The 65,929-nt window shown below is 41.8% G+C and overlaps 1 protein-coding gene across 1 annotated transcript; it reads right to left on the reverse strand.

Annotated features, from left to right (window-relative positions):
• Positions 1-46,727: 46,727 nt before the first annotated feature.
• LOC149473043 (uncharacterized) lies at positions 46,728-60,401 on the reverse strand. The gene is made up of 3 exons (XM_089683555.1): positions 60,203-60,401; positions 53,885-54,042; positions 46,728-47,048 (listed from the first exon to the last, which is right to left on the reverse strand). The coding sequence occupies exons 1-3, from the start codon at positions 60,399-60,401 to the stop codon at positions 46,728-46,730; spliced, it is 678 nt and encodes a 225-aa protein (XP_089539681.1).
• Positions 60,402-65,929: the final 5,528 nt, after the last annotated feature.

The raw sequence follows: 65,929 nt of genomic DNA on the forward strand, positions 1-65,929 counted from the left end.
CCAGTAGATCGGCAGTTTTTGAAATACTCAGACCAACCCATCTGGCACCAACAACCATGCCACATTCAAAGTCACTTAAATCTCCTTTTTTCCCCATTCTGATGCTTGATCTGAACTTCAGCAAGTCATCTTCACCAGGTCTAGATGCCTAAATGCATTGAGTTGCTGACATGTGATTGGCTGATTAGCAATTTGTGTTGCCAAGCAATTGAACAGGTGTACCTAATAAAGTGGCTGGTGAGCGCGTGTGTATATATATATATATATATATATATATATATACATATTGCTATAACTGTGAATCAGTACAGCTCAGATCTAGAAGAAGGGGTATACCCTCGAAAGCTTGTCCTGAAAAATTAACTGTTACTGCAAATTAAAAAAAGGATCACAGACAGTACTCAGCTTTGTTGTTACACGTGCATTAATACGGCTGCAATCACTTTAAAGGCGTAATGAACCCCAAACCAAAAATCTATTATATTGCAGCTTACCAAATCTCAGATTTGATGGCTATGTGCATTTTTTCCCTTATTTTAACCTGTTACTCCGGCCAGTAAGTCTGTTATTTTTCAACAAACCAAATTGTCCAAACAAAGTAGCAGTTAGAGTGTCTAGACAAACAATTTACCACTGACAGGAGTGCTTACAATGGTCTCCTTTTGTTCATTTATGTAAAAAGAAAGCAACTGGTTAAAAAGTGTTAGCTAGGGGTCAGCTTTAATTTGTTAGTCAGGTCCATCTAAATCTAACAGTCTGTCTAATACTACCAAGACCATAACAAAAGAATTGCACTGGCGTAATACCACAAAAGCATCTGACAATAAACAATTAGATGAATTGTGCACAAAGTATAAATAAAGAAAATGTTGTCGCGCTAATCATACGAAATTAATTATTTGCAAGTAAAATACAAATAATTAAAAATAAAGTGTCTAAAATATATAATAAACTGTGATATGTGGAAAATTAATAAGATAGACTCCAATAATGTTAAATTCCGTCGACCGTGAAAACTTCACGCACCTGTGCAATCCCAACACCAAAGTGTACCACCATCTTACATAATGGAGACTTACTAGAGCATATGGACTCTTTGGATAAAAGAGTCAGGCTTTAATCGAATCCTTCAAACCAAACTCTTATCTTTTCCTCATCCTCATAGAAATGACATCACAGGCACATATCACTCTTCCATTCTTTCATATACTTAATACCAGACAGATAACTCCAGAAGGAAAAGATGCACGTATATAGTATGTAAAAAAGCAAGGGTGCTCACACAGTGTAAACCTGTAAAGCCATATTTATTAAAAACTCAATCGTAGCTGCTCACATTGACAAAGACATTAAAAGCATTGAACACATGTAATACCAGTTCCGGGAATCAGACTCAGTTGCTTCCTAGTGTTTGTTTGCATGATGACGTAACGAGCATAAGCTCCACCTACGCGTTTCGTCATAAATTACATTGTTATGCCCCCATACCTGGTACTCAGATTCACAGTAGGTTAAGGAAAACCCTGCAATACTAACTTAAAATATGTGACTGCTGAAAATACATTATTCTTTATAATAGTGACAGACTACTCTAGTGGGGTACCTAAGCCCAGCCAGAGCCAAATGTTTTATTTTCACTGGTAAGGAGCAATAAGAGCTCTATGCAAATGGATTGTAAAATGAAGCTGCCTTTGTGCTGTAACCCAGTGGTTCTGGTTGTAAAGTGAGGCAACCATGGGAAATTTGTCCCTTGCCTCTGCCCACTGTCTTAGAATAAAGCTGACCATATACTAGTAGAATTTTGTTGGAAATGTTTCATTTTAAGAATGTTCACTCTAATCATTGGTGGAGACTAATTGACATTCATTTCCAACCAGTAAAGAGAAAATGTGAAGTAGCATGATGGAAACTTTTTGCGAGATAATGAATTTCTAAGGCCTCATTCACATGAGTGCACTGCAGTGTATACCCGTGCATAGGCTGTGTTTACCCGCAAAGAGATTCACAGGTGTTGCATCAATCCCCTTGCAGGCATCCCATTCATGCCAATTGGGATGTAGCGGTTGCACAAACACAACCACTGCTCCCAATTTGACATCCGTGCGACTGTTGGTGCACAGCCCTGAATGCACATTGTCAGATGAGGCCTAATAGTGTATGTGGTGTTTGTTCCAGAAATCATATTCATTCCAAAATCAAATGTTAAAGTGTAACTATAGTCATTTAAAAAAAGGTCAGCAGCTACAGATATTGCAGCTGCAGACTTTTAATAAGCAAACCCTTACAAGCCCTAGAGTTGTCTTCACCTGGGCTGCTTTTGCTGGTTTTCAGATCCCAAGTGCCCCCATCTTGGCCATGCAACGCTGGCTGTGACTTTCTACTGTTTCACAATCAACTCCCATCTGCACATGCATGAATGTGCTGTGCTTTCAGACTTGTCCCGCAGCCTCCTGGGACATGTGACGTGTCCCAGGAGGTTGGAAGTGGGGAGAGGAGCGTGCCAAACGTCCACAATTTTTACCTAGGAAAGAAATGTAGAAGTGAGAGTAGGTACTTCCTCCCAGAAAAAAAAAAATTTCAGTAATGGTAGAGGGAGGGGGAGGAGGATGAGCGGAACTTTCACTTTTTAAGTGAAGCTCCACTTTAAAAGCAAGCAAGATTTTGACGTACTTTTAAATGAGTCATTAAGCTGAACAAAAGCATATCAAGAACTGTGTGAAAGCTGCCTAAATGTAGTAAAGATTTTCATACAAATAATTGTCCAATTTAAGGATTAACCTTTTTTTATACAGTTAAATTTGTGTGAAATGTAAATAGCTTCTAATATGACACTAAAATGTTGTTAAACAGTTAAACAGTTTTTTAGGTCTAATTCCTTTTTTTTTCTTTTAATTAGTCCAGGGTTTCCTACTCTGTATAGAGGCAACAAATATAGCTCTTCTTCGTCACTGAAACACATTACTTCTTTCTTTTCCTTTCACATGTGCTTTTCTTCTCCTATAGTTCATGCAACCATTAGAGAATTATTGCAACAATATATAATTATACCAATTATGAGTTAGCTGTATTTAAATATAATGCTGCCCTAGGCACACCTGATCTGTCCCTTGTGTCATCTGAATATTTTAGTAAAACTAACTCTAGAATGTGCCCATGTTTGATTTGTAGGCATGGCACAACCACACAGGCACTATACAAGAGAAAGGAGAGCCGGCTCCATGTTTCTTGAACTGTAAAGAGTCTTCTGAGTCCTCTCAACACTTCCTCTGACAGCTCACTTGCTGAGTTTAGCCTAAACTGTGCAGAATGAACAAAATAAGGAAAACATTATGACTTATATCAGCCTTTCTCAGCCTTTTAAACACAGAGGAACCCCTGAAATAACTTTCTGGTCTCAGGGAACCCCTGCAAAAAATTACTATGTCTAAAACTCATGATACGTTAGTGTGATGGTCAGTGGGAAGAATGCTCCTAACCAGGGGCGGACTGACAACTCATGGGGCCGCCGGGCAATAGGGGATCATGGGGCCCCTGTGTCCTTGCCCACACTCAAAAAAGCCTATAAAAAAGGTACCAGGGGCATTTCATGGGGCCCCCTACTGACCCGAGCCATCGGGCAGTGCCCGAGTGCTTGAATGGTTAGTCCACCCCTGTTCCTAACATTTGTGTCATTGGGAAGAATTACCCCCTTACTGAGTATTTTGCTTGTTGAATATACCTTGCTATAAGCCCACAGGGGTTCTTGAGGTATGTCAGGCGGTGTGTGGGGTCACTTGCCCTGCACATAGGGCACTTTTACACACACGCACTCATCAATGCCCCGGGATGAGGTTCAGGTGAAATTAGTCTTAGAGATGAGCCATGCACCTTGTGCACTGGATGAGTCTCTGTAGAACATGCTGTCCCATGTCACTACACTGCTTGACTGTGAACTACTGCATTTATGAGGGACACCACTGAGCCTATGCCCACTCCACCCTTCCAGCATACCTCTGCCACTAGTGACAGAATGGGGTCCCACCGTGCACTTGCGCATACCTCATGCATGCACTTAGTTAACGCCATCTTCTCTCCCGTTCCGGACAGTGAGGCTGGTGTCTCCGTAACGTGGGTTTGGTTCTGAGTTCTATGAGAAATCAACTGCTGGGAAGGGAGCCAGAACACTGACTCCCTCACTACCGGAGGACACCTCACCATGCCCTGGTACCCTGCTTCATGATAGGCTTTACACCAGTCTTTGCTTACCCGTGGCAACTGCTTACTTCCTCCACTTCTGATAATGAGCTAACCTTTGTAACAGGTTTGCTTCATACTCCATATGTGCTTTTACTGACTCAAGGTCTTTTAGTTGCCATTCACCTTCATGCACCCCTTTCAAGTAACTTCAGATTAGGCTCAGACAACAGTTAACCCTTTCACTGCCAGGCCCTGCGCTCCACTTTTAAACTCAGGTGGCTAGACCATTTTTGCAATTTTTCCATTGCTTTTTTTATTTTTCCCTTACAGATTTCAGAGTTTGCAAAAGACCCCCCAAACCATATATTTTCTGAAAGCACATGACCAGTAGAATAAAAAGAAGGTGCTACTGATTTTTAAGGCCCCGCGATATATGCGCAAATGTTTATCAAAGCAATATTCTTGCTTAAAATACACTTAAATCATTATTAGCAGATAACATTTTTACAGAGTTCCTGCTAAATATAAAAGCTTAACCTGTATTAAGTTAATAAATAACAAATATTTGTACGTTTTAAATTGCTCATTTTTTCAAAATGGTGAAAATCACACATACGCAAAAATTTAAATATCCAAATTTCTCTAAAATTCTGAAGTTTTTCCTTGTTCACTTACACCTTTCAAAGTTTGTAAAAGACAACCCAAACCATATATTTTAGAAGCACATGACCAGTAGAAAAAAATAAGGTGCTACTGATCTTTAAGGCCCGGCGATATTTGCACAAATGTTTATCAAACATATTTTTACTAAAAATACACTAAGATCATTATTAAGCAGATACAAACAGAGCAAATTTTACAAAATTCCCGCTAAATCCCTACTAAATATAAAAGCTTAATCTGTGTTGAGTTAATAAATAACAAAAATTTTGTAAATCTCAAATTGTGCCTTTTTGCGTAATGGTGAAAATCGAACGTACGCAAAAAATCTGAAGGTTTTTATTTTTCACTTACAGCTTTCAGAGTTTGTAAAAGACCCCCCCCCCACACACACACACCCAAACCATATATTTTCAGAAAGCACAAGACTAGTAGAAAAAAAGAAAGTGCTACTGATCTTTAAGGCCCTGCGATATTTGGGCAAATGTTTATCAAAACTATAAAATAATTATTAACAGAATTATTCTTTAACCTCTCCATGCCGGCCGAACGCAAATGTGCTGCCTCCCGGCATCTGGGCCTAGACGCTGAGCGGCCGCACATTTGCATTCTATTAAAAAAGGATCGAAGGAGGAGATCAGGACCTTTCCGTGAGTACCAGACTTGTGTGCTGGGAGCATGAAAATCTGTCTCCTATGAGGATCTGTCCCCCTCGACGTATCTGCGCATGTGCCGGAGATCGCCGATCGGCTGCTAATGCCTGAAACTGGCACATGCGCAGATACGTCGAGGGGGACAGATCCTCATAGGAGACAGATTTTCATGCTACACCGGAACGGCGCGGGAACACGGCGAGAGGAACGTGCGGAGCAAAGGTAAGTGAATTGACACAGGGGGGACTTAATATGGGGAATGAATTACTATAGGGGGGATGAATTACTATGGGGGATGAATTACTATATGGGGGATGAATTACTATATGGGGGATGAATTACTATATGGGGGATGAACTACTATATGGGGGATGAACTACTATATGGGGGATGAATTACTATGGGGGATGAATTACTATATGGGGGATGAATTACTATATGGGGGATGAATTACTATATGGGGGATGAATTACTATATGGGGGATGAATTACTATATGGGGGATTAATTACTCTATGGGGGATTAATTACTCTATGGGGGATGAATTACTATATGGGGGATGAATTACTATATGGGGGATGAATTACTATGGGGGATGAATTACTATATGGGGGATGAATTACTATGGGGGATGAATTACTATGGGGGATGAATTACTATATGGGGGATGTATTTTCAGTTTTAAAAATGTGGCTCTCAAAATAAATTTCAATCGTGGTTTTGGCGAGATTTGGCTCAGTTGAAAACAAAGGTTGCCCACCACTGACCAAGACGATAAAACTCTGATTCATACAGCTGGTGTTGTCAAATCGTGGTTTGATGAGCATGCAGATGAAGTCTCACACCTTCCATGGGCACCACAGTCACCAGACCTCAATATCATAGAACCACTATGGTAATTTGGAGAACAAGATTTGGGCTAGTTTTCCATCTCTCTGAGTACTGGAATGGTATTTGCATGAAGAGTGGTATTAGATTCCATTATCCACCATCCAAGACCTATATTTGCAACTCCCTGGAGAATTCAGGCCGTCTTGGATGCCAAAAGCAGTCCAACACCATATTAGGTAACAATTTTGTTCTTCTACCTTTGTTTCCATAATTTTGTCCAACCCATATATATATATATATATATATATATATATACACTCGCTGTTCAATAGTTCTTTAGTTCTTTAAGATGTGCCAACAACTCTTCGCACAGGTATTCCCACTGTGAGTTTATAACGTATAATTCATCACTTGTGCAAATCCCATCACCAAAGAAGTTTCTGCTCTGACCCCAACCTTGGACCTAACAAATATTAGGTCATATGTGCCTTCCCCTTTAAATGGGGTCTCATAAGCCACAGCAGCACTCTTCCTCACTCCAGTATTAAAAAGCTCCACACTCAATTTCTATCCTCCATGATGATACAATTCAGAGTGTTATAAAACTCAAAAAAGGGAGAATATATAATGCTCTCCGCTAGATATATTTTATTTTTTATTTTGATGCAACGTACTTATCTTAAAAAAGTGTACTAAAACTGGTGCACTGCAGTATACAGCATATCAACGGGGAAAAACTCCAACAAGATGGCCACACTTATTCTTCTGGCGTAGCATCACCGGCTCACCCAACGCATTGCGTCAGACCACGTGACTTTTAATTTGACCCAACATACGCAGATATTGTGGACTTTGCTGATAGATATTATATTGGGAGAGTTGTATGCACATTTTTTGGTTTTTCATTTATAGATACAAGCAAATTAAATGCAGGGAGTTTTTTTTAGCCTTGTTCCTTGTTCATTTATTTTTGCATATTATTTAAGGGAAGTGCGCATTTTCTGTATTGTCATGTATGTATGGTAGAGAGATATAATTGAATATTAACACACAGTTATTTTATTTTGAGTACTGTGCGGCACTGTTTATACATTTTATATCTTTATACTTGAGAGAACACGAGCGTGGTTCATCTTTCCACAAAAAATAATAAATGCACATTTTTTTTTGCAGGTAAATTATTATTATTTTGTGTTAGGAGCCTGTAAAGCATTTATTGATTGCTGGTGCCATGCAGGTGTCCTGCAGACTGTCAGTGTTCCAAGGTGTCAGGATTCCAGTAATTGCACCCCTACCGTGCCGATCACCCTCCCTGTGCACCATACGTTTTTCCATGCTGCTCAGACCCCCTATGTGCCCCTACTCCCGCAGTACTGCCAGCTATCCTATCTTCCTTCCCACCAGCAGCTGCAAGCACACAATAGGATCCTTCAGGATGGAGAGTGGCGAAAGGGTTCAGTAAATATGTCACATTTTCAGCCCCTTCCTTTCCTGAATGAATATAATGAGTGATCAGTACCAATCACTCACTGTGTTCATTCATAACTGAAGCATAGTAAACTGTGTTTTTTTTTGGGGGGGGGGCTGTCAGGTTGGCTGTATGGGGCCCTGTGATTTCTAACAGCAGCCCTGAGCATACTCATTTGGGACTATGGTGCATCACCTCCCAGATGCTGAATGTGACTTGAAGTTAGTGGTTAGTGTCTATGGGCACCTTAAAGCCCAACTACAGCTTATATTTTTGTAAATACACAACCATTGTTAAAAAGGAAAAAACTGCTCTGGCTGCAATACTCTTTTCTGTTCGGGTGCTGCAGGGCATTCTATTCTGGCAATGCATGTCATCATGGAGCCAACTCTTCTAGGGGGTGTCACCCCTGTGCCCCACACTCACTGCATAGCAATGCAGAAAATAGGGCTGACATCATCACACTGCTTCCTGGAGAAGAGGCAAAAGAAGAGGATCATGCATGTCACATAACATGTCTGAAGACATCAGAAAATGGAAAGCTTTAACAAATTAGCAAAATTTGCAATCACTCACTGTGTTCATTCATAGCTGAAGCATAGAAATAAAAAAAAAAAGGTCTCAGGGGTATCCAGGAAAGCAGGAACTGGGCTTTAGAAAATCTTTCCCTGAGTAGTAGTGATGAGCTAAGGTTCTCATCGCACCCAGTTCAGCAGAAACCCATGATAAACTGTCACATGATAGCAGGCCACAAGCCCAAATGGCTATGGCCATGAAATTCCTTGCCCATCAACTGCAACTAACAAAGGGACAGTGATGCTGGCTAATGTCTCAAGTAACAGGTTCCTGTAGGTACTTTGGGCCGAACATGATCACTAGTTGTAGGCAGGGCCATGGATAAGCCAGTACCACCAGTCCTCCTGTATGGGGCCCAGGCCAGCAGGGGGGCTCAGGTAGCTATGTGAATCGGAAGCGGGCAGGGAAGGTGATCAGTACAGTGTGGGGGACAGTTACTGGAACCTATCTCCTGTATGACTCTCTCTGCTGCAGCTGAAAGCTGGCTTCTTCTCTTCCTCCCGATGGCTTTCAGCTGCTGTAGAGAGAGCCATTGTAAGGAAATTCCTGTACGGCGACTGGCGCATAGAAATGCAAACGCGCGCAACATCGCGCATAGAAATGAGCACAGGCACATATCTAATAAAAATAAGCATAGGCTCGCGCATGCGCGCAAGAATGTGCGTACAGGGGTACACGCATGCTGGGGCGTGCCAACAGTTTCTGGCGCCAGATGGACAATTTAAAGGAGGCTCTTACTCTCTGTCAGTGCTGACTGGTCTTCACCTAATTCCCTGTGTCCCGCTGTATCCTGTGTGTATCCATTACTGACCCGGCTTGCCATTGACCTGCTCTTGGATTCTGTTTATTGGTTTCTGATCCTGGCTTCCTCCTGACCTCGTCCCTGTCTGGTGTTCCGGTACCTCATCACCTGCTCGTTGCTGACCCTGGCTATTACTCTAACTATGCTTCCGGCTCCAGTTTGGCTCTACAGCCCTGCCGAGTGCTTGTCCTGGTTATCCCTTATATCAGCTCCGGTTGTCACAGTGTGTTCAAGCCTCACGCTTATCAGACGTTCCGGCAAGCCACGTACCCAGATCTTGCAGTGCCAGTGGAGTGCTTCCTTAACCTCAGCTGGCTGTTCTGGCATCTCCTCTGTTACTGACTGGATGCCTTGCCTGATTTACTGAGGTTACCGCTCCAGCCGCAAGTTCTGCAATCAATATCCGCAGGCGCTCATGTTTCTCCTGTCCCTCTGCACCATCTGTTCCACCTTCAGTGGGTCCTGGGTTGGAGATAGAAGACAGGCTGACCTCATCAATTCAGACTTCTATCAGGTATGTGACAGCCATACAGGGGATCGGTTCCAATAATTGCCCCTTCTTTTCTGGAATGAACACAATGAGTGATCGGTACTGATCACTCACTGTGTTCGTTCATAAGTGAAGCCTAGAAAACTGTTTTTTTTTTGGGGGGGCGGGGTCAGGTTTGCTGTTTGGGGCCCTGTGGCTTCTGTCAGCAGCCCTGGTTGTAGGTATCATAATAGAGCTCAGAAAATATTTTTTTTTATTCCTGGCTGAAAAGAGGATTTTTTTACATTTTAAAATGACAACATGATTTGTTAACTCTGTTTATTAATGTGTAATGTGTTTTTAGCGACAATTCCACATTAACAATTCAATTTCCAATTTCACTTGTTAACTGCATTTTAAATAAAATGATAACACAATAAAAAGCCTCTTTTTGCTGCAGCTATTTCAATTTTATACAGAAGAGAGGGTTTATACTACAAAGGGTTCTGGGTAATGGTATGTTTCTGACAGCTGTCACCTTTACCCTTTGAAGGATCTTTACTGTTACATTTTATAAAGACAATAATCCAAAACTTAAAGGATCAAAACAACCCGATAGGACCCTACAGTATAGAACACCAAGGTTAATAGGGTCCAAGTGGGGATAAGCAACTGTCCTTGCTGTGATTTGCCGAGCTTAGCGGCAAATTCCACTTATTTAGAATACACACACACATAAAAGTAATTGAAGGGCATTAAGCAACCTTCTTGGGAATCTATTACTCTTGCTTCGTTTTTAAATGGTTTTACTGTAGAAAATAAGAGAGATGATTTTCTCTTCCTAACTTTTATGTTATCTGTTCTATTTGTAATTATTTAATGCTAATAGGACATTTATCAATTATTACATCTTAATTACCCTGCAATAACTATCTTATTGTATTTTAATTAAATTCTTAATTGTTGCTGAGAGTTCCAACAGTCCTGTGTTATAATCTGCAGGTTTCATTAGCGGGAGAATTAGCCTTTGGTAAAAAGGGCATGATTTAAAGATGTGTGATGTGAAAAAAATTGGGTTGGATTATATTTGCTAAAAATAATTGAGTATGAGGGGGGAAAAAAAATAAAGCAAGTGTATTCGTAGAGTGGGTTGAGATATCTCTCGGGAGCAGGGAAGCAAGGAAAAGCAAGGGGATTTCATTAAATTCTTCCAACTGAAACATAACTTTGCAAAGCCAGAGATTGTACCCCATGAAAGCAGCAGTGGCGGGATTAGTTTCAGGTATATATTGAAATGTTAGCTAAAGCTATCTTCTTGGTAAGCCTGGCTGACTTGGAGTCAATGATTTTTTTTTTCTCCAGAAACCTTACATAGAACGTGTTTAACTTTACAATATAGAAATTATATTTTCAAATGGTTTAAAGTAACAATAAACTCTGCTTTAAAAAAAGAAAATTTTATTCAAGTATGTATTCTTAGCTCAGAAAGGTACTTCCTATCGCCTCTTTTTTTTTTTCTTTTTGCTGCCGTGATCTGACTTCCTGATAGAGGGTGGCTACGTTGGTCCGCTGTATGTAGTAATGTAGTCACCCTCTATTGCTTGTTCCCGAGATGGACTAGGGATTATGAACTATGGGATGTGTAATGTGCATGGAGTAGTGCAGGTGACCACAACTAACATGCACTGCTCATTGCAAACAAACAGAAGTGTTCTGTATCACACTGCCTCAGGGGTGGACTGACAACTCATGGGGCCCCGGGCAATAGGGGATCATGGGGCCCCTGTGTCCTTGCCCAAACTCAAAAAAAGCCTATGAAAAAGGTACCAGGGGCATCTCATGGGGCTCCCTACTAACCCCGGGCCCTCAGGCAGTGCCTGAGTTTCCAAATGGTCAGTCCACCCCTGCACTGCCTATGTATGATGATGAGGAAAATAGGAAGACTTTAGGAAGGATCTCCTGTTCCCACAGTGGTCCAATCAAAGTCTATCTGACAATTACCTTGTAAGAATTTTGAGTCTGACTGCATAATAGCAATGGTTGGAAGAGAACCAGTATCAGTTCCCACCCTTCCCTACAGTGCCCCTTTATTAACCACTTCCCATCAGGTCCATGTATATAAACGGTCGGCAGGACCGGCAGGAACAGTGCAGGAACGGGTTGCCATTCATAAACAGCGCCCGCATTTTCAACCTGTGCGTGCTCCCTGGGAGTGAGCGGCACCGCGATTCGGTGCCTGCTGTGTCAGGAGGACACAGTGGAACACTGATCACTGTATGGGACCTCTGTGTGAGGTCCTGATCATGTGATCACTGCATCACATGAATAGTAGTAAGCAAGATGTCACTTCTGACATCATTGCTTACTACATGTGAAATCTGTGAATGATCACAGAGGTCACATGATACAAGGCTATTCACAACAGCCTTGTACCATGTTACAAACTGTGACCAATCACAGCTCTCACAGTATTTCTCAATGGCTGCAAGAATGCAGTCAAAGAGAAGGAGAAATGATTGCTTTTACAGCCTTTGTGGGTGTAAAAGCAGTGTAAAAAAAAGTGTATGGTGACACTGTACTGCTAGGGTGATAGTATGCTAAAAATAATAATATAAAAAATAAAATAAAAATGTAAAAAAAAATGTTGAAAAATTATAATTTTTGGTTATAAACTAATTTGGGTTATTTTTTTTCTAAAAGATAGCTGAATACATTTTTGTCAAGATTTATGAAGAAAGATTATTTATTTGCAAAATTTTATAAGAAAAACACCTTTTTTAAAAAAGTTTTGGACTTTTTTATTTATATAGCAAAAACAAAATAAAAATCCCAGTGGTGAATAAATAGTCCAAAATAAAGTTTTATCTGTCTCAAAAAATGCTAAAACAATTCATATGGGTACAGTGTTGCATGACCGCACAATTATCATTCAAAGTGTGACAACGCTGAAAGCTGAAAATTGGGCTGGACAGGAAGGGGGTAAATGTGTCCGGAGTTGAAGTGCTTAACATTCACAATATAGCAGAGTATTGGAAGCTAAGAGGTGTTGTAACACAAAAAGGTTTACAGTACAGATGCTGATGACAATTCCTGAGACACTTCCTCATGTCCCCTTATGTTTTGTTATGTGACATCTGATCACACAACCAAGAGCACAGGATGTCTGGGGAAGAGTCCCTGACCTTTGTGCCAGTTGTCAGCAGCTCAGAATGTTGTTGCAAAATCTTTCTGTCTTCTTTATTTTGAGTGTTACGGGTACAGACTTCAACCTCCTTGGACCTAGGGCCCGGCCAAAAGTGTCCACTGCTGTCCTTTCTCCTATGCTCCTGCTTTTGTCGAGACCCATAAAGTGGCTTCATAAATTGCCTCATAGGATGTATTCTTAAATGTATTAGATTTGCAGGGAGATCTAAATCATAGTTCTAGTTCTGATGGAACCAGGAGGCTATAACATGTGGAGAGCCTGAGGGTATTACATAAAAGGATCTTCTTGGGAATAAGATGTCAAAAGCATGGAAAGAACTACGTGAACAATTCCAAAATTCAGATTTCAGTACTGGTATATTGGAGGTATGACGGAGCCTTTTTTGGGAGGCACTGTAGGTTTGTGTGAGTATGTGTCCCAAATTTATGCTTTTCCATCTATTCTCTATTGCAATCGACTCAGACAAGATCTGCTGAAAAAATTGTGAGGCCTAAGTCAATAAGGACTTTTTGGCCTAAATATGCATAAGTCTATGGAAGGTAAAAGGGGTGTATCATTGCAGGAGTAGTTTCTTTACTCAAATTGAATGAAATGAACTCTGTTTAAAACGATCATTTAAAGTAATAATATTGGTGGACATTTAAAGTGGGCCTGTAGTCACCATATACCTAGTAAACCTCCATGTAGCAGGCATCTCTAGATGCTCCACTTTCTTCTTGAGAGTCTGAAGATCCTTCAAACCTATATTATTCAAATATTACCCATCTAAAGGGGTCAGGTACATGATTCACTGTTCCTGCTTTTGAATCCTTTGTAATGGTCCATCACTCTGATGAGTTGCCTCACTGACCAATAGTGAAATGCAACACTTTAGGAGGTGTACCGTTATTTGTACAACAGAGTACCCTTGGTTTCGGGGCTTGCATGGCACTATAGAAGGCGGAGGAGTTCATTTCCATGCAGCTGGCAGCTCTTACTAACATCTGTAGCTTGGCTTTAAGTGGATGTTAGCCAGGGCTTTTTTTCTCAGATAATAGGTGCAGGAACTCATGTTATCTGAGTCAACCCTTGTCTCTGCCCCCTACCCACTTCTAAAACCTTTCCTGGGTTTCACCCCTACCCACCTCCCAGTAGTGCCCCTGTCAGAGAATATATTATTAATTGGTATGGAATTTGTTAATGATAACAACAGAAACAATTTAGTACTGTCCGTGATACTTTTTTATTTGTACTAACATACAGTTCTGAGGACAAACTTTCAGGGAGTGTCCCCTTCTTCAAGGTCCAAGCAGTACTGCTTAGACCTGAAGTAGGGGACATTCCCCGAATGTTTGTCCTCAAAATTGTATGTTAGTGCAAATAAAAAAAGTATCACGGACAGTACTCAATTGTTTCTGTCGCAAATGCACTAATACGGCTACAATCACCTCAAGCTTAATGGTAACAAGAAAAGCAGTCAAATACACCCCAGCAACAATAGATCTACCCACAACAAAAGACCCCCCCCAGCAACAGTGGACTCCCCATCAACGATGGACCACCTGTAACAAAATACCCCCCCAGCAGCAATAGACCTATGGCAGCAGCAACTGATCTCCCTGCAGCCAGCATCAATAGACCCCACTCTCCACAGTAGATACCTCCCAGCAACAGTTAACCCCCCAGCAACAATAGATACCCCCCAGCAACAACAGGCTTCCCCAGCAGCAATAGCAACCCCCACCCCCCCACACAAAAATAGATACCTCCCGTGGCAATAGACCCCAGCAGCCAGCATCAATAGACTCTCCAGCACACCCCAGCACCTCTCCAGCACACCCCAGCACCCTTTGCCATTAGATACATTCAGTGCTGGAGGTGACGGAACTGCGTTCCCACTGAAAAAAAGCTCTGATCTTAGCACTGTAAATTACGTAACACTTTTTGGATTAACATTTTTTTTATAAACTCAAAAACAGGGCTTTTCTTAGCACTTTATTATTTTATATTACTATTTTATTTAGTATAATATTTATTATATTTAATATTGTACATATTTTAACATATTAGTTTTTTACTTTGCACTTTTTGGATTACCACTTTTTTTTCGAAACTCAAAAACAGGAAATAAAGTAAACCACAACCATTTTCTACTATCATGCATTGCGAAACAGAAACAAATTATTTGTCTCCCGTGACTATTTTTAATAAATATTTGGAAAACTCAGTATACAATCCCAAAATAAATGTTTAGATTAAACCCCACACAAATAACAAATGACCTAAACAGATGGTGTATGAGTAAGAGTATTAGTCACTTTTTATCCAGATATGACATGTGTAGACATGTTATTCCCTGTCTGTGATGGGCAGCAACAATGAGTACAGTTGCAAGAAAAAGTATGTGAACCCCTTGGGATTACGTGGAGTTTTGCATGAATTGGGCATAAAATGTGCTCTGAACGTCATCTAAGTCACCACAATAGAAGAACACAGTCTGCTGAACATAATACTACACAAACATTAGATGTTGCCATGGTTTAATTGCACATAACATGTAAACATTCACAGTGCAGGGAGGAAAAAGTATGTGAGCCCCTAGCTTAATGACTTCTCCCAGAGCTAATTGGAGCCAGGAGTGAGCCAACCTTGACTCCAATCAGTGTGATGATATTGGATGTGTTGCTGACAGCTGTCCTGCCCTTAAAAAACACACACCTGTTTTGGGTTTACTGGTTTCAAGAAGCTCTGTCTGATGTGAACCATGCCTCGCAGAAAAGAGCTCTCAGAAGACCTACGATCAAGAATTGTTGACTTGCATGAAGCTGGAAAAGGTTACAAAAGTATCTCCAAAAGCCTTGATGTTCATGTGTCCACGGTAAGACAGACTGTCTACAAATGGAGAAAGTTTAGCACTGTTTCTACTCTCCCTAGGCATGGTTGTCCTGTAAAAATGACTGCAAGAGCACAGCGCAGAATGCTGCATGAGGTAAAGAAGAATCCCAGAGTGTCAGCTAAAGACCTACAGAAATCTCTGGCACATGCTAACATTTTTGTTGACACATCTACAATAAGGAAAACATTAAACAAGAATGGAGTACATGGGAGGACACCAGGGAGGAAGCCATTGCTGTCCAAAAAGAATATTGCAGCATGTTTGAAGTTTGCAAAAGAACACCTGGATGTTCCACAGCACTACTGGCAAAATATACTGTGGACAGATGAAACCAAGATTGAGTTGTTTGGGAAGAACACACAACACTATGTGTGGAGAAAAAAAGGCACAGCACACCAACATCAAAACCTCATCCTCACTGTAAAACATGGCAGAGGGAGCATCATGGTTTCGGGCTGCTTCGCTGCCTCAGGGCCTGGACGGATTGTTGTCATTGATGGGAAAATGAATTCCAGAGTTTATCAAGATATTTTGCAGGAAAACGTACGACCATCTGTCCGCCAACTGAAGCTCCGCAGAGGATGGGTGATGCAACAGGACAATGACCCAAAGCATACAAGTAATTCAACAAAACAATGGCTGCAACAGCACAGAATACGCCTTCTGGAGTGGCCCAGTCAGAGTCCTGACCTCAACCCGATTGAAATGCTGTGGCATGACCTTAAGAGAGCGATTCACACCAAACATCCCAAGAATATTGCTACACTGAAACAGTTTTGTGAAGAAGAGTGGTCCAAAATTACTCCAGATCGTTGTGCAGGTCTGATCTGCAACTACAGGAAATGTTTGGTTGAGGTTATTGCTGCCAAAGGAGGGTCAACCAGTTATTAAGTCCAAAGGTTCACATACTTTTTCCTCCCTGCACTGTGAATGTTAACATGTTATGTGCAATTAAACCATGGCAATATCTAATGTTTATGTAGTATTATGTTCAGCAGACTGTGTTCTTCTATTGTTGTGACTTAGATGACGTTCAGAGTACATTTTATGCCCAATTCATGCAAAACTGCACGTAATCGCAAGGGGTTCACATACTTTTTCTTGCAACTGTACATTTCAATAGTTAACATTTACTAGACAGTATCGTCATACCAGTTTTGGTGAGAAGAGATTAAAACAAACAAAATGCCCTCCAATCAAATTGGCGAATAGTTTTCTTAAAGCAGAAGGCGTTCACAAGTCTCATTTCATCAAAGATAAAACATTTGTGGCACAAATGTCACAAGCGTTCATCCAGGCTACACAAATTTACCCAGAGTTTTCTCTAACGCTCTGACTTCCTATGATCGTCAGCTCTATCTAGTGGCCAAATGCGGTATATTTTCTGATTGAGGTATTTCAGAAAAATATACAGCATTTTAGAGCTGCCAATTATAGGAAGTCAAAGCGTTAGAGAAATCAAGGGGAAACTTTGTGCAGCCTGGAATGCTCATGACATTCATCCAGAAAATGATTTTTAAATAGACCTCCTAATATAAAGACAACCCCTAAATGATTGACATGTTGTCTGCTAAAACACTGTGTATCATAAACAATTGTTGTTATCATTATTTTTATTCTTTTTTAAATTACATTTGTGATGGACCACCTGGCACCCCAACTGGGTGCTTCCTTCAGACACAAGCTTTATCACTGCTGGGACACAGGACCAAGGTATTATAGCTGGGCATCACACCCAAGGACTAGATGACACTAGCTTATGTGCTACTGGAACTCTTTAATGAACAGAAATACAGATTTTGTACACTTCAAAAATAGGGGAAGTCCCCACATGAACAATCCCACACTGATTAGATAACGAAGTAAAGTTGACACAAGACTAATCCCATCATTTAGGAACCTCCAGGAGGACTAGCCAACAGACAGAAACAATAGGTGACTCAATTAACAATTACCAATGGGACAAAGACACAGTGAACACATCACACCTTAATAAACAGATTACAGCAAGAGACCTCAACATCAGGTTGTTTTGAGTTAATTATGTTAACATCTGCTTTGAGTCTTTGAGTCTAGGAGGAGGGTTGAAGCAGAGATCCCAAATCAAATCTGTATCCTGGTCCTCTAGTTTGGGGAGACATGGACTTAAATCTGAAGAAAAACTACTTGAAAGGTCTCCACAGGCACACACCTCCCAAAGAATAGAAGCCCCCTAAGATGCCAGGGCCCATGGCCAGTAGGCAAGAGGCTTGCCTGCAGTCCCTTCAAAAGTCTCTGTCAACATTGGGTCTGTCATAATAGTTTTCACTTTTTGCCTCCCTTTTCACATCTTATTTCTTCTGATCTTCTCCAGTCTCTTTTAGCCACTTCTTGTCTACATGCACAGTACTCTCCGCTCCGCTCTGGACAGGCTTCCTGATAAACTGGTGGACCATATTTACATTTCATATAAATATCCCCATCTCCTATTTCATTGAGATCCCCCCTCAAGATATTCTGGGGGATTCTCAGTTCCCTACCGTCTAAGGAAACAACAGTAGGACCTCTTTCCTGTAATATCTTCAGGTTTCATAAAGATCCCAGACTTTACCAGCAGGTTAAGGCTGAGCTCCATGAAAACAGCTGATCACACAGTAGAAATACATGTATTTATTTATTACAGGTACTTGTATAGTCCTGTCAATTTACGCAGCACTTTACATGTATATGTTGTACATTCACATCAGTCCCTGTCCTATGGGCATTTTTATAATTGCCATAGGATTTGTATTGGATATTATAGGTATTTCCTCATATTACATAGTTTTTCTAAATCAGCAGAACCCTCCTAGATAGGTGCTAGGTCAGGTAAATGCATGTGATTACTTGCTACTCTTCCCTGTGCTCCAGAACCTGCTCAGCTGTTCTGGGACAGAGGTGTGGGGTAAGGCAAATGGGCAGCATGAATATTTATACTGTTTTAACCAATCCCTGTGGGAGAGTGCACAGACAGTTGCTGGCAAAGTGTATAAATAGTCTGAGACCTGGAATAGAAGTATATTGTCCCTGAGCAGGAGATTACGGCCTGGGAAGGGGACTGTTTTCCCCCCTGGGCAGATCTGCCATGTGTCTGCTGTTTGAAGAGGTCCCAGCTGGGCTGGCTGGGGGGCCTAGTTCTAATAAAGTTGCTGGATCTAACTGAGCGATTGGTCATCTGGGGATCTAGCCTGGTATCACTGGAAGAGTGTTTGGAAGATATTGGAAGGAGACAACCAACTATCGAAGGACATTAGTGAGCACAGACTGGTAAAAGGGATCCTTGAGTATGCAGTATGCTACTGTCACCATTCTGGTGCTCAGGGGCGGACTGACAACTCATGGGGCCCCTGGGCAATAGGGAATCATGGGGCCCCAGTGTCCTTGCCCAAACTCAAAAAAGCCTATGAAAAAGGTAGCAGGGGCATCTCATGGGGCCCCCTACTGACCCCGGGCAGTGCCCGAGTTTCCAAATGGTCAGTCTGCCCCTGCTGGTGCTATAGAGTCAGCTGTGTTCAAAGGGGACATTGTGACTTGTGTCCTGGAAATGTATTTAGTTTTATTATTTTAAAGCTTAGTCCATCAGCCGCATGTACAAGGACTCTGCTCAGATCCTTAACATTCTCGAGTGCTGCTACAAAGCTCAGTCCACTATTTGCTGCAAACAAGAACCCTTGCTCATCTTACTAAAATAAAGCTTAGTGTCCTCAAGTTCATTACTAAGATTTACTGGTGTATCCCACACTTACCCTGAACCTGTCCAAGTTCAAGTTCAGCAATAAAGAATCAGAACGACATACCCCTAGACCACAGGTGTCAAACTGGCGGCCCTCCAGCTGTTGACAAACTACAAGTCCCATGAGGCATTGCAAGATTGATAGTTACAAGCATGACTCCCAAAGGTAGAGGCATGATGGGACTTGTAATTTAGCAACACCTGGAGGGCCGCCAGTTTGACACCCCTGCCCTAGACTGATCATTGAGTCAAAGGAGTGACTGTGTGCCTGGCTGCGGGGAACTACTGGGAAAAGAACCCTGGGCATCTATTCAGCGGCCCCTGCGGGGTGAGCGCTACACATCTAAAGTTGATTCTTGATATTTACACAGCCCTGTCAAACAGCACAGCCAACACAGTGACAATACTTTTATTTACTGCACTTAAAGTGAAACTATATACTAATAGTGAAAAAAAAACACTGTGAGCAGTCAGGCTTTTTATTGGAAAAAGTCGGAAGCTGTAAGAAAACCTTGGTACATGGTGGAAGGAGAATGCTGGCACATGTTCATATTTACAAACCTGAGCAAACGCTTAATACAAAACAGGCATTGTCACACTCACATAAACATATTAGCGTGTGCAGAAAACATATGTGCATCTGCACGCGCGCACACACACACACACACACATACACACACATATGAGCACTGGTACCAAATGGCCTATTTAAGCTGCACTCTGACATGGATGGATGGCTGAGTGGTCTTCAGCTAGTTCCTGCTTTACCTGTGCCTTGACCTGCTATACCTGCTTACCTGTACACGACTCGGCTTGCCCCTGACCTATTCTTGGATTTCTGCCTGCCTACTGCGACCTGTCCTGACTCTGCTCCTGTCTTGTGTTCCTGTACCTCTCTGCCTGGCTGTGTACCGATCCTCGCTTATATGTTGACTCCGTCTCTGCCTGATGTTCCTGTGCATTGCTGCCTGGCTGTGTACCGATCCCAGCTTGTATCTTGACTCCGTCTCTGCTTGATGTTCCTGTACCTCACTGCCTGGCTGTGTACTGATCCCAGCTTGTAGCTTGACTCCGTCTCTGCCTGATGTTCCTATACCTCGCTGCTTGGCTGTGTACTGATCGTCGCTCATATCTTGACTCTGTCTCTGCCTGATGTTCCTGTACCTCGCTGCCTGGCTGTGTACCGATCCTCGCTCATATCTTGACTCTGTCTCTGCCTGATGTTCCTGTACCTCGCTGCCTGGCTGTGTACCGATCCTCGCTCATATCTTGACTCTGTCTCTGCTTGATGTTCCTGTACCTCGCTGCCTGGCTGTGTACCGGTCCTCGCTTGTATCTTGACTCTGTCTCTGCCTGATGTTCCTATACCTTGCTGCCTGGCTGTGTACCGATCCTCGCTCATATCTTGACTCTGTCTCTGCCTGATGTTCCTGTACCTTGCTGCCTGGCTGTGTACCGATCCTCGCTCATATCTTGACTCTGTCTCTGCCTGATGTTCCTGTACCTTGCTGCCTGGCTGTGTACCGATCCTCGCTCATATCTTGACTCTGTCTCTGACTGATGTTCCTGTACCTTGCTGCCTGGCTGTGTGCTGGTCCTCACTCGTATCTTGACTCTGTCTCTGCCTGATGTTCCTGTACGTCACTGCCTGGCTGTGTGCCGATCCTCGCTTGTATCTTGACTCCGTCTCTGCCTGATGTTCCTGTACCTTGCTGCCCTGCTATTGGTGACCTTTTAGCTTGTGTCCTGGCTACACTACAGTCTGCCAAGCAAGTGTCATTGTGTTCCAGTTCCTGGTTCCTGCCTGGTCATCTACGGCCATCTGCTTCCTGCAAACCCAAGCTGGCGCTACCTGCACTGACCCACGTGCCTCTCTGTCTCCTCGCCACACTCCCTGTCATCACTACCAAGGGTGTTGGACAAGAGGTGCAAGAGAAGCCCCCTCCCCAGCTCAATCTCCACTAGGTACGTGACAGGAGTTATGCAAATTGGTCTCCTCCTCCTTGTCCCCAGCGTGTAATTGGATGGTAAAGGAGAAGCAGCAGACTGATTAGCTCATCCTTCTACTCACTCTTTTCTCCCCTCCTATCACTAAGTTCCCTGTCAGCACAAGATCACCGCAGGACACTTGATTGGCTCTTTGGGCTGCCCCTCCCTCTTTTAGCCTAAAGCTCATCACAACACACATTGTGTATAATGCCCTTTAGATCTGCCAAATGCAATTTAGATCAACAACTATGTAGTGCAAGGACATACCTAATCAGGTATAAATTGATTGGATAGCATAGGTAGGTCCTCATATTGCATAGTTTTGGTGAATCTAAAGTTATTTCTACAAATATGGTACAGTCGGATTGTTATGGGTATGGTGAGCCTAGGAACTGCTATATAGAGGATTATAGAGAGGTTGATACCAAATGAAATTTGGGGACTTACACTCACTGCTTTTATAAATGACCCCCATGTGAAGGAGCTGTAAATGCTATTATGTTGAGGGGCCCTAAATAGGGGATTATCAGGTTTCCTTTAATCTTTCAGCAACTGGAAATACAATGAATTGATCCAAAATGGCGGGGAGCTGAAATCCATGAAGCATAATGTTGGTGCAATGATAAGGCTCCTCATCTGACATGATGGTGTCATGTAGGCCATGTCATTGTTTGGGTTATTAACAGATTTGTCCATTTCTCCTGAAACCCATTTGCATGTAACGCTTTCTTCTGGCACATGCATAATGAATGGAATACATAGACGCAGATTAACGAGGGCGATGTCAGGAGTTGGCTCAGTTGGGACTTCTGATCAGCAATGAGAAACATTGTTACCATGACTGCAGGCAGTGACCTGCGACCTCACTGACAGCCCAGAGCACAATGGAAACACAATGGTCTTCTACAGGGAGTGCTTTGTGGATGGACTGACTGTTTTATGTCCCAGGCTTTGCAGGAGCTATCGCATGTCAGAATAGCTGCAGATTCAGAAGAACATTACATAAACATTTATTGTTGCGGAATTGCTTGGAGAGTGAAAACTATTGTCCTCTAATTTTCCATTCCAGGCTCCCTGGTGGACTCTCTAATGAGCTTGCCAGCAAGTCTAATGTGTATTAAACAGAAAGTCTTCCAAGAAGAACAGCGTCGTCCAAAACAGTTTCCATTTTTACAAGTTCCTGAAATGCAGTGCGGAGCGTTCCCGTTATCACTCAACTCTGTCAGTGGGGAATAGGGGCAAACGCAGTGCAGTTATAGAAAACGCAATACCTGCGCTCAGATGTAAAAACAAAAAAGCAGCTTGCACATAAAAGGCGATATTGCAAATGTAAAAAATGCAGTGCTAATTAAAAAAGTATACAGGTGTCAGAAATAAAAGTCCATATAAATCCTCGAATGAAACAAATTGCAAGAGAAGATTTTGATCTCATGAGCCGTCACCATACACTCGAAAAAATTAGCACCTTACCGGACACTTTGACCGTATAACACCGGTCAATACAGTTGTGCTCAAAAGTTTGCATACCCTGGCAGAAATTGTGAAATTTGGCATTGACATTGTCATTTTCTATCTTTATAAAGTTCCATTACCTTGTTACGCAGGACTTTTGACAGTTCTTTTCTGATCCCCATGGCTCAGTAGTTAGCCTAGTCAGTGCTTCCACGTAAGAGCTAACAAACTCATTGATTATTTATACCCTGACACTAATTGCAATTTAAAAAGCCACAGATGTGGGACTTTACCTCTAATTGGCATTTTAACCCGTGTGTGTCACCCTGTGTGTCTGTACCAAGGCCAAACATTCCAGGATTTAAACATTTGATCATTGCCATTTGGATGATTTCTGTTATCATTATGATTTAAAAAGCAGTCAAACAACTATTTGATAATAAATGGCTTCATATGATCATCATCCTTCAATAAAAGAGCATTTTTGGCATGATCAGTCATATTTTCAATATGCAAATCAAAAGGATAAATACGAGCGCATCTATGAAATAGCAGCTGAACATAAGGTACCATACACCCTCAAAACAATATATATCACAAGATGCAGCGCTGCATCTTGTGATATATATTTTCAATATCAATGCCAAAATTTCACAATTTCAGCCAGGGTATGCAAACTTTTGAGCACAACTATAGGTTCAGTGTGATAAGGAATCAGTATGGCAGGTAATCTTCAATAAAAAATCCTCTCCCAGAGAAAGGATGGTTCCTCCGCTTTAAAGACCTCCAAAACTTGAAGAAACTCCCATCTGATATTCAAAAAAAAAACAAACGCAACTCATACTAGAGTAATTTATTAAAGTTTTGGCAGATTTATTACAAGATCCACGTACATCAAGAATTTAAAATGACCAGCATTGAATTGAAATGGTTTGAAACCAAAAACATGGCTGCCGTCCCTCCAGAACGCGGTGACATCATACACCGAGGCTCCACCCAACGAATTTCGTCATCAGAAAGACGTCATCAGGGTCTTATATGGACTTTTATTTCTGACATTTGTATGCCTTTTAATTAGCGCTGCATATTTTCTGTTTACATTTGCAGTGCAGTTATGCAATTTACCCCTTAGCCTGCATGTACATGGCACAGAGGCTGTACGGCATGCACAGCCTGCGTCATGACATTCCCGGCTCGAGTCGCTACTGCGTACAGCTGCCCATGGGGAGGCTTTAGAAGAGGTGGCTATACGCAATTGTGCTTTGAGGGTTGAATGAAGCGCCCACATGCGTACTGACATATGCTCTAAACGTGGACAGTGTGCATTCGGAGCATATGTCAGTGCACATGGGAGTGCTTTACTCAAACCCCCGGCTCACAACCACGTAGGCAGCGACTACCAGGATTGTCATTACGCAGGGCTTGCATACTGTATGGCCTCTATACAGCCGTGTGCTTGAAGCCTTAAAGTGTTACTAAACCTACAACAGTAAAATCAGTCTGTATATGCAGTAAAGCGTGCTTGTTATACTCTTCGTTGAACCTAAGGGGTTAATCCTCTGCATTGTGTAAAAAGACTGTTTGATCCTGTCTTCTCCTCTTGTTGAAATGTCCACCTGATACAGACTGAATCCATAGTCATTCTGCACATGCTCAGTTTGGTGTGTATTGCTTGAGAGTTTTTTTTTTTCTCTTGGGAGAGTGCATGTGATCAGCACAGGGCCAATCAGCACTATCCAGACAGAGGTCAGGGGGTTTCACATCTTCCTAGAGCAGAAAGAAAACTCCTACAAACCTTAACCAGTGCTCTGCTGAACACTGATAGAAGTCACAAGACCGCTCTAACTGCTGATGAGAAAAGGTATTTAGCAGTTTATATTTACTAAAATAATTGCATTTCCATGTTCTGTGTACTGTGGGAGACCAGATATAGTGAATTCAGGATCCAGGGTTTAGTATCACTTTAAAGCTGAATTTCAGGAATGATCTGTATTGCATATGTATATTGGTCCAGCTTGGCACATTGTAAGTATGTATACCTGATGAGCTGCTAGGCTAAGCTGACAATTATTGTAATAGTTGGCACTACCAGAGTGATAGCTGCAATCTTCCAGGTCCTGCTCTGGTTATGTGTGAACAGCTTTTCCTTTGTACACAGAACAGAGGGGGTTGGGTGCTTTGTACTGCCACCAATCATAGAACATCTTGTATTTTTTTCAGAGAATACAAAGGATCCTCTGACTGGAAGAGATCCTGACGTACCTACCCTCCTCTCCACCTCATCCAATCAGAGACTGTCTTGGTGTCTTGTATTCTTTGAAAAAAAATAGAAGAGGGACTAAAACTGGAGAGTACAAAATCAGGTGCACCTGTGCATGGTAGCCAATCAGCTTCTCACTTCAGCTTGTTCAATTAGGCTTTGACAATGCAACCTGGAAGCTGATTGGTTTCTATGCAGAGCTGCAGCAGATTTTGCACTCTCCTGTTTTACTAAATCAACCCCAAGGTGTTCTATGAATGATGGTGGTGCTGAGCGCTCAACTCATTGTGGTCAGTGTGCAGAGGGGAACCTGCATACACAGAACCTGAGCAGGACATGGAAATTCACAGCTATCACAGTAATACCCACATGGAAGAAAAATATATTTAAAATATATTTTAAAATTATTCTTACCAAATGTATTGACATATATTTGAAATGCTACAATTTTGGCCATATTCAATATATTTCAAAATATATTTCAATATATATATATTGCATGTTGAAATGTGTTTTTATTACAAAATATATGAAAATTATTTCTTTCAAAAATACATTTCAAATATGCTGTATGTCTTTAAAAATACACATCTACATTTTTGGAATGCATTTACAAATATATGTAAAAATATATGTTAAAACGACTTTTTTATATGTTAAAAAAAACCTGAAGAATATATTTTAAGAAAATATATTTTTAAAAATACATTTTTGTTAAATATATGCTTCAGATTTTTTTTAACATATAAAAAAGTAATTTTAATATATATATATATATATAGAGGCAGCACAGTGGCTAAATGGTTAGCACTTCCACCTGGCAGTACTGGGGTCATTGGTTCGAATCCCAGCCACGGTACCACCTGTCTGGAGTTTGCATGTTCTCGCTGTGCCTGCGTGGGTTTCCTCGCACACTTCAAAGACATGCTGGTAGGTGAATTGGATCCTGTCTAAATTGGCCCTAGTATGTGTATGTATGAATGTAAGCTAGGGAGTTTAGATTGTGGGTTAGGGACTGATGTACAATGTATATGTAAAGCGCTGCGTAAATTGACAGCGCTATATAAATACCTATAATAAATAATATATATATTTATTGAAATATATTGAATACGGCCAAAATTGTAGTATTTCAAATATATGTCAATATATTTGGGAAGAATATTTTTAAAATATATATATTTCAAATATATTTTTCTTCCATGTGGGTAGCACCAACTACTACAATGATTTCCAGCTTCCCCAGCAGCGGGTATGGGGTATGTATACTTACATTTTACCAAGCTGGACCACTGTAAGTATGGAATACATATAATTTCTGCAGTTCGACTTTAAAATATGCAAACCCAAGAACAAAACAGTAAATGGTAATGGTGATCCTGCCAGTAACATACTTCCTGTCCTAGGGTGACAACACTGACTGACTATACTGGGCCTATAGAGGATTAGTAGTTTGGATCCCTCACCTTCTCCATACATAGGGATGTTCTGTAGCCCACCAGCGGGTACACTGGACAGGGCTGAGAATAATGTGTGAGATAACACAGCAGAGTGCACAGAACGAGGCTCAGCGCTGACTTGCTGGCAGGATTACCAGCTATCCTATTGGGGACAGCTAACAAGGAACTGAAATAATGAAAAGACTCGTAAGTGTAATGGGGAATAAAATCAGGAGTCATTGCCATGTCACAGGCAGAAGATCGTATCATATAACAAAGTCACATCATAGGCAGAACACAAAACAAGGTTGTAGTTAGGTGAACAATGGAAAACAGAGGAAAAGCCATAAGGCGTTCACAAGGACCAATAGGATCTCTTTAATCAGGGACTGTAACAGCGTATTAAACAGAATTTATATCTGCCATTTGATGACCTCGTTGGCACCAGGGGCGTATCTTCTGCGAGGCGAGGCAGAATGGACTCAGGTGACCGAGGATGGGGATCAGGCAAGGCATTACATGAGATCCGAGAGAGAGGCTGTGGAAGGCTGTGGGCAGAGGCCGACTGTTGTTCCCAGGCATGTCCATATACCTGGCTGAGCGCACCGTACAAGGACCACACCAGACTTTCCTGATCATTTCTTCAGTGATGATCGGCTGATTTCATTCAGGAGAGCTGTGACAGTGAGAACTGGAAAAATCTCTTTATCGCTTCTCCTGTGCACAATTTTTTAGTTACCTAGGGCATCACAAAATCTAAATTCACAACTTATTGGCACACTGGATCTTGCTTACTCTATAATTTAGGACGTGCCCACACTAGGCGTTCCTTACCGGCCCATCAACTTTTGACCCCAAAGTCCATTTTGTTTGACTAGTGTGATCGCTCCATACTGTGCCCTGGACCACTTAAATAGGGTCATCCATGCATGGTTCAGTTGGACTTGGACATCTGAGTAAGTGCTAACCATGCCCAAGCATGCAACTTGAACATTATCAATCATGCAACCCATTTGAGAAACATGTCATCAAAGGGATGACTTTGGTCTATGGCAGAGGTGATGATGTATGTTTACTGGGGCTCAGCACAATGTGAAGAGAGGCCAGCAAGTGAGCGACAAGAAAAGGGGCACAGTACAGGGTAGACAAGCCCCGTATAAGTACACCTTTCAGCCAGAGGATGACACAAGTGCACCTTTACAGCCAGATCACTAGGCCATAAAAGAGGAAAGGGTTTGGGTAGTGTGATCGCCTTGTTTTATGTCTTTGCCTCCTTGAGAAAATGTGTGAGAATGCCCTTATTATGTCAGCCAATAGATACCACAGCCAGATCACCTGGCCAAACAGAAGGAAGAATTTTGGCTGGCGACTGGCTTACAAACAAAATGACTGGTGGCTGCCCATAAGCCCGTAGACACCAGTTCTTTAACCCTAGTAAGTCTGGCAAAACTCCCAACACTCCTGGAATCATCCACAGTTTTCTGAAACTGGATATATAGAATGCTTCTTCACTGGAAGAGGAAGCTTGAAGAAGAAGAAGAATTTGTATAGGAATGTAGGTGTAGTAAATAAAATGAAACAGTCATAAACCATTTCCAACCTGTGGAAATGCTAGTTTCCCAACTGGTGTGCTGATCCAATGACATTAGTGCTTCTGAGTCACTAACTACAACAAATATTTGGAGTGGTAGTTCTGATTTCATTTGCTGCAAGCTTGTACTGGGTCTGTGTTTCACAAAAGATTTAAGCCATTGGTCATGCAGATAGGGCTTGACTGCCAGGCAACTAACATTTTAAAAAGGAGGCCAGCAATGACAGTCTACATAATTTTCATCAGAACAGTTTTCCATTAATATACTGTATATATTATGGATTTGTGTATTCAAATGCATTTAGGTAATCTATGCCTCTAGGTAAGCTAGATAGGGTTTTTGTTAGTTATAGGCTGGGTAGCAGCCTGGGAGTGAGGTAGTGAGTTCACCTCAGGGCAGATTGGGAGGCTCTACAAGTCCGGGCTTCTGGAGCCCTCCCACCCTTCTAGAAACCTAGTGAACTTACTGGAAGATGGACAGAGGAGGGGAGGAGGCCCAGATCTGCATGTTTGAGGAACCTTGGCCAATCCCCAGGCAGGAGGCCAAGCATGGTGACATGGGACAACCCTTATGTGGCAGAGCCTGGGGAGCAGTGGGAAGAGTCAGGTGGAAGATGGAATGAGAGGAAGGCTGGAGTGTGGAGCCTGGGAGGGGGCCCCAGGGAGGGGAGCTTACCTACAGGCTGGTTGCTGGACAGAAGGATCTCCACTGTCTCCTGGGGAGGACAACCTGTCAGCTAGGAAAAGGCCAGCCCAGCAAAAGGTCTGAAAGTAGCTTCAACCCACCAAGCTAACAGGACAGGACAGTGTGAGTCCTTCTACACCTCCTGGGCCATATAACGGGAGAGGGCGGACAGGTGCAAGACCCAACTACTTCTCATCCGGGACTTCTTAACTGGCAGATCTTGGAATCCCTTGCACGGGGATAACCTCAGTGCAGCCGGGTGAAGAGGAAGGATTTATTTGGGGTTTGAGAATGGGACTTCAGTGCTCCTTAACAGAGACAGTTGCTATTTTTGATCCACTTTTTCTTGTACAGTATTGATGCTAAGAAGTTTGTCCTCGAATTTATAACTCCTTGGGCATCCCATATACCCGTAGACCCCATCCAACCCCTTAATAAAAACAACTAAAAAGCAGCTCAAGGAGTGTGTACTAACTCTTAATGTACAAGTGTGGGAAAATGCATGTTACCTGGCTGTGCAGAGCTTAGGGGGACCCAAACAAATCCAGCAGCCCTCAAGAAGGTAGTGCTACAGGTGGATTGCCAAAATAGACGTTCAGATCTTTAGATCTAAGAACTGCAAACAGGTCACTGTACTGAAGCACAGCTCCTTGTGGTGCTTCTCTATTCCCCAGTCTAAACTTGGCATCACTGGGACTGCGAGAGGCAATTTTAAATTCAGGTATATACTCTGCTTGAATTAAAAAAATACATTTTTAATGGCGTATCAATATGGAATGTCACTAATTTATGTATTTTTTATCTGCCTATTATAGATTTAATCTTTAAAGCATATCTAAACCCAAAAACAAAAATGAAATATACTGCAACTCACTATCTCTTGGATGAGGTGGCTGCATTAGTTTTCTTTTTTTTTTTTTACCTGGCAATTCTGCAAATAACATGCTTTCTCTCATGGGAGGGCTGTGACTACTCCTCCACTGTATCTATAAAGGGAGCCATGATTGTGACCAAAGATGGACTGAAAGCCTAGTACACATGATCAGAAAATCGTGCAAAAAATACCGCTTTCGAAGCGAATATATAATAATCTGATCATTTGTTCACAGCCTTCTTCTGAAATTATTCGAAGAGACAAGCATGAAAATTTTTCTCATGTGATACCAGATCATACAATTTTTGTTTAATCGGTACAGTTTTTGTCCGAAAATACATTACAATAGATAAAATCAAGTCTTTATGCGCTGCTATAAATCTAAATGCTATTGTGCTATACACACTATAAATAATCCATAAAGTATGTAATATAGAATGTATTCCAAAATAATGTATAATAGTGTTTAGCTGCAGTGCACTCAGTGACCTCTCATACTAGTCGTACGGAAATTTAACATATCAAAAATAGTGCTGCGCCAGTCCCATCATAATAAATGTAATACTAAACACCATAAAAATGTTCCACATAATATAACTATTATAATACTATATAAATATCATAATATATTCCTGTGCATATAAATATATATATATATATATATATATATATATATAACTGTAGCTTGAATATGTTTTGGTCAATACCTGAAAAAAACTAAAATTGTGCCTGTGTCCAAATATATATGGACCTAACTGTAAATATATAGTGCAAGTGAATGAATGTCCCAATCTGAAACCGCAATGTGTAAATAAAAAGTCCAATGATGAGATGAAAAACAGCCGTGCTTCAAAACAAGACTTCACCTCCGTGCAGCAATATTCAACATAAATGCCAGTGCCAAACCATCACCAGGTGAACTCTCACCTTAAGAATATGACCTCCCACCAAGTGTTCGCTCAACAGCGCTTTTTGGTCCTGCCAGCAGGACTGGAATTAGTTCCTCCTCTCCAGTTAAGGTTCCAGACATGCAAAATTCTTTGCATATCATGGAGCGGAGCTGAGAGGAGGAGTAGATATGTATGTAACACTGAAACCTTAACTGATGAAGAAGGGATCCCTCTTCAAAACGCGTCAGCGTCACCCTGAGAGTCTCCCCTTCCGATGGGATTCACACGTGTCTCCTTATCCAATGATCCATTTTTGGATTCTATATGATTGTTATATTGCTACTTTTGTGAGTATATCTCTTAAATAAATAAATCCACTAATTGTTTACTGAGGTAATGCGCAAGGTTGGTGCGCTCTGTTTTTGTTCTCTACTACAATATATGACATCACGTCCGAATTGTTATTCTGTTCTTCAAGAATTTTCATAACTTCAGTAACCTTTTTGCTATCAATATGAGACTAGCATGCAAAAGATAAACAAAAAAAAACGTACAATCATTTGTTCAATATTCTCATCGTGTGTACAGGGCGTTAGGCGCATCTTCCTATCTTTATCTCCATCATATGGGGTGGGGATTACTAGATAACATTGTTCGTGCTATCAGTTCAGCTCACAGGAAATTACAAGGTCACTGCATCTCTAGCATGATTATTGTAATGTATGGTAATATAACTGTAATTGTGTAATTTCTGAACTTGCTGAAAATGTTTTTAGCCCAAAAAAAAAACTGAATGCAGCAACCACTTCTAATGACTGATAATCTGCTATATCTGTGGTATCTAAACACCAAAAAAGAGTTTTTTTTCTTGGGTATAGATAACCATGAATGCAGACCTTGTCTTCTGGAATTGAATTTAATGGAGGTCAGATATTTGTAGTTTCTATTTAAGCATCTCTTGCTGTAGAGGTCTTATAGGTAAATGGCACTGTAAAAGCTTACACTGCAAATGAAGTCACGAGAAGTACCAATTAGCAAAAGGAAATAAAATCTGTCTTTAACTTCTATACCTGGACAATAAGTCTGCTAACCTTGTCCTCGAGAAATATTTTTATCTAAATCTACATAGATGCCCCCAAACTGGTGAGCTCCAAATTATATAATTAATGACATTGATGCTGACTGCCTGGAGGACATAATATATGACTTTTGTTTTTCCAAACTGGTACTTTCTAAATGGCATGCCTCAAACTTCTACTAGCAGCCAATCATCCATGTTTGGAATTATCTTTCTTCCTAAGTTTTGCATTTAATGGAGAAAACAAGTACCAAAAATATCCCTGGGGCTAAAGATATCTCAGATGGGAGTCTGGTGAACTGAAAACGTTTTTTAACATGTCTCTTAAAGACAACGAAGGTTCTGCTGTGGTCTAAGAACTTAAGTGCATTGAAAGGTGTGTATATTTTGCTGGAACACCAAGTCTCTTTTCTCATAGATAGGTATGCTCAAGATTTAATGGTGCCATGTAGTTTTTCTTCTTTGGCATGGTTACAACTCTTTTAAAAGATAATTTTGATATTTCTTTGGAGCTCTAATACTGTTCTGTCCTTTGAAACCCAGTTTAAGAACAAAGAACATAAAAATAAGTAAGTTTCTCCAGAAAGTGCCAAAGATTTTTTACCTACTGATCCTAAAACTGTAATATTTCTAAATACTCACTAAACAACCCCATGGAGCAACCCCCTGCCATGTGCTTTGCTACATACATGATAGGAGGACCTGGGACTTGGAACACATCCTATATTTCATAGATCCTCCCTTGCCAATAAAATCCAGCAGTCTGGCCACAAAATCCTATTCAGATGTACAGGTCCCCAACTGTAGTTCAAATATGGCTTCCAGAATCCTCTCCACTGTTCTGGAGATGTCAGCAGGGCCTAGGCACACCTTTTGTATTTACTGGGATGTTTACTGGAATTGTCCAAAACTTAACTAATGGAGGGATGTGATACATGCAATTTCTGGAACAGAATTGGAACACCATCTATCTATACAACGTTTTCAAAAAAAGATAAAACTAATCTCTTATAATGCACCTATTGAAAGAATCTAAGCCGTGTATTCCACATTTGTGGGAATATGTCCTAACCCACCGTCCATAATCATCTAGTGCATAAAATGATGTTGATTTCTCCTCTAAATCAACATGAAAAATGTTGATCGTGAACCAAACTCAAAAATTCTCAAAACTACCAAAATTTGTCTACCATTGAGCAACAATTACCCATCTATTGGTCCAGTGAAAAGGTTATTGAACTGTAGAGTTTTTGGCTGTCTCTAACTTTCAAGCACAGTTTTAGGATTTTGAGATTTGTTATTGAAATGTTTTCCCTAGAAAAAGTTCCTGGTATACAGCATGATGAAGTGAAATATAAAATCTATAATTTTCCACGTTAAAGATAATTTTTTTTTAGTCAATTTTAATTGTTAAAGTATATAAAAAGTGTAACATTCTTTTTAGTTATTTGGATCAAAAATAAATATTAAATAAATATTTAATAAAGGGCATATCCATCACAATTAGTTTGCAAAGTTTAGTATTCCTAATAAGGAAGCCCAGCGCTCCCTGCATTGGTAGCCTATGTATAATTGACTAAGCTAGGCGGTCTTGTCTCTGCTAGGAGAGAGGAGGTGTGTGTGTGTGTGTCTGTCTGTGTGTGTGTGTGTCTGTCTGTGTGTGTCTGTCTGTCTGTGTGTGTGTCTGTGTCAGTGTGTGTGGGTGTCTGTGTCAGTGTGTGTGTCTGACGATGTGCGTGGCACGTAACGCGTAAGGAGGAGCCTGCTCGCGCCGTTGACGTCACGCCGTCGGAGCATCGTGGAGCTCCAGCGGCCATTTCCTTCTAGGGACGGTTAGTGTTTATGTTGCTATCTGCCGTTCCTATTGATGTCCATTGGATGCATCCTTTGTTCTCTCAATAAAATTCACTTTATTCAAACTTTATCTCACTATGGGCACCTTTTTGCTTTAACCCCGCATGGGGAGTACTTTTTTCCAGAAGCTGTGTTACTCCGAATCCATCCAGAGAGGGAGGTTCCTACTACTGTAAGAGCAACACCCATACATCCCTTAAGGGGAACTCTGAGTCGGAGCCTAAATTGTTGTGATCCTGGACCTGCTTGATCTAGAGAGGGATACTCTTCCAAGGGCTGAACCAGATGTACACTTCCAGTGACACCAGGGAATAATATTCATACACTGCACTGTACCAAGTGTAGTTCCGGTGAGTGGGCATTTCTTCCATTCTTAATTGAGGAACATCCACTGATCGGGAATTACTGAGGACTTTTAATTTAAGCGCTGCACTGTTTCTTTGATACAGTGTGTGTGTGTGTCTGTGTCAGTGTGTGTGTGTCTGTCTGTGTCTATGTGTGTGTGTGTGTCTGTGTCAGTGTGTGTCTGTGTCAGTGTGTGTTTCTGTGTCTATGTGTGTGTGTGTGTGTGTGTGTGTGTCTGTGTCTGTGTCTGTGTCAGTGTGTGTGTGTGTGTGTCTGTCTGTGTCTATGTGTGTGTGTGTCTGTCTGTGTGTGTGGGGGGGTGTCTGTGTCAGTGTGTGTGTGTGTGTGTCTGTGTTCCTTTGAGTTATTCAGTAATCTATGTGATCTGATATCTCTTGTTTTTCAGATCTGTTTCGCAGCACACCTGTAGAAGAAACCTGCAGAGAAGCAGGTGATTTCATTTGCAGAAGTAATGAAAATTAAATATTCATACGTAATATTTGATGTATATTTGTTTAAATAAGGACGCAACTATTTTTATTCTTTTTAAGACCAAATAAATACTAAATTATTAAAGAATATGCATACAATTATGAATTTTTTTATCATTCATCAAGTAACATTTTAGAGAGAGACAGTATTTCTAAAATATTATTTCTGCAGTGTACTGTATATGGGTTAACCAGGACGCCGCAGTCCTCTGCGTCAGTATTTAGCTTTGATATACAAGCGATAAAATGTCCCTGGAAATGACTAGGGGGGGAGAGGGACTCGGATGGAGTCAGGGTATAGATTTTATATGTGAACAAAGCACGGAGAACATTTCTATATTTGGTAATTATAACATGGCTGAAATTTCTTGTTCATAAAATATGCACAAGCTTTTGATGTATATGACATTAACAATGCATTAACTTTTTGGTTATAATTAAAATTCCTTTGCACTATGCAAAAATATGCACTACACAGGATTTAAATGATTTGCAGGCTGAGCAGCTGTATTTAATTTGTTGCATGTATTTCGATTTTATGTAAGCTGTTAATGTCTTGTTTAATATACTTGTGATTTACAAGGCACGGGCTCCCTCTTGTGCCTGGAAGGAAATACTACAAAGTCAAGGGAGCGCGCAGTATATAGTATACAGTAAAAGCCGTATATAACTTCACTCATACTGAAATATTTGGTTTGATGAAATATTTTGTTACTCTACCAGGATGTGTGAGGAATGAATCCTATACCGTAAGGATTCTGCACTCTAATTTTCTTTATTAATATACAAAGTTTATATAAACTGGATACATTCAGCAATGAATGTGTACATTAAAGTGGTTCTTCACCCTCCTCGGCCACTGTCTGCTTACTCATTCTTTACATCTCCCACTCAGAATAACAAACTGCTCTTTTTTATTTTTTTAATCACCTTTTTCAGGGAATTCTCCCATTACTTCCCATGTTCTAGCCTAGATGAGAATGATGTGTTACTTCCTGCAGCTTCCTGGGATACTCATGTCATGCATCCAAGGAGAGTATTGCATTGTGTATTATGGATGTCATAAGGAGGCTAGCTATCCTCTTGCTACTTTCAGTCAGCCCCCAGATGATGGTGCATGTGCACCATCAGGATATTGGTTTCAAGAACCCTGAAGATACCTCTGATTGCTTGATGGTGTCACAGATGAAGATGGTGGAATGGGACCTTGTGTGCCACAGCAATGCACACCAGGACTGAAGTCAGTTGGTGAAGTTTTACTCTGTTTTAATCAGCCCTTTGTTTACAGATATCAGTAGCTCAAGCTGCAATTTGAATGGGCTGTCTAACACACCAAAAAAGGTGCATGCACAATTTTTGTATCACAGGGCACTACAATGCATGCTAATGCATTAAAATACATGGTGGTGATCTGAAACACAGATGCTTTGGTAAGATGGGTTGGGTTCCTTTAAGAAAAAAATGGCAAAACAACACGTTCAGGCATTTTTGCAGCACAACAGTGCTCAATGGCTATAGTCTTTCTTCCTTGTAGAGTCCCAAAATTCATCATGCTTTTATCTACAATGTCAGTACTTGGCCCCTATTACCACTGCATCTGTGTTGGAAGAACAAGGACATCAATTACCGTGATGGGTCAATACTGATAGAGAGCTACACACTGGCACCAGGTTATGCTTGCCACATTATTCAACTACCAGATTAGTAAATTTATTTCAGGCTAATAATCTATCATCAACCACCTTCCAGAAAGCTGTGGCCATACTGCACAGCTGCTACATTGAAATAATAATCTGATGCAGCCTTTCTCAAACTTTTTACCCTAAATTAACCTTCTTAATATAATTTTCAGGTCTTAGGATACCCTTGCAAAAAAGAAAAAAAAAAGGCTTTGTTGGTGGTCAGTGGGAAAAAATGCTCCCCACATTGGTGGCTAGTGGGCAGAATGCCCCCGTTACAGTGGTGGTTATAATGCCACCCTTGCAGACAGCTAAAAAGATCATTGGGTTGATGTAGCTGGCTTTGCCAAGTGGTGTGGACCCCGAAACTATGCAGGCATTATCAAATGGGAAGTCAAAGAGCCACAGCTAAAGAAACTTCTGGAGGAACCCTAGGGTTCAGTGGTTGAAAATGGCTGATCTGGTGTACTGAGAAGTTACATGACCTCTACAGTAATACCTGGTATGAATGTTTGTAGCTCTCTGTGGTCATGGAACTCTGTAGTGTCCTAAAAGCCTTATGGTTCACTGTTAGGATAGTAATATCCTGCATACTACTATTTTCAAGACGTAATAATCATTTTACTTTGCTTATTTTTCAACCTAATGTGAAAACATGAAGGCAATGTCCAGCATCCATCACAAGCAATTCCTATCAGAATCCTTCAATTCCCTATTTATGTGAGTAGTTATTTTATCTTTGAGCAATATTTCTGCCATGGTCAGCCAACGTTAGATTTACATTGGCACCATTTCATAACTCCGTATTTCTTACAAGGATCATCAAAAGAAGAACAAAGTTGACCACCCTTTGGCCTATTACTGCTAATAAACTGAAGCCTTCATTTACCAAGACCATTGGGGAGATGGAAAACGCTAGAAGAGGCCAAAAACTCAGTATTATTACCTCAGGCTAACACATTCATGTAGGATGTTGAGGATGCTGAGATGTCAAAACAGAATGCTTATTAAACTGCAATGTGATTTATTGAACCAATAGATCAACATTGAAAGAGAGCATACTTATATGACCTCATCTGGCTACTTCATATATTGGATCACTCTGGGGCTGCGCAGACTGCCATGCACATCTATGGCCAATATTTTAAGCAGCACGCTATTATCGCTTTAAATATTCAGCACACATAAAACTGATATTTCACATATATTTGGAGTTTAGTATATGTCACCTCTTGACTTCTGCTGGGTGGCTCTCTACAAGATTAGGTGACTTTGCTTTCACCCTCATCTATCTAAAGTGAGATATCTAATAACTTGATGAAATGAGTTCATTGTCTTGAACACTACTCATTCTCCAGGTTGCGTGTCCACTGTATAGTATTTCTTTCAACAGCTCTTTGGCAAAGATGCTAACTGCTACAAGATTGGATCATAAAACCAGAATAGAGAAAGCTTGAGGTATATGGAGCTGTTGTCAATAATGAATAGATTTCTTGTTCTTTTTAAACACAATTTCATTCCTTCACTAGATGGCTCCAGTGGGTGTTTTGCTCACCTTTATATACACTATATTGGGACACCCATAAAGCACCTAGGCATGGCTTCAACAAACATTTGTGAAAGAATGGGTCTCAAGAGCTCAGTGAATTCAAGCGTGGTACTGGGGTAGGTTGCCACCTGTGCAATAAGTCCATCCGTGAAATTTCCTTGCTACTAAATATTCCACAGTCAACTGTTAGTGGTATTATAACAAAGTGGAAGCAACTGGGAACAACAGCAACTCAAAGTGGTGGGCCATGTAAAATGACAGAGCGGTGTCAGCACATGCTGAAGTGCACAGAAGTCGCCAACTGTCTGCAGAGTCAATAGCTAAAGACATATAACTTCATGTGTCCTTCAGATTAGCACAACAGTGTGTAAAGAGCTTCATGGAATGGGTTTCCATGGCTGAGCAGCTGCATCCAAGCCTTACATCACCAAGTGCAATGCAAAGCGTCGGATGCAGTGGTGTAAAGCACGCCACCACTGGACTCTAGAGCAGTGGAGACATGTTCTCCAGAGTGATGAATCACGCTTCTCTCTCTGGTAATCTAATGGATGTGCTGGGTTTGGCGGTTTCCAGAACAGTACTTGCCTGACCGCATTGTGCCGAGTGTACAGTTTGGTGGAGGGGGGATTATGGTGCGGGGTTGTTTTTCAGGGGTTGGGCTTGGCCCCTTAGTTCCAGTGAAGAGAACTCTTAAAGGCGTCAGCATACCAAGACATTGTGGACAATTTCATGCTCCCAATTTTGTGGGAACAGTTGGGGATGCCCCCTCCTGTTCTAACATGACTGCGCACCAGTGCACAAAGCAAGGTCCATACAGACATGGATGAGTGAGTCTGGGGTGGAGGAACTTAAATTGCCTGCACAGAGTCCTGTCCTCAACCCAACAGAACACCTTTGGGATGAATTAGACTGGAGACTGTGAGCCAGGCCTTCTCGTCCGACATCAGTGCCTGACCTCACAAATGCGCTTGTGGAAGAATGGTCAAACATTCCCATAGACACAGGCATCCCAATACTTTTGGCAATATAGTGTATGTTCTGTTGCACCGATTGCGGATTACTTTGTCTTCATCTTCAGAGGTGTAGTAGAGAGTTCCACTTGTGTTAGAAAACCCTTAAAAATTTTAAATTATTTTCAATAAATCTTTATTTAACAAATAAATATCTATTGCAAGGTACTTTCATTTCACTGCTTGAAAAGCATGCTGGGCTTTCTAAAAAAAGAAAGCCCAGCAGTACCTGAATGCTTTCTGTAATTCTGTGTTAATTCATTAGTTAAGATACTGCTTGAAGGATAAAAATGATTGTCCGTTTGTCATTTCAGCGACGGACCTTTCCATACAAATGTATGGAGATTGGGACATGAATGCACAGGCAAGGAAGAGCCTGGCTTTGAGACTTGTGAAGAGGAGGCTGCATATCAAAGGTTTTGGAGGAACAAGTCACTGATTAGTTTAATACTTGGGAAAGGTGGGGGGGGGGGTCATAAAGACAAGCAAATAATTACACATTTGAAGTACATGAAAATTGTTACTAACAAAGGATTTGAAATTCTGTATCGCCAGCCTTGTGATCCAGGCACCCTTATCTGACAGCACAGCCTGAATCTCAGACTCCATTGAAGCACCACAGCTTGGTCAAGAAGATGCCTCCTGCCCATTGACTGGACAGTGCAGGAGAAGTACAACGTTAAAGCCATCATTCAACTCACTATGTTCTCACCTTTGGTCAGCACATTCTGCACGGTATCAGAGCCTGATTGGCTCCTAGTGTTGCCCATCCCTCTCCCAGATTGAATGCGGCTATACATGTGATAATAACAGACTTCAAGTACACTCATTGCATTTCCAAATACATTTAACGATTTTAAGGAATAATAATGAAAATTGCATTAATTGATATTTTTACCAATCAAAGTCCAAAAGTTTAGACTAAAGTTCTGTATAAATTCCTCCTTTCATCACAATAAAGACCTTTTTTTGGTTCTCTATCTACAGCAATAACAGAACTGTTCATTTTTAAGACCGCTATCCAAAAATGAATTTTTGTGCAAAGCACTGGTGCAGAAAGCTTAAATTCCAAGGAGACTATCTTGCTGAGCCCCTGGTATGAAACCATTATTAAATTTAACCTGTGTTTACTTTATAACTACTAAACCAGGAGGTACAGAAAGAAGAGAACCAGAAGTGTATTCATGTACAGGAATATATCTCTTGAGGGGCCCAGGAACCCCAAAGCTCAGGGCCATCTATAGTGCCCATACTGACAAAGTGCTTTATCATGCCAATCTCAACTATCTACTAGCTCAGCCTGGGCCCTACTGCTCCTCACTGTTGGTCAATGACATTACCCATCATAGCCATGGAGGTGAGGTCAGTATTTGCACAATAGAGAGGCTCCCAGGTTTGAAGCCTCCTGAGGCAACTAGCATTTTCAGAAGATTAGTGATGGTAGCCCCCATGTCTCTCACCTTTACTGAGTTTAGCCAAAAACATTCCCAAGCATTATAATGTCCTCTATACATTACTATGCAAAGCTTCATTTTAATAAGAATGCTTTCTTTTTCAGGTGCTCATTTCATTGTCCTCCCCTCTCCATCCTGCAGATCACAAACAAGTACATGGCTTTGTTCCCTACCCTACTCTCTTTTATTCTCACAGAATACTGAGTGGAGAGAGAGAGCAGACTGCGCATGCATCAGTAGGCAGCAAAGCCATGTGTTCACTTGTGATCTGCAGGATGGAGAGGGGAGGGCAATGAAATGCACAACTGAAAAAGCAAACTTTCTTTTAAGAAACAGAGCCCAGCATAGTAATATACTGAGGATGCTGTAATGCTTGGGAATTATTTTGGCAAAAGTCAGTATAGGTGAACTAACCCTGTAGCCAACATGTATCTGTATTTATAAAGCTGGAATTTAAAGTGGAATATATGTATATATATATCTCAAACATGGCAAAAAAATACAATAAATGGCTATCAAATCTGGTTTGCTAATGCTATTCCTGCTATAATGATACTTCGGTAATTACTTCAATGCAGAATGTAACTATGGGCAAAATTCTTTGGTTTTGTAAAACTGTCAACTGTGGGTATAGGATTATACCTTTTTTTTCTATGGTTGAACTGGATGGACTTTTGTCTTTTTTCAGCCATACTAACTATGTAAAAATGCATTTGCTGTGTACAAGGTTTCCCCAAATTCCTTTTTTTTTTTTTGGTTTTTTTTAATATTTTTTTTTCTGTTGTGATCCGATTTCCTATTACCCTCTCTTGCTTACCCACTCATGGACTATGGGATGTGTAGTGTGCATAAGTCAGTGTACATGACCGCAACTAAAGCGCACTGCTCATTCCAAACAAATGCAAGTGAGGGGGAAGAGGAGAGCTTGCGGAGCAAAAAAACACTGTAAGGAACAATTTCATGTAAAATAGATCACAGGGCCATCAAGGCTCGGTTCACACTACTGCGATGTGACTTTGATGCCAATTACGGTGAAACTTTGCATATCCTGTTGGGCCAGGTTGCACTGTAAATCGCAATATAGTAGTGCAGGAACCTTTTCCAAAATCGTACCATGCTGAGTCGAAGTGATTAGGACAGGGACAGTTGAGTGATAATGAGATTTCCCTTGTCATGCGACTTAGGTTGCATGAGAAGTAGCACTAGTGTGAACCAGGTGTATGGATTATTTTTGGAGAATAAGGATATTGCCTAGTGCCGTGTCAATGTGCTTTATAGACCAAAAATGAATGATTTGTAAATTAATGTGTGGCCAGTCATTGGTGAGTCTACAAATAGACTCTTTATATACAAACCCTTGAGAGTTCAGGTGTACGTCCATCACTTCCTGCACACTGTTTCTTCACCTATATGAGCCAAAAGTGTATACAAACCCCTAAACCAAAATGTTATATATGCAGCTCACAAGTTCTAAGTTTTGATGGCTTTATTAGTTTTCTTTTTTTTTCTATTATTTTCACCTGGTGATCCTGTGAATAACATTTCGCTGACTAGGTCACACTTGAAGACCTCACGCACACAGCCACTTAGCAGCTCCAACATGCTGAGGTATAAAATCCCCAGCACCTTCTGTTGTCTAGTTATCCTTGTGTGCCACATACAACTGCCAATTCAAGTAAATGGCTGTACGCCAATGCAGAAGCCACTTTCGAGTTCAAGGAGAAGCACCTTATATGCATGCGTTGGTAAACACCAGTGCAAAAGCAAACAGCATTTACCCAAGCATGGCCATGTCCACCCATTCATTTGTATTTGTGGCTGTACATGGCACATGCAGCTCCTCAGGCACCAGAAAGCTTTAAAGCAGAAGAGAAAGTAGGCTATATATTTGCGTATGATAAGCAAGAAAGATCCCACATTTTCCATTAATCCTTATTATTGTTTCCACAACTGCAACCTATTTAGAGCATTTTTTTGCCAGTGAAAAAATAGATCTTCAGACTGTACATTGTAGTTAGTACTGCAGACCAGGGGCGGACTGACCATTTCAAACTTGGGCACTGCCCGAGGGCCCGGGGTCAGTAGAGGGCCCCATGAGATGCCCCTGGTACCTTTTTCATAGGCTTTTTTGAGTTTGGGCAAGGACACAGGGACCCCATGATCCCCTATTACCCGGGGACCCCATGAGTTGTCAGTCCGCCCCTGCTGCAGACATATAAGGTGCTTGAATTTGAACATACTATACAAAGTATTCTACTTCCATCTGAGTCTTTATTTCCAGGAGCCATACAAATTCAATCAAAATTAGATCCAAATTAGATTCTTTCAAGAGATTTGTTGGGGAGCTTGCTGACTTCACTGTGCTGCTTGAAAGTGAACTGGTATCTTGTCCATTAGGCCACTCTTACAAGTCAGTAGTCCAAAAATATTAATAACTGGGTGGCACAAAAAATAGGTCTCACTCAACCAAATCGCGAGAGTGTCTGCTTCTATTATTTACCTAATTCTAAAGTGTTTAGCCTCGTATGAACTTCTTGGGTCTTTATCCTCCTGCCTGCTGTCAGGGTCTGTGCCATAGGTTCTCCTAACTTTTAATGACACAATATTGTCTATAAAAAGACAGTCTGGGAGGTTTTAGAACATTTAGACTTCGCACTGATGATTTTTTTTGCTTAGAGGTTTTTGCAGCAAAATAACAGAAATAAATGAGTACTGTCTGTGATACTTTTTTATTTGTACTAACATCCAAATTTTGAAGCTTTCAAGCTTTTGGGTGTACCCCTTACCAAGCACAACCTTCAGCACAATAAAAAAAAGTTTGTTCTGATCCCACAAAATTGTTAATGCTACTTGATGTATATTGCTGTATACCGGTAATTAAAAGCAAATATTGCAACCTTTGTCTTCTAGGTGATGTAGAACTTACTACAACTTAAACCTTCTACTGCTACTACCATTACAACATGCCATTTCTTATAGGGGTACATAAGGAAAATGGGGCTTAATTGTTACAGAAAGGAGGGCTTGCCTTTGCACTTCCAAGATAACCTAAAATGTTCAAATGTGTAAACAAAACCCCAAAAAACTATACTTCAATATTTCATTTATAAGAAAGTTCAGGATCCAGTCAAAACAAAGGGGTCATTATTAAAAAAAAAAGTAAGTATACTGCTGTATTTACACCTTTAATGTCAAGTGTTCATCACAAAGTGTGTTCTGGTTGCATTGTAAGATGTACACCTTATCTTAGTTATGTAAGCTGATTGCAGGCTCCACTAAATGCCCCCATGTACCTCTATTGCCTATTTAAATACTAATTCTCATCCCTCAAACAACTTAACTGGTTTCCATCTTTTTGTATTTTAAGGAATATCAAATCTTAACAAGCTGCTGCTGCACTTTAAGAGTTGTAATTTGCTCAAATGAATACACGTGCTCAAAGAAATGAGCAAGCACACAGAACAGTCCATAGAACTTTGCACAATGTAGGACCCTGCGTGCATCTAAATGTTCACGTGTACATACACACATGCGCATATGTATGTGCACGTGCAGATACACACGCACGTGCACATGAGCATTAGTATTGTGCACATGTTTGTATGTGTGAGCGTGCTTGTTTAATGGACTTTGGCGCCTAGTAGTGGCCTACTGTATTTAAAGCTTTACAGGGCTCAGGTTCATTGCTGAGTGGTGGTCAGCTCCTTCTGCTTGTGACCTGACCAGGGGCGGACTGACCATTTGGAAACTCGGGCACTGCCCGAGGGCCCGTGGTTAGTAGGGGGCCCCATGAGATGCCCCTGGTACCTTTTTTATAGGCTTTTTTGAGTTTGGGCAAGGACACAGGGGCCCCATGATCCCCTATTGCCCAGGGGCCCCATGAGTTGTCAGTCCGCCCCTGGACCTGACCCTGTGCTCATCTGTATGCTGACTCGGCTTGCTCATCCTGTTTGTGCCTGAACCTCTGTTGCTGACTCTGGCTTGTGACCTGACCTTGCTTCCTGCCTGCTGTTCTGGTACATCTTCTGCCCACTTGATGCTGACCTTGGCCTGGTTCCTGACTTTGCACTCCTGCTGCCCGGTTGTTGTCAAACTCTGCCCATCTGACTACCCACCAGTATCTTCCTACTACCCTGTGACCTGCTCCAGCTCTGCATCTGCTTCCAAGATATTCAGAACCGGATCTCCTACAGGCACCCATGTCACTCTGTGCCCTGTTATACCATGATATCATCTTCAGGGGAAACAGAACAAGAGGTGTAAGGTGAGCACTCATTAGTTTGACCTTGACCAGGTACGTGACAGCCAAGATTTGCAATGGAAGCTGATGCCGGAAGACCCATCATTCACTGTGTCCAGCTATCAATGAAGCACCATGGTACACTTTCTTTAGCCTACTGAAATTTGTACCAATTGTAAAAGCTACTGTAGTTGGTTGTGTTTGCTCCACAGGCCAAATGTTCCCAGCCCTTCCCTGCAAGCAGCAACATCTCAACATCACAAACTAAGAAATAGGGACACCATGAAATGGAAAAAACATGCAATGAATGAAAGGTGTGGCTACATTGTTTTGAATATTGGGCATGACTTAAAGGGGCATGGTTAAATATACCAACATACACAAGAAGAGCAGTACTCATCCATCAGGACTGTCAGGACTAGATTATTGGTGATCAGGCTGGAGGAATATTACACCCCACATGTCTTCAGACCAACAAAAAGAAGCCTGGCTACTTGGTATCATCCAAAAACATGAATACTTTATTGGCTACATAATTAAACCCAATAGGAGGACAGGCTTACATGTTTGGCCTAGAAAGGCTTAGTCATAGCACCATGACTAAGGCTTTATAGCCTAAACACGTAAGCTTGCCCTTCCATTGTGTTTTATTATGTAGCCAATAAAGTATTCACATTTTTGGGTGATACCAAGTAACCGGCTTCTTTTTGTTGGACATGGTAAATATAGTCTAGGCCTACTTGCAGTACACATTGTACACACATACTATAGTTCTTCAACCCAAAAATATTCAATAAAGAGTCCCATCATCAACTGAAAATAATTGCAGATAAAGGCACAGAAAAATCAAGTATTTCAGATGCTTTCTAACAGCGTTTTACCTTTCCATAAATTTTTTTATTCACTCGCAATTTGTCTTAGAACTTTCTAGGGAATTTGAGTGCACTCCAGGAAGAGTCAATTCCCCAGTGCGTCTACAGTTCCCCCCTCTCTCCTGCTGTGTCTAATTACTTCCTGCACTGGCCAACCTCCTCCATTCCTTCCCTCATCTCCGTATATAATCTTGTATATTGTGGCTCAGTAAGAAGTGACAGCTCTGAGTTTGCTGGGGCTGCTGACATTACATCTCAGATGGTGTAGCTCAGTTGTCTGGAAACTTTTGGACATCTACATAAATTGGGAGGGGCGGGGCAGGGGGAACATGTGCCCCCAAGGCACCACATTGAGAGGGGCCTCGCGGCTACGGTTGCCACCTGTCTGGGTCTTCGCTGGGATTGTCCCAAGATTTGATTGAAATCCTAGCGTCCCAGCAAATCTGTGCTGAATCCTGGAGCCCAGTGAAGGTAGGATAAGTTCATATTTTTACAGTGACATTTGTTTGATTAATTTAAGCATATTTTATGGGTACGAGAATGCTTTTGTTTTTTTTAACCATGCCCCTTGAAGCACTGTTAACACAATCTGGCCACACACACTGTTCAATATTACTACTTTCCTTGGGGCACCCAAGGAGGTCCCAGGTCTTTTACAATACTATACTGTAGTGTATACTACAAAAAATATGCAGTACATTGCTAAAGTGTTTGAGCTTAGCTAGAAGAAAAGGTGGCAACCCTAGCCTCCATGCCAGAAGAAAGCAGCACTGCTTTAAGAGGCCATTTCAAGCCTCACCTCTGGGGTGGATAAGGAGGGGCACCACTGCTACAAAATGAAGAAGGCCCAGAAGTGGGTCTTTAATAATTCACTTCTCGCAACTCCTAATTCGCACTGGAGGTGAGACCTGAATTCACCTCATTCAACCCTCACCCACAGAGTGTTTGTGTGAGCCTTCATTCTACAGGTGCAGCAAGTCACTATTACCAAAACTTTGAAAGGAGGAAAAATTGTCCAGCATCTGTGATCAGCAAGAGGTAAAAATGCCTGATGTTGGTAGTTAGCGCAAAACAAAATGCCCAGCATCTATGCCCAGAACGAGGAAAGAAATTACTGGCATAAATGGCTAACAGAAGGAAATGAATGCTCACCATCAGTGGTCAACAGGAAAAAAAAATTGCCTGGGGTTAGTGGTCAGTGGGAGGAAAATCATCTGGTGTCATTCAGCAGAAAGAAAACTGTGCGGCATTAGTGGTCAGTGGGAGGAAAAAATTAGGGCTTCTTGGTGCTCAGTAGAGGGAGAGGAGGGTCATTGGTGTTCAGTGCGTAGATAGAGGGGGCATATGTCCCAGGTGGGGAGAGGGTGGTCCATTGTACTGAATTCCTGAGACACTCCCACAAAATCTGGAACTGTTGGGAGGTATAGATGTAGCAATATTTCAAGATGATGGAGGTACATGTAGGCACTTGGTGCTGCATGCTTTCAGGCTTTGAGCTCTTGTTTATACCTATGACAGGTATAATTTTAGGTCATTTTCATGTTGAGCCCCTGATCCACACACTCCAGCTTCATACTCTCGAGCCTTTGCCCGAAGAATTGCAATGCTGCTTGAAACTGGAGTCTTTCTGACATCTTCTTGTTTCAAAAGTTCTTTTGACTTGCTTGAAAGGTCCACAGCTTTACTTTGGGAATTGATCTTAGCTTCTAATAGGATGTCCTCTGATCTTCCACTGCCCACACAGTCTGGCCTGTTCTTGATGACTGTGCACTGGTAATCCTGCATTTTTATCTGCCGTTTCATCTTTGCTCTGCGGTTCTGAAACCAAACCTGCAACAAACACAAAAAATTGCCTGGTTTATCAAAAGGGATTTAAAAAACAAAGTACAGTTAATGACTAAAATGCTATCCAGATAAAACTCGGTATGGTGTTCCGATTTGTCCAGCCACAGTTTAGTTCAGCCAGCCATAGACTTTGACAGGCTGCGGGCAGTGGGGCTGGAAGCTGCACCTGTGGCACCTAGGTGCACTATAGCCCTGGGAGTTCGCAAACAGGACCTAGGCGCCCTTGCACCTTAATTGCCTTTTTTTTCTATGAATTAGGGTCTTTTCTCTTGTTTTTACAGTATACCTTTTGGCTTGGGTGATTAAAGTACATCAAAGTATCCGATCAAGACTTCTTTTTTTCCGCAGCACCTCACTGCATCATTTTGAAAAAAAAAGTAAACAACACTTCACCCAAAACACCAGAAACCCTCACCCCAGTTTACTGCACCCCCTTGCAGAATCCCCATCCAGATTTTCAAAACATATCCAAGATTTAAGTTATGATTTGGTAGAAATTAGCCAAATAATGGACAGAACATGAAAGTGACCAGGTAAAATGGGCTGAAACTTGGAAACACATCAGCAGTTTTTGGATTTCAGTGGGTCAATTGCTTTTTTGGCAGTTGGATGGAGAAGAAAGAGGAGAGGTGCATGGAAAATGCTGGCAGCAGTGGTAGCAACAATGAGAAAGATGGTAAAGGGGATAGACTTAAAAAAAAAAGGTAAATAAACAAAACAAAAAACAGTGCTCTACATGCTTGGGACTGGAAGAGGGGTGAGGTGGAGAGGAGGGATGATGCTGCAGAGAACGAGAAGCCACTTTAAGTAGTCCTCTGTAATCGAGGCATGATTTATTTCATTGAAAGTTATCTGGGCAATGCTATCTGCAGATAGACAGATACACTTCTCATTTGATTCATCTGACTCAACCATCATCCTGCTGTTCACAGAAGCCAAGCTCACAAAAAGTACTAGCCACTGGCCCTTCAGAGAAAAGGTGCTTCTGCATGGCTTTTGTCCTTTTACTGGATTGTGGCATCCTTGGTAGCAATGACAGCCTAGTACCCATCCTCTGCTGCACTGTCGCTGTCAGTCATCCTTCTGAGTACAAAAAAGAAAGCCATGAATGGCTCTCATTGCAAAAAGGCAAAACAGAGTGTGCAAACAATTCCTTCTACTCCAGTTGTAGACAGTTTGAAGTGGGCTGGCACAAGATAGATATTGGGGTGGTCCAAGTGGATTAAAAGTTTAGATCAGTAGATATTAAAACTGAAGTTTAGGTGTGGCAATGTTTACATACTGTAGCTATATTAAACCAGCTTGAACCAAGATAAGCATATGTCATACTTGTGGGATCCCCATGGAAGCTGGAAATCACTCTAGTAGGCACTGATACTACAGGGATCTTCACTAGCTTCCAGGTCTTGTGGCAAGTGTTTGCCCTGCTGCCTTGTGAATACAGGAGGTTGCTGGCTCAACACAGGCATCATTAAGGGAACACTTTGCATTTTCTCAATTAACTCAAAGCGTTCTCTAATTGGACAAGGTGGAGAGGCAGGGCAGTGATGTCGCAATCTTTACCTCATTCACTGAGAAACTGTAACGTGTTCCCTAAATTGTGCATGTGCCGAAAAAATGGCAGCAGGGCAGCCACTTGGCACCGGACTTGGAAGCTAGCTGCAATCACTGTGGTAGTGGTGCTTACTACAGTGAATTCCAGGTTCCACAGGGATCCCACAGGTATGGCACATACTGTACATACCTACATTGAAGTAAGATGGACCAATTTATCTATGTAAAAATTGCCATACCTAAACTCCAGCCTTAAGGACAGATAACTGGTTAAGTTTTGATCAATGGTTCTCAACCTTCCTAATGCCGCGACCCTTTAATACAGTTCCTCATGTTGTGGTGACCCCCAACCATAAAATTATTTACCCAGTAATTATAATTCATGAAGTGTCGTTTTACCTCCAATACTGCTGCTTTCAACACAGTAGCTGCTTTCTACACAGTAGCTGCTTTCTACACAGTAGCTGCTCTTTACACATCGGAAATATGTGTTTTCCCATGGTCTTAGGCGACCCCTGTGAAAGGGTCGTTCGACCCCCAAAGGGGTCGCAACCCACAGGTTGAGAACCACTGATTTAGATGAATAGATAACAGATACATATTAGAGGGAGAAATCATGGCGATATAAAGACCCAAAGGGGAGCTGCCCATCTCTATAATCTTCCCTGCAGCCTCTGCTTGTGGCTACTCCACAGCTAGATATAGAGTGCTTAACTCTTTAATGCATGAATTATGAAAGCCATCAGAAGCAGCTCTCTAATTAGGAAAATTAGGTGGTCGCCTAAGGCCTTGAGCTCACAGAGGCCTCGTGGACACCTAATTTGCCTAACGCAGCCGCAGGAAAGTGAAAGTGGTGCAGCAGATCCATAGCTGCGGATCACTTTCATGTAGTCGGCAGTATGATGCCTCCTGCCGGAGGTTCCTGGGATCTCCGCTCTTACCAGAGCTCGGGAACACATCCGTTGGCTTGGGGAGGGAGAACGATGTGAGACCAAGGCAAATCCATGCCTCGATCTCACATGGAAGCAGTGAAACCGGAAGTGATGTCACTTCCAGTTTCAGATGCGCCCTTTCCTGGCCAGTACAGCCGGGGGACACATCTAACCAAGCCGGTCTGTGCTTGGTCAGATGGTGTGAAGGGCAGTGGAGACCTATTAGACCCCTAATGTTTCCATAAAGAATACCTGTCACCTGCTACTATCACATAGGGGTTTATTAACCCCTTGTGATAGCAATGAAGTAAAAATAGATTTAAAAAAGGAAAAAAAGTTTTAAAAATTAAAATTATAATAAAATATATTAAATTTTTTTTTTAAATTGCCATAGCCCCTGTTGCCCCGCACGCCTGAGCAAACACATATGCAAGCCCAGGGTGTAAACTGCAGTCGCACCACACATGTAACATATTTATACAAATGTCTAGGGTCGTTGGTTCGAATCCCAGCCACAACACCACATGCCTGGAGTTTGCCTGTTCTCCCTGTGCCTGCGTGGGTTTCCTCCGGGTACTCCAATTTCCTCCCACACTTGAAAGACATGCTGGTAGGTTAATTGGATCCTGTCTAAACTGGCCCTTGTATATGAATGTGAATTAGGGACCTCAGATTGTAGGCCCCTTGAGGGTTAGGGACTGATGTGAATGTACAATATATACGTAAAGCGCTGCGTAAATTGACGGCGCTATATAAGTACCTGAAATAAATAAATAAATGTCAGAGTGAGAATAATAATTCTACCACAAGAGCTCCTAGTTAATTGATGGACTGTAAAGGCTTTTAAAGCATCACCTATGGTGATTTTTGGGCACTGTAGTTTTTGGCGATATCGTTTAGGACATGGAATGTTTGGTATCTATTTACTCAATGCATCCTGATATTTTATATTTTGGCCCAAAATGGGTATTCTATTGTGTGTTTTTGCACTAAACTTAATTTCATTATATTTTTTCCTGAAAATTTGTTTAATAAACAGTTGTGCAAATATAATGTATCATAAAAACGTGAAAATATCATCTTTTTATTCTAAAGGGCCTCTGTTTTCAGAAAATATATAATGTTCTGGGGGTTTAAGTAATTTTATTGACAAAAATTTAGATTTTTACATGTATGTGAAATAAAAAAAAATAGCTCTGGAGCCTAAATGGTTAACACTGCTGTGCGCAGGCAGCATTAAGGGCCCTGTTCCACTTAACCTGGCCTCGCAGTGGCCAAACAGCTGTTTTGCAGTGTGACTTTATTTTAGAGGTGCGCCCTGTCGCACTCACCTCTCACGTAACCTAAGACTTCTGGAGCTCCGCCTGTCAGCCAATGAGGAGTGACGTTGCGTCCGCTTACATCACCCCTTCCATCCGCTGCACTATGATATCAATCTGGGAAGGCCTGCTGTGTAGCTGAGGGACAGACAGATGGATGGGCAAGAGTGGGGCCTCCTGTCTAAGTTTTGCCTAAGGCCTCACAAAGCCTAGAACTTCCTCTGAAAAGCAATAATACTCTTTGAGCATGAAAAGAAAAAAATAACTTTTTTTTTAACATTTATTTTCCAAGGAGTCCTGCACCAGTCTGCTTGAGTGGAGTGCATGCATTTGAGTCTTTAACTGAAGACATGACTCAGATGGTATTCTTCCACTATCTTATAGGCCTTTCTATAATGCTCTGCATCAGGGGCGGACTGACAACTCATGGGGCCCCCGGGCAATAGGGGATCATGGGGCCCCTGTGTCTTTGCCCAAACTCAAAAAAGCCTATGAAAAAGGTACCAGGGGCATCTCATGGGGCCCCCTACTGACCCCGGGCCCTCGGGCAGTGCCCGAGTTTCCAAATGGTCAGTCCGCCCCTGCTCTGCATTTGAGCTCTACAAAATATAAAGACATTAAAACGGTAGTAAAGTCTCCTGGGAAAAAAAATAAAAAATGGTCCCTCTGCAGGTTTAACCACTTTCCTGCTGCTCCAGTTCTGACATTTCTTTCATACATGTAAATAATCTGTATTTTTGCTAGAAAATTACTGAGAACCCCAAAAAAGTTATATATTTTTAAGCAGAATCCCTTGACAATAAAATGGTGGGTCTTTCAATTTTTGATGTCAAACGGTATTTGCGCAGCAGTTTTTCAAATATCATTTTTTTTAAATACACTTGAATGAATTTTAATAATTTGAAACAAGATAGTACCCAATTTTTGGTACAATGTAAAAGTTGATGTTACGCTGAATAAATAGATACCAAACATGTCACACTTTAAAATTGAGCACGCCTGTGGACAAACTATGGTACATTAAATTATCCATAGGCGATACTTTAAAAGCCTGTACAGGTTACTGGTTTAGAGTTACACAGGAGCTCTGGTGCTAGAATTACCGCTTTTACTGACATTTGTGGCGATATCTCACATGTGTGGTGCAATCTCCGTTTATAGATGCATGCAGGACTGATGCCTATGTTTGCCTTTGCTGAGGGGGGGGGGGGGCTTTTAAAAGTAATCCAGTGGCTGTATAGGTAATAGGACTACTTTTACAATGAAGGGAATCATCAGATGCAAACATTGATAGTAGCCTCAACCATGGTCCCAGTATAACCATCTCAATACCATGACATATATATACGAACAGCCATGTTGAGGTGCTTAAGTCATATACATACTAGTAAATTATGGCAGAATTGCCTGCATAGGAAGCCCTCCAGCACTGCACTGTCAGCGCTTTCCCAGGTCCCCGGCACTTCCATCTTCACTCGGTCTTCCTTTCTGGTTCTGTATCTTAGGCCACTTGAATGGCCGCGCACAGGAGACACATCACTGCAGCACACAGAGCGGTTCGTACAGTAAATGTGGTCTAAGCTGCACATGCGCGCTTAAATCACATTAACACTGACAGACAAGGGGGCATTTATGACAAAAGAGACTTTACTACCTCTCACATAATGGAACTTATCTGCAAAAAAATTATGGTTTTTTTTTTTAAATGCAAACTGCATTCTAATAGCATGACTAAATTGATTTACAGCCACAAAAGTTACTTCAGCTATATTATTTTCAATAAAAACAAAGTTGCAGTAATAGTATAAATTTTAGTTGAAATACAACCAGAGATGCACGATGTCCAGTTTAGTGAACAAATGAATAATTGTAATTTCCTTCCAAGATAAAATCAATACTAATAAAATCTAATTACAATATGTTTCTTTAGGTATTACCTGGTGTTACCATATATACTTTTTTATTTTTTCAGCTCTGAAGGATTGACAAAATATTCCTAAGCTGCAGTCTCTCTGGCTTTTCATCGGCCATCTTGGTTTTGAGACATTTTTACAATGGCTGACTAGTGGGTGGCAGAGTATGAGATAACCCACTAGCATCCAATGTACAGGGTGACATGCAACTGTACAATCAGAACCCATGCACATAAAAGAAAACTGCTTTGGAGGCCAGAGGAGAGCTATGGGGTCAAACAGAATCCAGACGTCTCTAAGAAGAAGACCTGTCATGCTTTGTTATCACAATGGATGTTTGCATTCCTTGTGATAGCAATAACAGTGATAAAAAAAAATTAAAGTTACATTGTAAAAACAAAGAAAAATAAATAAATAAATAAATAATAAAATATTATTTTTTTATAAAGCTCCCCCATCCCACCGTGCTCACACAAAACGCACGCGTCGGTCCTGCATGCATATGTAAACATCAATCAAACCAAACAATAATTCTAGCACCAGACCTTCTGTGTAATTCTAAACCAGTAACCTGTAAAGGCGTTTAAAGCGTTGCCTATAGAGATTTTTAGGTACGTAGTTTGGCGCCATTCTACGAGCATACACAGTTTTAAAGTGTGACATGTTTGGAATTTATTTACTCGGTGTAACATCATCTTTTATATCTTACCAAAAAAAATGGGTATTACATTGTGCTTTTGTGCAATAAAACTCATTAAAGTGTATTTTTTTCCAGAAAATTTGCATTTGAAAAATGGCTGCGCAAATACTGTGTGACATAAATATATGCAGCACCCACCATTTTGTTCTCTAGGATTCACGGATTCAGCCTAAGAGTATTCAATCATCTCTAATGGAGAATATAATGGTGCTTTGAAATAAAATATAACAAGAACAAATTTCCTATAGTTTAAATGCTTAGACTCTGGATGCAAAGTTAGCTAGTGGAATTACCAATTGTTAAAGAGCCTGATCTCAGGTTATAGGAAATTGACACACCAAATATTTCTTGTATGGACATCTGCCTCCATTTCTTTTTATAAGTATGTGTTCAACTGTCTTACCTGCACTCTTGTTTCTAACAAGTCCAGCCTTAAAGCTAAGGCTTCCCTCATGAAGATGTCAGGGTATTGATTGGCCTGAAACACCTTCTCCAGTTCTTCAAGCTGCCAGGTGGAGTAATTTGCTCGAGATCTGCGCTGCTTCAAGCGATGGCTTTGGTCTAAAGGAAAAGAAAGCAAAATTTTACAGTAGATTGCGCATTAACAAGTTAAAGTGCAACTCTGAGATCCAGGCTCCCGCCTGATTTTTCTCCCTGGAAGGTCATGCAAGCAGGTTTTTATACCTATCCTTTCCAGATATCTCTAGGCTGTTCATGTGATGGGTAGGGTCCTCTTCCTCTTTGGTCTTCTGGCTTTGCTCAATGGTTCCAGAGAGGGGAATGACACTATGAGTGCAGGGTGCCATGTTGACAGTTTATGACACTGTGCACTCACAGTATGTCTTCAGACTTCGAAGTTGAAAGATGCTGGGCCCTCTAGTGCTTAGGGGCCAATTTATAATAGATGTGGACTCTGAGACCTATTCCACTGTCTTGTAGAAATGAACACTGCTCACTTCTATCTAGCTGTCAAATAATACATAGATGTTTTTACTTGGCCAGTAGTGGAATGGGGGACACAAAATTGGTCTTGCCCTTGGTGACCAGTGTTAATTTTGTCGACTGAAATATTTTTGTCAACTAAATAAAAACTTTTTTAGTCAACTAAAATACGACTAAAACTAAAACAATTCAGACAACTAAAATACGACTAAAACAATTCAGATGACTAAAATACGACTAAAACTAAAATTCCATTTTTTTTTGCAAAATTTTTTATTTGTATTTTACATTTTCAAAAAGAAATCCAGATAAGAAAACAAAAAATATATAATTAAAATAAACAACTTATAGTGATTCTAAAGGTTAATTAAAAAAAAAAATAACAAACAAGTTCTACTTACCTGCTGTACGCAGTGGTTTTGCACAGAGCCGCCCGGATCCTCCTCTTCTTGGGTCCCCTGCAGGCTCTCCTGGCTCTTCCCTCCTGTCAGGTGCCCCCACAGCAAGCAGCTTGCTATGGGGCACCCGCTGCTTCGTGTTTCCATTCACACATGGAGTCGTGGCTTGGCCCCCTCTGTCCTCGTTGGCTGACTGGCTGTAATTGACAGCAGCGGGAGCCAATGGTTTCCGCTTGCTGTCTCAGACAATGAGGAGGCAGAGGCCCAGGACATCCAAGGCAGTCATTCACATCACTGGATCGCGATGAGGCTCAGGTAAGTACTGAGGGGGCTGGGGTAGCTGCTGCATACAGAAGGTTTTTTACCTTCATGCATAGAATGCATGACGGTAAAAAAAACCTTCAGCCTTTACAAGTACTTTAAATAAAAGAAGAAAAGGGATAAAAGAAGAAAAAGAAATGATAAGGCTTGAAATTATCATACTAAGTAGACAATAACCAACCATGTTACTATTGAGTTTTTTTGTCTGAACTTCTGACAAACAGTCAACACCAAAGATCATTTACATTGGTACATTGTGATAACTTGAAAAAATCAAGGAAGATAACTTGTAACTATGGTGGAGACGTGGATGAGTTCTAACAGCAATAAATATTTTTCCAGTATATGTATTAGAGAAAACAAAATAAAATAAATCCACTACATCAACAAAAACATCTACTATCTTAAGTAATAATAAATTGTGGATCATAGCTGTGGAATATAACCAGTTGTTTAGTTTCTACATTCTGCTAAGGGGTGGGAGCCAAGAGGTGTGAAGGATGATTTTGAATTATTTGCCTTACTATGCCATTCAATATAAATAAAGGGAGTCACTAACTGAGACATTTCAAAGTCCGATGATGTATATTCTATGAAAAACTTCCATCTGATGAAAAAGCATTTTGTAGGACCAAATGCTTGAGTTATTGTATCAAGCTTTTTATTATACATTAGGGATTTCAGCTCTTTTATAACCATAGTCACTTTAGGAGCTGTGGTTGATGTCCAGGACTTTAATATAGCTCCACGAGCTGTTGGCAAACAGACCCTAAAATGGCATTTTAGTCAAAAGACTATAACTAAAACTAAATCAAAATTTGATTTAAAAATTACCATTGTTGGTGACCCTGACCACTAATGGTAGGGTGCACATAATTCATATTGGGGAGTCATTTACCCTTATTACCCTATTTAACAAAGTTTTTTTTTTTAACCAAGAGATAGACATTAGTGGATAATTCCACTCATAGGCGCCTATCCAATTCCAGCCTACCACTATGGACTGACATTTCAATGCACTTTCATCCTAGTCTTCCTCGCTGGCTTTCAGTTGCAAAACAGATGCCATTTTGCCTTAGGCAAGGAAAAGATTAATGATTATGTAGAAAAAAAAACATCTGAAACAAACTTTACCCTTTCCCCACCAGTTAGGAGCTGCCCTTTCTGTCATCATAAACTATAGCAAGGAGAGGAAAAAAAGGTTGAATGGAAACATAAATAATTACAATCTACAAACATCTTCCATAATCCACCAACCAGTCATTATCAATATCACAACATCTATTATGTATGATACAACGTTTCTCTTTCACAAACACTCATAGATTACGCGCTAGAGACATAACATCTCCTGTAATGTTGAACAATCCTTGTGATCAATATTTAATGGCAATGATATTGTCTGCACACTGCTGAGTGCTGGAAAGTCACATGAAGATTGAAAAACCTGATTTATTGAAGTTTTTCTAGAAAAATGTTTATAGCGCAGTGAGAACCTGACTACAGGGACAAATCTTGTTGTTTGGCCTGGAGGAATATTTGTATTACAAGAGGGAGAATTAGGTGTTCTACACTGTAATTTAATAGTTTGTAGAATCTAATTTAGCCAGATTTAGCAGGCTTCACCTATGGCTTTTGGGTGGCACTGAAGCATTAGTCCCTTGGTTCCATTCTGTACAAACCTCCAATGTGTGTGAGTGAGGCTACAGTGGCCTAAGAGGGAGGATGGTGCTTACCCCATGAATATATTGGCCTACACAAAAACAACCTGGAAATCTAAAAGATGAACTGGAGCAAGAAGCTACATATACACCACTGTAAACATTTGCAACTTCCTACAGCTGTCGATATAAAGGACAACCAGGTCCTTGATGTCCCCTGCAGTAGAGAACACACTTCCAACCTGCTAATAGGACAATGCAAGAGAAGCAGCTCTCTGTTAGGACTAGGGCTATGAGCAACCAGAGGGTAGTAAAATCAAGTGGGTAAACTGCAGTTTTACTGCCTTCCCACAGTACCCGGCTGCCCACCTGAAGATGAACATGCTGCCACTGGGGGCAATACACATGTGTCAGAAAAGGCTTGTCCATAGCGCAAGTGAAATTTCTCAGTGCATACATATGCGCAGACCGGCAACTGGCCAGGCAGATGTGCACAAATGTGTGCAAGGGTACGCACGTACGCGCACGCAAATGGGAGCACACCTGTCAGCGAGGCTGGCGCAAAACGGCCTATTTAAATGGAGCTACTGCACTGGCTAATTGCTGTTTGGTCACAGCTTCTATGTGTGTTTATCCTGATTCCAGTGCCTGACCTCTTATCTTGACCCGGTTTGCTCCTGAATCCGCTTTTCTGCTACCTACCCTGATCTTGGCTTTCCGGATTCTGTCTACTGCCTCTGCCAGATCTGCCTCCACCGTTGCTGACACTGGCTTGTGACCCGACTTTTCTTTTGTCTGCTGTTTATGCCCAATCTGCCTGTCTGTTGCCCGGCTTGTCTGACCATTCATCCTGCTCATCCAGCCTGCTACAGCTCCTCAGTCTAACAAACTCTCATCTGGCTTGTCTGCCTATTGCCAGTCTGCCCTGCTGTGACATCTTCCTGCTGCCAGCCTGTCACCAACCTGCCTGCTGTGCCATCTGCCTGCTGCCAGCCTGCCTGTTACCAACCTGCCTGCTGTGCCATCTGCCTGCTGCCAGCCTGCCTGTTACCAGCCTGCCCTGCTGTGACATCTGCCTGCTGCCAGCCTGCCTGTTACCAACCTGCCTGCTGTGACATCTGCCTGCTGCCTGTCTGCCTGCTACCAGCCTGCCCTGCTGTGACATCTGCCTGCTGCCAGCCTGTCACCAACCTGCCTGCTGTGCCATCTGCCTGTTACCAGCCTGCCCTGCTGTGACATCTGCCTGCTGCCAGTCTGCCTGTTACCATCCTGCCTGCTGTGCCATCTGCCTGCTGCCAGTCTGCCTGTTACCAACCTGCCTGCTGTGACATCTGCCTGCTGCCAGTCTGCCTGTTACCAACCTGCCTGCTGTGACATCTGCCTGCTGCCAGTCTGCCTGTTACCAACCTGCCTGCTGTGACATCTGCCTGCTGCCAGTCTGCCTGTTACCAACCTGCCTGCTGTGACATCTGTCTGCTGCCAGTCTGCCTGTTACCATTTGGCCTGCTGTGACATCTGCCTGCTGCCAGTCTGCCTTTTACCATCCTGCCTGCTGTGACATCTGCCTGCTGCCAGTCTGCCTGTTACCATCCTGCCTGCTGTGACATCTACCTGCTGCCAGTCTGCCTTTTACCATCCTGCCTGCTGTGACATCTGCCTGCTGCCAGTCTGCCTTTTACCATCCTGCCTGCTGTGACATCTGCCTGCTGCCAGTCTGCCTTTTACCACCCTGCCTGCTGTGACATCTACCTGCTGCCAGTCTGCCTGTTACCATGCTGCCTGCTGTGACATCTGCCTGCTGCCAGTCTGCCTGTTACCACCCTGCCTGCTGTGACATCTACCTGCTGCCAGTCTGCCTGTTACCACCCTGCCTGCTGTGACATCTGCCTGCTGCCAGTCTGCCTGTTACCATCCTGCCTGCTGTGACATCTACCTGCTGTCAGTCTGCCTTTTACCATCCTGCCTGCTGTGACATCTGCCTGCTGCCAGTCTGCCTGTTACCATCCTGCCTGCTGTGACATCTGCCTGCTGCCAGTCTGCCTGTTACCATCCTGCCTGCTGTGACATCTGCCTGCTGCCAGTCTGCCTGTTACCAACCTGCCTGCTGTGACATCTGCCTGCTGCCAGTCTGCCTGCTACCAACCTGCCTGCTGTGAGGACTGCCTGCTGCCAGCTGTTCTATTCCTGGCATCCTTCCAGGAATATTTTGGCCACTCATACCTCGCCGTGCTCTCAAGGTTACTGTTCCACTATTGATGACCCCTGAGCAGGAGCTGTACAAGAGACCTTTCTCTACATGTCAGACTCACTAACCATGTACGTGACAACATGCCACCGCCAAAATGCTTTACTTCATGGTTGCAATGAAAATTCAATGTCATGTCGCATTCGGTGGGCGATGCCACCGCTGAGTGCTACCCATTTAAGTGAATGCTGCACCCTGTAACGGCATGCAATGTACACTGTTTCAGCATGCGGGTCATCATTTTCAGGTTTACACCAGGTGGTGAGGCGGCGCGACATATCGCCTCCTCACCACCTGTTAAATGCCTCAAAAAAGCAATCCACCGCCCCCCAAAAGTTGTCACTCTGTTCCTATTCACATATGTTTTTGTCAGCACATGTGCAGTACAGCAGAGCCTTATTGGCTCAGAGCACTGGCCCCTCCTTTTCCCAGTCTGAGGGCTGCTTTACAGGTGTATACAGGAGGCTCATATCATTCTATCGATCCTCTCCTGGTGACCACTGTTGCTGGGACTGAAAGTAAAGGGAAATCCAAATATTGGAGTTATCACCATAATGGGAATAGAGACGTCTTGCAATAAGGGAAACTTGCTGTAACAAATGTGTAAGGGCCGGTTCACACTAAGAATCACAAAGGAACGCAATTCTGCTGTACCAAACAGCAACCAGGCAGGCTTTTATCGCAGAAGAGACATGCACTGTTCAAGTCTCTTCTGCAATAAATTGCCCCTATCTGCCTGCTCACTGTTTTCTCCAGTGCTGTAAGCTTAGCTGCCCAATCAAAGCTCAGCTTACAGCACTGGGTCAGTCTCTGTGTACCAGAATGGCGGTCTTCTGCAGCAGCCAATGAAGATGGCTAAAGACGGGCACACAGGAGAAGATGTCGACGCTGACAAGGGACTGCTGGAAAGGTATTAACTCCTTTAGTTCCGCTTTAAGCTGTGAAATGAATGAATCAAATACAGAGCTCCCTCTAGTGGTTCATTGTCAAATTTCTATATTTAATACAATAGGAAAAGTATGGAAAAGCACAAGCATTTAAAAATGTGAATACAACATAATAAAAATTACTTTATGTAAACATTGCAATAAAAAGTCAAAATAGGAACTATACTTTAGGATTTCCTTTTCATAAAACACTCCTTATATAGTTACCTGATAGATGGCACTGTTTGCTCTGGTGGGGGAGCAAGATAGCATCTTTCTGGGCCCTGGAGTGACTGCAGGGCTGATAGAGCTGAAATCCCAAAAAAGGTGTCGGGAAGAAGATGCTGGAGAAGGTGGTGGGCAAAATGTGGCTGTAAATGTGTGTAGCCATCGGGCGAGGAGGCACTGGGTAAACTGCACTAAACATGTTAAAAACCCTACGAAGAAGATAGTAAGACATATTAAAGAAGAATATTGTCACAGAGATATACAATGACTACAGACACATTTAGGGTTTTACCATTTGCCTACCGGGCACTTATACCCCCTTCCTTACCAGGTCAATTTTCAGCTTTCAGCGCTGTCACACTTTGAATGACAATTGCGCGGTCATGCAACATTGTACCCATATGAAATTTTTATCATTTTTTTCTCACAAATAGAGCTTTCTTTTGGTGGTATTTAATCGCCACTGGGAGTTTTATTTTTTGCGCTATAAACAAAAAAATAGCACAAAAAGTTTCTTTGTTTCTATTATAAAATTTTGCAAACAGGTAATTTTTCTCCTCTACTGATGTGCGTTGATGAGGCTGCACTGATAGGCAGCACTGAAGGGCACTGATAGGCAGCACTAATGAGGTGGCAAGGATAGGCGGCACTGATAGGTGGAACTGATAGGTGGCAACGATGATGGGTACTGATAGTCAGCACTGCTGGGCACTGACTGACGACACTACTGGGCACTGACTGGCGCAACTGCTGGGCACTGACTGGCACAACTGCTGGGCATGACTGGCAGCACTGCTGGGCTGCACTGATGAGCACTGGTGGGTGGCACTGATGGGCACAGGTGGTTGGCACTGGTGGGTGGCAACGCTGGGCACTGGTGGGCGGCACTGCTGGGCACAGGTGGGTGGAACTGGTGGGTGGCACTGCTGGGCACCGATCATCAGGGCACTGATCATCAGTGCCCTGATGATCGGTGCCGATCCCTGCTCTGACAACTGCCGGTTCTCGGCAGTACTTTCCCCACGTTCTGACAGCGTGAGGAAAGTGCAGCCGAGAACCGGCAATTGCATTTCCCTGTGATCAGAATTTCATTGGACACGGCTGATCACGTGGTAAAAAGCCGCTGTAATTGGCCTTTTACCACATCACGAAGATTGCCGCGTGCGCGCCCCAGGGGGCGCACAGCAGAGCGCGTTCTGGAAGGACGTCATATGACGCCCTCCCAGAACTGGCCGGCCGCAGTGTAGCCGTCATTCAGCTATCTGTGGTTGGCAACTGGTTAATAAGGTACTTGAAGTAGTTTACCATACCATCATACTATTATTATACAGGATCTATACAGCATGAACAGTTTGCTCAGCACAATATAAAGGGAAACAATACAGCAACAATAAATATAATATAGTGCTGTTGCACTTAGGAATAGATATTCATGCAACTTTGATAAATATACGCTGCGGTCCTCATTTGTGCCTTCCTGATGACGATCCATTGATCAAAACCAGTTGAGGTTTGATGATGCAACTTTTGCTGACGTCATTTCCGCCCTTTGGAACGCACACTGGAACACTGCGGCCATCTTGGTTCCCATTCACAGGCAGCAAGGCTGAGTACACTGAGTGCCAAGTTATGGGCACTTTGTGCATTTGATTCTTATAATTTCTCCCCATCATTAAAGTTTTTTATGGTTTCACACTATGGGATGTATGCTTTTGTTTCTGTTTACATGCTGAAGCTTGGTTTACTGCCTGGGAGGAGAGGAGGAAGTTTAAAAAGGCTCTTTTGAAACTACACTGTCATTTATATCCACGCTGGTCATCATCCTATTGGTTACTATCAGCCAGATTGCATGATTCCCAGGAATGAATATTGGTGCCAGTCTTACCATCACGCATTGGGCTAGTCCCTAACCAGGCGCTTAAGACCAACCTAGAGATAGGTGGTCCACGGCTAACGGTGAGTGCACATCCATGTGGGGCACTGATTGAGCACCTGTCATTTTTTGCACGAAGTTCACCAATTAGTATTCAACACCTGGGCACTTTATTTTTCCGAATTGGGACTGAATGTTACAATTATTCACTTTGTATATGTGAAGCAGTATTACTTATGTATTGTCAAATTTAATACACTTAATATATGCGCGATCCACATGGTATTTTGTTAATACAGCAACAATGCGGTTCAGTACAAGAGGGTTAGGAGGGCCCTGCTCCTGGGAGTTTACAATCTAACAGTATCTAATACTCATAATCATCTTTTAGTCCAACTCTAGCTAAAACGTAGTGGTGGATTAAAAAAAGAATGTAGAGTGTCCTCTGAAACTGCATGTATATTTCTTCTGTGTGAATGGGAGCAAAATTGAATGTTACCAGGCTACTTTGTCTCCGAGTTGAATTTTATTCATTCACATAAATAGAGTGAATCAGGAAAATACTGCATTATGGCCACTAGATGTAGCTGGTGAGCATATGAAAATAAATACTTGTTTACTATGATCGTCAGCGCCATCTTGTGGCCATAATGTAGTATTTTCCTAATTTACTCTATCTGCATGAATTAATATTTGACTTGTGGGGAAAAAAGTCTAATAATATTTGATTTTTTTTTTTTAACAGAACGAATGTAAGTGCAGTTTCATAGGACAAACAAGTCTGCGTTTTTTTTTTATAACTACACTCTGCTGTATTTGAAAGCACTGGAATGTGTTAGAACTATTTATGTGTTTTTCTTGCTACTTGTTCTGGTTGAGGAGATCGCCCCTCACCTTCCCTGTAGGCAAGACAGGACGCCTCCATTACTTCATGTATGGAAACTAACACAGGAAGTGGGAAAAGCGTCTCCAGTGGAGAAGCAGACAGGAACAAAAACCTGACGTAGGTTTTAACCCTTCAATATGCTGTCTAAATTGGAATATTAATAAATGGCTATAGTTGGGCTGTAACAGCTCCTATTAGAGACTGGTTGTTGTGGGTAACTGCCTTCTGTGCTGTCTTATTATTTATTATTATTTATTTCAGGTACTTATATAACACCATCAATTTACACAGCCGTTTACGTATATATTGTACATTCACATCAGTCCCTAACGCTCAAGGGGCATACAATCTAAGGTCCATAACTCACATTCATACATACACATACTAGGGCCAATTTAGACAGGAGCCATTTCACCTACCAGCATGTCTTTGGAGTGTGGAAGGAAACCGGACTACCTGGAGGAAACCCACGCAGGCACAGGGAGAACATGCAAACTCCAGGCAGGTGGTGCCGTTTTATGAGATAAGCCAAATAATGAACAAGTCTGAAGCGAGAATAACTTTACAAATAGCTATAATGACAAACAGCATGGATTATTCTGGCATAACTGTGCATGGAGAAAAGATGGTTACAGCACACCACTTTTAAATGTCAAAACAAAGTAAATTGCAAAAATTCAGTCCAGTTGCCAATTGATCTGTGTTGATGGTGAAGAGATAACATCATACATATATCTTGTCATCAGTCCCTGTATTGTATGATGAGTAATATTCACAATGATGAGTGATGAAGAGGGCTGTGTGTGTGCATGTCTGTGTAAGTGAATACTTTACATTAAAATTCTCAACCTCTTCCATTAAACAAAAGGAATTGTTGTACCCTTTCTGTACTTAGTTTTGAAGTGAAAAAGTTGCTGCAGTTCTGTGTAGATTGTCACATACACCACTCAGCCATAACTTTATGACCACCCACCTAAGACTGAGTAGGTCCTCCTTTTACTGCCAAAACAGCCCTGACCCATCAAGGTATGGACACCACTAGGTCCTGGAAGGTATGCTGTGATATCTGGCACCAAGTCATCAGGAGCCGATCCTTTAAGTCCTATAAGTTGTGAGGTGAGGCTTCCATGGATCAGACTTGTTTTTCACCACATCTCACAGATGCTCAGTTGGATTGAGATATGGAGAATTTTGAGGCAAAGTCAAGACCTTGGACTCATTGGGGTTTATTTACTAAAGCTGGAGAGTCCAAAATCAGACTCCCTTCTGCATAGAAACCAATCAGCTTCTAACCTAAGCTTGTTCAATGAAGCTTTGGCAATGAAACCTGGAAGCTGATTGGTTTCTATGCAGAAGGGAGTCTGATTTTGGACTCTCCAGCTTTAGTAAATAAACCCCATTGTGTTCCTCAATCCATTCTTGAGCAATGTTCGCAATGTGGCAGGGTACATGATCCAGCTGAAAGAGGCCACTGCCATCAGGAAATACTGATTCCATGAAGGGGTGTACTTGGTCAGCAACAATGTTTAGGTAGGTGGTACTTGTCCAGTAACATCCACATGAATGGCAGGACCCAAGGTTTCCCAGCAGAACATTGCCCAAAGCATCACACTGCCTCTTCCGGCTTGCCTTCTTCCCACACGGGTGCCGTCTCTTCCCCAGGTAAGTGACGCACACACACCTGAACACCCACAAGATGTAAAAGAAAACGTGATTCATCAGATCAGTCCACCTTCCTCCATTTCTTTGTGGTCCAGTTCTGATGCTCACATTCCAATTGTAGTCTCTTTTGGCTGTGGACATGGGTCAGCATGGGCACCCTTGACCACCGTGTGGCTACGCAGCCCCATATAAAACAAACTGTGATGTCCATTTTTTCTGCTCTCAACATATTAACTTCAGGGACACCATGTTTACTTGCTACCTAATACAGTATATCCCACTGACTTTCAGATGCCATTGTAACAAGATAATCAATGTTATTCATTGAACCTGCCAGTGGTCAAAGTTATGGCTGATCGGAGTGTACTGGACAGAACCCCTTTTTATGCAGGCAAATCTCTGACCAGAGCAAGATTCTTTATTTAAATATATGTGGGTATGCATATTTTTATTATTACATTTTTGAATACATATTTTTATTGTTTTTTTTTACAAAATGATGTATGTATATTTTATCAGTTATTAATAAATGTGTCTATTATTAATCCTGATGACAGAGACGCAGATTCTGGAAACACGTTGGTTCTTCTAGACCCTTTAATAAACACATCAAACTGTATTGAGATGCTATAGCACTTTCTTTTGGAGACAGGCACTGCTTCTCCTGATGGAGTGGATCGCTCTTACTCCTTTTGGGTCACACCAGGTTTTTATTTTCTGTGTCCCCCTATGGGGAGCTGCACCCTTCCATTTGTACTGGTGACCATTGTTTCCAGTACAGAAAGTGATGGGAATTCCTGAATATCACAAGAACAGGGGATGAAGGGAAATTCTCCAATGCAGACAACTGTTCTGGTTATAATGGTGTAAGAGAGGAAATCCTAGACTGGAGAAAATGCCTCTTACTCCTTGTTGTGTCATTGATACAGAAGACAAAAAGAATGGAATTTTCTCTCCTGATGGGACATAGACAGCAGCAAAAAAAAAAAAGTAACCATTCCCTAATTTATCCAAAACTAAAAAAAAATGCTTTAACTTTACATACACTTTAAGGCCTCATGCACACACAAGGGTATATGAATTTATGTCCCAAATATGCTGGAAGAAGGAAGGTTAACCAGTTAGGGACCACCTACTGCAGATTTACACCGGCAGAACGGCCCCACTGTGCAAGATCACGTACGTGCACGAGGTCCGGCTTTTCCAAGTAGGGGGCACATGCATGCCACTCCAGCTGTGCTGTCATGCTCTACAGCACAAGTCAATCAGCAGGTCCCAGCCAATAATGTATGGACAGAACCCGTTG

The sequence above is a fragment of the Staurois parvus genome, unplaced genomic scaffold (genome assembly GCF_062004578.1).
Source record: "Staurois parvus isolate SC_StPar_1 unplaced genomic scaffold, SC_StPar_1.0 ptg000018l, whole genome shotgun sequence".
NCBI classification, from domain to species: Eukaryota; Metazoa; Chordata; class Amphibia; order Anura; family Ranidae; genus Staurois; species Staurois parvus.

Coding starts and splice junctions, on each gene's coding strand:
- LOC149473043 (XM_089683555.1), bottom strand. CDS start 60,401: ATGTTTAGTGCAGTTTACCCAGTGCCTCCTCGCCCGATGGCTACACAC. Junction 54,043..60,202: donor CAAACAGTGCCATCTATCAG/GTAACTATATAA, acceptor CTTTTCCTTTAG/ACCAAAGCCATCGCTTGAAG. Junction 47,049..53,884: donor TGTTAGAAACAAGAGTGCAG/GTAAGACAGTTG, acceptor TGTTTGTTGCAG/GTTTGGTTTCAGAACCGCAG.